This window comes from Hordeum vulgare, chromosome 3H (genome assembly GCF_904849725.1).
Source record: "Hordeum vulgare subsp. vulgare chromosome 3H, MorexV3_pseudomolecules_assembly, whole genome shotgun sequence".
NCBI lineage: Eukaryota > Viridiplantae > Streptophyta > Magnoliopsida > Poales > Poaceae > Hordeum > Hordeum vulgare.
Window position 1 is genome coordinate 338,026,447 of NC_058520.1, and position 72,089 is coordinate 338,098,535.

A 72,089-nucleotide genomic window follows, 5' to 3' on the forward strand; every position below is an offset into this window, starting at 1 on the left:
TCGGAGCACAAGCATTAAGCATAACCTTACCATCTATGACGGTCACGCTAAAGTAAAATTGACAAGTAGATAGTAGTGCTACGCATAGGATGAGCACGTGCATGGTAATGGTAACACTAAGGTGATTACAAAAGTTTTTCAAAAACCCCGTTGGATGCCACTAATGCCCGAGGGTGATGGTGTTAAGTTGGGTGACCACCTGAGAAAGAAGTGGTGTACCGGAAAGGTTTTGTGTGAGTGGTTTCGGAAATGTGATTAGATTTAAGATTTGTCGACCGTCCCAACCTTACATGTGCAACCACGATACCCCTTTATGGGTCGGGGTTGTGTTGATTACTCTGGTCATGCTGGCAAGGAGACCGAATTACTAGTGGTGGGAGTGATATGGTCACTCTCGTGACGGGGTCGTGCCAGGTAGGATGACTATGCCATTTTTACGTGTTCCGAGCGCACCATTGGTCCCTGCATGGATGATACGGTCTAGAGTTGGTGCTCATAAGATGTTCATCATGTGGGCTGGGTACTAATCGAGTGGACTCTTTGTCTAGTGTCGCCAGGGGAAAGGCATTGATCGGGTACTTACCTCGGGTTTGTTATATACCGCGAGTCGTGGATAACACGGAAGTTTCCCGGATCTCATGGGTACAACGTGCAACCTCTACACAGCGTAAAACTATTCGAATAGTTGTGTCCACGGTCAATGATAGTTGGTTGGTGCTTCTTAAATACATCTAGAGTTTTCCCCATAAACCAAGTGTGCGTGTGTATACAGGTGTTACATGAGAAAGTGATTACTTGGTCAATTTTGGTGACTTGACATGGAGGATGAACATGTGGTGTTCAGTCCCCAAATTATTTATGTTGATATCTGTAACCTGTTCTTACGGTTACTATTTACCTAGTGATGCATCACCATCTAAATACTTGATCATGTTTACGCATTAATAAAACCTACTTTCCTTGCATATTTGTGATATATCATGTTTCATTATTGCCTTGTTCCACATCAAAGTACTCATTGGCTTGCCACTGATAATTTCATTGACCACGTAAGAAAGAACAGGAGATGGAGAAGAGCACCTTGGTGACATTCCTGTGAGCTAGGACGCTTCCCAGTCAGAATGCATGTAGGTTAAGGATGATGGAATGCGTTCACGCTTTCGATCAATATTTCCACTATTGGTCAAGTTTGTTGTATTGGCCTCCAAGGCCCTATCCATGTAAGACCTGACCACAAGGTAAGCATTTGTATCATACAGTATGTGGATGTAAGACTCTTGTTATTTAGTTTCTGTGTGTTCAGTGAGCATTGATCTGTGGGATCACTGAGCATGTTCATTAGGTGATCTCGACTCATAAGTCGGGGTCCCCACATCTTGGTTGTACATGAAGTGTTGATTTATTCTTATGTGTACTAACCTATATCACGAGTTCTTTTCAAGTTTTGTGTGGATGAAGTAATTGAGACTTAGGTGAAACTGGGATATGAGAAGATTGAATGAGATACAAAACCTCAAGATTAGGGATGCCCACGGCAGCCCATGTAAATATTACAAGAAGTATCAAGCATCTCAGCTTGGGCATGCTACACACCCCACCTCTCTTTGTCAACAAATATCGATTAGCCTATGTTGAGCCTAATTTTTCATTTGTCCACATGATATGTGCTATTCTGGGAGTGCATTTTTGTTTAGATTCTTGTTTGAATAAAACTCTCAGATATGAACATCTTTATTGAGAGAGAGAGTCCTCACATAGCTACTTGATTGTTTGACTACTCATTGATCTTCACTTACGCCTTTTGATAGCAGTTTGATGTTTACTCGTGTGCTTCACTTATATCCTAAGAGTAAATTGTGAATGAATGAAGTATAATAAATCTGAACTTATCAATGTGCTTTATGCTCAATAGTAGTTTCACATTTGGTCTAGAATATAAAATCTATTGAAGTTTGATAATCACTATATTGGTCATCAAGCAATTCATGAATGATTAGTATAAGAGACAGAACTTTCGTTTACAATATATTATCATGGACACCTTTTATGATTGTGAATACCCATTAATTATTTTCAACCTTGATCAAATAGTTGAAGTTGTAGAAGGAACACAATGTAATGGTTATGTTTGGGTATACTTGCATAGAAGTTATATTGTTATGGATCCTCCAAAATGTGTTGCTTGTTTAGAACCTTTTGCTAGCCAAAACTTTACTAAGTAGAGATACTACTTGTGCATCCCAATCCTTGAGCCAAGTTTCTTCCATGAGAGTCCACCATACCTACCTATATATGGTATTTCACAGCCATTCCAAGTAAATTTGCATGTGTCACCTCTAAAACATTAAAATAAACATCTGTTTTGTGTGCCACTACCGCTCATGGAGCGGTCGGGCCTGTTAGTATTTTCCATCCTATGCGGGCTCTTCTCATGATGAGTGTTTATTCACTTATTGCACAAGAGAGGTAGGTAAAAAGGATGCCCAATCCTGTATAATACAGAAAAATAAATAAACAAGACCCCCCCCCAAAGAAAGTTGATTGTTTGGTGGGTACCCGTGGATACGGCTAGCCGTGGAAATTGTTTGAATGGTTGAGGGGGTAAATTTTCAATTTTATTTGGGAACCACCAATAATGTGATTATCATGAAAGATATTGAAAACCCTTTTTGTAACGTTGACAAGAAAGGCACACCGCCCAAAATATATTCATCTCTGTCTGAGGCACCGACCTCTCGCACCTCTGAAAATCCCTGCTTCCCAATGCAAAGGGTAATCTAATTACTTTTAGGTTATTTACTTTCATGTTTTTTGCTTTTCATGTAGAGTCAACTTCTTATTCCAACCTCATTCTATTAGTTGGCAAGCATCATGTGGTGGGCAAAGATCCAAGCACATATATCAAATCAAATATATTTGAGCATGATTCATTATTGTTGACAACTATGTTCATCATAAGTACATTGGGAGGAGAAACATTAAGCCTCTAGCCTTCTCTATGTTAGATGGATGTTATTTGTTCTAAAAATATTCTTTGAGTATTAACAATCATAGAAGACTATATGATAATTGAGTATGTGGAGCTCTTACTTAGACTTTGCTCAAAATAAGATTCATTGCAGTTGTTTGGTGACTAAGAAGTTGTTATGTTTCAAGAGAATGCATCGTTTTAACCATAACTTGTGAATTGATTGATACTTTATCATGAGAAGTTTTATGAGAAAAGAGTTGTTTTTTATGATTCTAGAAAAGGTGATTGTAATTATCATTGATTAAACTTATATACTATGCTAGCATTCACACTTCATAAATTATTTCCTTTATCATTTTCCTACTCGAGGACGAGTAGGAATTAAACTTGGGGATGGTGATACGTCTCTAATGTATTAATAATTTATGAAGTATTCGTGCCATATTTACCAATGTTTACAATATTCTTATGTGGTTTTTATGCACTTGCTATGATTTAATTAGAACTAACCCAGACTAACGTCGTTTTTAGCAGAATTACCGTGGAATGTTTTTGTGCGGAAAATATAAGTTCTCAAAATCGCCTGAATTTTTTTGATGATTTGTTTGGAACAAATACGAAATACCGAAGCGAAGAACCATCGGAGGGGGCCACCTATTGGTGCCAAGCCAATAGGGTGCCCCCTCCCCCGGTGGGCGTACTCTGATAGCTTTGGAACACCTCGTGGCTCCGGTTGACGTGATTCCAACGCTGAGAAATCCTATATATTTGGAAACACCAATAAGTAAACCTAGAACTTCGGCTCCGCCGCCTCAACTCTATGTGTAGAAGAAATCCTATCCTAAGCCCTTCCTGACACACTGTCGGAGGGGGCAATCATCCCCGAAGGCCATCTTCATTATCCCGACAGTGACCATGATGAGGAGGAAGTAGTTCACCCTCGGGGCTAAGGGTATGTACGAGTAGCTATGTATTTGCACTCTCTCTCCTCGTGTCCTTGAGATGTCATGATCTAGATGTAACATGGGCTTTGTTAATATACTTGGATTTTATGTTGTTTATCCCTTGCTATCTTGATGTGGGGAATTGAATATTTCCCTTCAAGATTCCATTATGTCGGATTCAATATTGGATTTGAGATCACTTGATGTATGTCTTGCCTCGGGATAACTGTGGTGACAATGGGGTGTTCTTTTGATTCACTTAGTATATCTTTTGGTAATCAACTCACGTATTCACGAAGTGACATTGGGGTAATCGATGCATAGGGATTGATACACATTCTTGTCGTACTTTATCCGATAGAAATCTTGGGGTACTCTTTGAAGTTCTTTGTGTTGGATTGAATATGATGAATCTTAAATTGTTTGATGCATGTGGAATAATTAACCCACGGATACTTGAAGTGACATTGGAGTATCTAGGTAACATAAGGGTTGATTGATATGTATCATAGGTGTTATTCTAGTAAAAACACTATGGCTGTTTGTGACACTTATAGGAATACCTCAATGGATTGATCGGAAAGAATAACTTTCAGGTGGTTCGTTGCTTACAGAAATTTCATATTATGTTCTCTGCTACTTATAAACTTTGGAGTGATTCGTTGACGCACGTTGAGGTATGATCATCGGATTCTATTATGTTAGCATTGTTGAGAGATTGCACTAGTGAAAGTATAAACCCTAGGCTTTATTTCCAAGCATTTATACAACATTTTTCTTGATGTTTTCCACTTGCTACCTTGCTATTATTATATCTTCTACATAAATCTATATCCACTATCCATATTGCACTTGTATCACCGTCTCTTCGCTCAACAAATGCACATATACAATTTGCCATTGTATCGGCTGTATTGGGGACACAGGAGATTTCTTGTATTTGATTGCAGGGTTGTTTGAGAGAGACCAAATTCATCCTACACCTACCATAGATTGATAAACCTGTTGGGGAACGTCGCATGGGAAACAAAAAATTTCCTACGCGCACGAAGACCTATCATGGTGATGTCCATCTACGAGAGGGGATGAGTGATCTACGTACCCTTGTAGATCGTACAGCAGAAGCGTTAGTGAACGCGGTTGATGTAGTGGAACGTCCTCACGTCCCTCGATCCGCCCCGCGAACAATCCCACGATCAGTCCCACGATCTAGTACCGAACGGACGGCATCTCCGCGTTCAGCACACGTACAGCTCGACGATGATCTCGGCCTTCTTGATCTAGCAAGAGAGACCGAGAGGTAGAAGAGTTCTCCGGCAGCGTGACGGCGCTCCGGAGGTTGGTGATGACCTTGTCTCAGCAGGGCTCCGCGCGAGCTCCGCAGAAACGCGATCTAGAGGAAAAACCGTGGAGGTATGTGGTCGGGCTGCCGTGGAAAAGTCGTCTCAAATCAGCCCTAAAACCTCTGTATATATAGGTGGGAGGGAGGGAACCTTGCCTTGGGGCTCAAGGAGCCCCAAGGGGGTCATCCGAGTCCAAGGGGGGAGGACTCCCCCCCCAAACCGAGTTGGAGTTGGTTTGGTGGGAGGGAGTCCCCCTTCCTTCCGACCTCCTCCTTTTTTTTATTTCCTCTTGATTTTCTTCTCCTTGGCGCATAGAGCCCTTTTGGGCTGTCCCACCAGCCCACTAAGGGCTGGTGTGCCACCCTCAAGGCCTATGGGCTTCCCCGGGGTGGGTTGCCCCCCCCCCCCCCGGTGAACTCCCGGAACCCATTCGTCATTCCCGGTACATTCCCGGCAACTCCGAAAACCTTCCGGTAATCAAATGAGGTCATCCTATATATCAATCTTCGTTTCCGGACTATTCCGGAAACCCTCGTGACGTCCATGATCTCATCCGGGACTCCGAACAACATTCGGTAACCAACCATATAACTCAAATACGCATAAAACAACGTCGAACCTTAAGTGTGCAGACCCTGCGGGTTCGAGAACTATGTAGACATGACCCGAGAGACTCCTCGGTCAATATCCAATAGCGGGACCTGGATGCCCATATTGGATCCTACATATTCTACGAAGATCTTATCGTTTGAACCTCAGTGTCAAGGATTCATATAATCCCGTATGTCATTCCCTTTGTCCTTCGGTATGTTACTTGCCCGAGATTCGATCGTCGGTATCCGTATACCTATTTCAATCTCGTTTACCGGTAAGTCTATTTACTCGTTCCGTAATACAAGATCCCGCAACTTACACCAAGTTACATTGCTTGCAAGGCTTGTGTGTGATGTTGTATTACCGAGTGGGCCCTGAGATACCTCTCCGTCACACGGAGTGACAAATCCCAGTCTCGATCCATACTAACTCAACTAACACCTTCGGAGATACCTGTAGAGCATCTTTATAGTCACCCAGTTACGTTGCGATGTTTGATACACACAAAGGATTCCTCCGGTGTTAGTGAGTTATATGATCTCATGGTCATAGGAATAAATACTTGACATGCAGAAAATAGTAGCAACAAAATGACATGATCAACATGCTACGTCTATTAGTTTGGGTCTAGTCCATCACGTGATTCTCCTAATGACGTGATCCAGTTATCAAGCAACAACAACTTGTTCATAATCAGAAAACACTGACTATCTTTGATCAACTGGCTAGCCAACTAGAGGCTTGCTAGGGACGGTGTTTTGTCTATGTATCCACACATGTAAATGATTCTTCATTCAATACAATTATAGCATGGATAATAAACGATTATCTTGATACAGGAATTATAATAATAACTATATTTATTATTGCCTCTAGGGCATAATTCCAACAGTCTCCCACTTGCACTAGAGTCAATAATCTAGCCCTCACATCACCATGTGAATTACATTGTAATAAATCTAACACCCATACAGTTCTGGTGTTGATCATGCTTTGGCCGTGGAAGAGGTTTAGTCAGCGGGTCTGCTACATTCAGATCCGTGTGCACTTTGCATATATTCACGTCCTCTCCCTCGACGTAGTCGCGGATGAGGTTGAAGCGTCGTTTGATGTGTCTGGTCTTCTTGTGAAACCGTGGTTCCTTTGCTAAGGCAATGGCACCAGTGTTGTCACAGAACAAGGTTATTGGATTCAGTGCGCTTGGCACCACTCCAAGATCCGTCATGAACTGCTTCATCCAGACACCTTCCTTAGCCGCCTCCGAGGCAGCCATGTACTCCGCTTCACATGTAGAATCTGCTACGACGCTTTGCTTGGAACTGCACCAGCTTACTGCACCCCCATTAAGAATAAATACGTATCCGGTTTGCGACTTAGAGTCGTCCGGATCTGTGTCAAAGCTTGCATCGACGTAACCTTTTACGGCGAGCTCTTCGTCACCTCCATACACGAGAAACATCTCCTTAGTCCTTTTCAGGTACTTCAGGATATTCTTGACCGCTGTCCAGTGATCCACTCCTGGATTACTCTGGAACCTACCTGCCATACTTATGGCCAGGCTAACATCCGGTCTAGTGCACAGCATCGCATACATGATAGAACCTATGGCTGAAGCATAGGGGACGGAGCGCATATGCTCTCTATATTCATCAGTTGCTGGGCACTGAGTCTTACTCAATCTCGTACCTTGTAGAACTGGCAAGAACCCTTTCTTGGACTGTTCCATTTTGAACCTCTTCAAAACTTTATCAAGGTATGTGCTTTGTGAAAGTCCTATCAGGCGTTTTGATCTATCCCTATAGATCTTAATGCCTAGTATGTAAGCAGCTTGTCCTAGGTCCTTCATAGAGAAACTTTTATTCAAGTAACCTTTTATGCTCTCCAAAAACTCTACGTTGTTTCCAATCAGTAATATGTCATCCACATATAATATTAGAAACGCCACAGAGCTCCCACTCACTTTCTTCTAAATACAAGATTCTCCAACCACTTGTATAAACCCAAATGCTTTGATCACCTCATCAAAGCGTTTGTTCCAACTCCGAGATGCTTGCACCAGTCCATAAATGGATCGCTGGAGCTTGCACACCTTGTTAGCATTCTTAGGATCGACAAAACCTTCGGGTTGTATCATATACAACTCTTCCTTAAGGAAACCGTTAAGGAACGCCGTTTTGACATCCATCTGCCAGATTTCATAATCGAAAAATGCAGTTATTGCTAACATGATTCTGACGGACTTAAGCATCGCTACGGGTGAGAAAGTCTCATCATAGTTAACTCCTTGAACTTGTGAAAAACCCTTTGCCACAAGTCGAGCTTTATAAACGGTCACATTACCGTCAGCGTCCGTCTTCCTCTTAAAGATCCATTTGTTCTGAATGGCCTTGCGGCCCTCAGGCAGTACCTCCAAAGTCCATACTTTGTTCTCATACATGGATCCTATCTCGGACTTCATGGCTTCCAGCCATTTTTTGGAATCTGGGCCCACCATTGCTTCTTCATAATTCGCAGGTTCATTGTTGTCTAACAACATGATTGATAAGACGGGATTACCGTACCACTCTGGAGCAGTACGTGGTCTCGTCGACCTGCGTGGTTCGACAGAAACTTGAACTGGAGTTTCATGATCATCATCATTAACTTCCTCCTCAACCGGCGTCGCAATGACAGAGGTTTCCCCTTGCCCTGCGCCACCATCCAGAGGGATGAGAGGTTCGACAACCTCGTCAAGTTATATCTTCCTCCCACTCAATTCTCTCGAGAGAAACTCCTTCTCGAGAAAAGCTCCGTTTTTAGAAACAAACACTTTGCCCTCGGATTTGAGATAGAAGGTGTACCCAACTGTCTCTTTTGGGTAACCTATGAAGACGCACTTTTCCGCTTTGGGTTCCAGCTTTTCAGGCTGAAGCTTTTTGACATAAGCATCACATCCCCAAACCTTAAGAAACGACAACTTTGGCCTTTTGCCATACCATAGTTCGTATGGTGTCGTCTCAACGGATTTTGATGGTGCCCTATTTAAAGTGAATGCAGTTGTTTCTAATGCATAGCCCCAAAATGATAACGGCAAATCAGTAAGAGACATCATAGATCGCACCATCTCCAATAGAGTACGATTACGACGTTCGGACACACCATTATGCTGTGGTGTTCCAGACGATGTTAACTGTGAAACAATTCCACATTGTCTTAAGTGAGCACCAAACTCGAAACTCAGATATTCACCCCCACGATCAGACCGTAGGAACTTGATCTTCTTGTTACGATGATTTTCCACTTCACTCTGAAATTGCTTGAACTTTTCAAATGTTTCAGACTTGTGCTTCATCAAGTAGACATAACCATATCTACTTAAATCGTCAGTGAAGGTGAGAAAATAACGATATCCGCCGCGTGCCTCCACGCTCATCGGACCACACACATCGGTATGTATGATTTCTAACAAGTCACTTGCATGCTCCATTGTTCCTGAGAACGGAGTCTTAGTCATCTTGCCCATGAGGCATGGTTCGCACGTGTCAAGTGAATCAAAGTCAAGTGACTCCAAAGGTCCATCAGCATGGAGTTTCTTCATGCGCTTTACACCAATATGACCTAAGCGGCAGTGCCACAAAAATATGGCGCTATCATTGTTAACTCTAACTCTTTTGGTCTCAATGTTATGTATATGTGTATCGCTATCAAGATTCAATATGAACAATCCTTTCACATTCGGTGCATGACCATAAAAGATGTTACTCATAGAAATAGAACAACCATTATTCTCTGACTTAAAAGAGTAACCGTCTCGCAATAAACAAGATCCAGATATAATGTTCATGCTCAACGCAGGCACTAAATAACAATGATTTAAGTTCATCACTAATCCTGACGGTAACTGAAGTGACACTGTGCCGACGGCGATTGTATCAACCTTGGAACCATTACCTACGCGCATCATCACTTCATCTTTTGCCAGCCTTCGCCTATTCCGCAGTTCCTGTTTCGAGTTGCAAATATGAGCAACAGAACCGGTATCGAATACCCAGGCACTACTACGAGAGCCGGTTAAGTACACATCAATAACATGTATATCAAATATACCTGATTTTTCTTTGCCCGCCTTCTTATCTGCCAGATACTTGGGGCAATTGCGCTTCCAGTGACCCATACCCTTGCAATAGTAACACTCCGTTTCCGGCTTAGGTCCAGCTTTGGGTTTCTTCGTCGGATTGGCAACAGGCTTGCCGCTCTTCTTCGAATTGCCCTTCTTGCCTTTGCAGTTTCTCTTGAAACTAGTGGTCTTATTCACCATCAACACTTGATGCTCTTTACGGAGTTCAGACTCTGCGACTTTCAGCATCGCAAACAACTCGCCGGGAGACTTGTTCATCCCTTGCATGTTGTAGTTCAACACAAAGCCTTTATAGCTTGGCGGCAGTGATTGAAGGATTCTGTCAGTGATAGCTTCTTGCGGGAGTTCAATCCCCAGCTCAGCTAGACGGTTTGAGTACCCAGACATTTTCAGCACATGTTCACTGACAGATGAGTTTTCCTCCATCTTGCAAGCATAGAATTTATCGGAGGTCTCATACCTCTCGATCCGGGCATTCTTCTGAAAGATAAACTCCAACTCCTGGAACATCTCAAATGCTCCATGACGCTCAAAGCGACGTTGAAGTCCCGGTTCTAAGCCATACAAGACTGCACATTGAACTATTGAGTAGTCCTCCTTACGTGCTAACCAAGCGTTCTTAACATCCTGATCAGCCGTAGCGGGTGGTTCATCTCCTAACGCGGCATTAAGGACATAATCCTTCTTCCCAGCTTGTAAGATTAGCTTAAGATTACGAGCCCAGTCTACAAAGTTGCTTCCATCATCTTTCAACTTAGCTTTCTCTAGGAACGTATTAAAATTCAGGATGACTGTCGCGTGAGCCATGATCTACAACACAAATATATTCAAAGTGGACTTAGACTATGTTCAAGATAATTAGAGTTTAACTTAATCAAATTATTCGCTAAACTCCCACTCAAAAAGTACATCTCTCTAGTCATTTGAGTGGTTCATGATCCACTTACACTAGCTCAAGTCCGATCATCACGTGAGTTGAGTATAGTTTCAGTGGTAAGCATCCCTATGCTAATCATATCATCTATATGATTCATGATCGACCTTTCGGTCTCATGTGTTCCGAGGCCATGTATGCACATGCTAGGCTCGTCAAGCTTAACCCGAGTTTTCCGCGTGCGCAACTGTTTTGCACCCGTTGTATGTGAACGTTGAGTCTATCACACCCGATCATCACGTGGTGTCTCGAAACGACGAACTGTAGCAACGGTGCACAGTCGGGGAGAACACAATTTCGTCTTGAAATTTTAGTGAGAGACCACCTCATAATGCTACCGTCGTTCTAAGCAAAATAAGGTGCATAAAACGATTAACATCACATGCAATTCATAAGTGACATGATATGGCCATCATCACGTGCTTCTTGATCTCCATCACCAAAGCACCAGCACGATCTTCTTGTCACCGGCGCCACACCATGATCTCCATCAACGTGTTGCCATCGGGGTTGTCGTGCTACTCATGCTATTACTACTAAAGCTACATCCTAGCAAAATAGTAAACGCATCTGCAAGCACACACGTTAGTATAAAGACAACCCTATGGCTCCTGCCGGTTGCCGTACCATCGACGTGCAAGTCGATATTTCTATTACAACATGATCATATCATACATCCAATATATCACATCACATCATTGGCCATATCAGATCACAAGCATACCCTGCAAAAACAAGTTAGACATCCTCTAATTTTGTTGTTGCATGTTTTACGTGGTGACCAGGGGTATCTAGTAGGATCGCATCTTACTTACGCAAACACCACAACGGAGATATATGAGTTGCTATTTAACCTCATCCAAGGACCTCCTCGGTCAAATCCGATTCAACTAAAGTTGGAGAAACCGACACTTGCCAGTCATCTTTGAGCAACGGAGTTACTCGTAACGATGAAACCAGTCTCTCGTAAGCGTACGAGTAATGTCGGTCCAAGCCGCTTCAATCCAACAATACCGCGGAATCAAGAAAACACTAAGGAGGGCAGCAAAACGCACATCACCACCCACAAAAACTTTTGTGTTCTACTCGAGAAGACATCTACGCATGAACCTAGCTCATGATGCCACTGTTGGGGAACGTCGCATGGGAAACAAAAAATTTCCTACGCGCACGAAGACCTATCATGGTGATGTCCATCTACGAGAGGGGATGAGTGATCTACGTACCCTTGTAGATCGTACAGCAGAAGCGTTAGTGAACGCGGTTGATGTAGTGGAACGTCCTCACGTCCCTCGATCCGCCCCGCGAACAATCCCGCGATCAGTCCCACGATCTAGTACCGAACGGACGGCACCTCCGCGTTCAGCACACGTACAGCTCGACGATGATCTCGGCCTTCTTGATCCAGCAAGAGAGACGGAGAGGTAGAAGAGTTCTCCGACAGCGTGACGGTGCTCCGGAGGTTGGTGATGACCTTGTCTCAGCAGGGCTCCGCCCGAGCTCCGCAGAAAAGCGATCTAGAGGAAAAACCGTGGAGGTATGTGGTCGGGCTGCCGTGGAAAAGTCATCTCAAATCAGCCCTAAAACCTCCATATATATAGGTGGGAGGGAGGGGACCTTGCCTTGGGGCTCAAGGAGCCCCAAGGGGGTCGGCCGAGTCCAAGGGGGGAGGACTCCCCCCCCCAAACCGAGTTGGACTTGGTTTGGTGGGAGGGAGCCCCCCTTCCTTCCCACCTCCTCCTTTTTTTTCTTTCCTCTTGATTTTCTTCTCCTTGGCGCATAGAGCCCATTTGGGCTGTCCCACCAGCCCACTAAGGGCTGGTGTGCCACCCTCAAGGCCTATGGGCTTCCCCGGGGTGGGTTGCCCCCCCCCCCCCGGTGAACTCCCGGAACCCATTCGTCATTCCCGGTACATTCCCGGCAACTCCGAAAACCTTCCGGTAATCAAATGAGGTCATCCTATATATCAATCTTCGTTTCCGGACTATTCCGGAAACCCTCGTGACGTCCGTGATCTCATCCGGGACTCCGAACAACATTCGGTAACCAACCATATAACTCAAATACGCATAAAACAACGTCGAACCTTAAGTGTGCAGACCCTGCGGGTTCGAGAACTATGTAGACATGACCCGAGAGACTCCTCGGTCAATATCCAATAGCGGGACCTGGATACCCATATTGGATCCTACATATTCTACGAAGATCTTATCGTTTGAACCTCAGTGTCAAGGATTCATATAATCCTGTATGTCATTCCCTTTGTCCTTCGGTATGTTACTTGCCCGAGATTCGATCGTCGGTATTCGTATACCTATTTCAATCTCGTTTACCGGTAAGTCTCTTTACTCGTTCCGTAATACAAGATCCCGCAAATTACACTAAGTTACATTGCTTGCAAGGCTTGTGTGTGATGTTGTATTACCGAGTGGGCCCTGAGATACCTCTCCGTCACACGGAGTGACAAATCCCAGTCTCGATCCATACTAACTCAACTAACACCTTCGGAGATGCCTGTAGATCATCTTTATAGTCACCCAGTTATGTTGCGACGTTTGATACACATAAAGCATTCCTCCGGTGTCACTGAGTTATATGATCTCATGGTCATAGGAATAAATACTTGACACGCAGAAAACAGTAGCAACAAAATGACACGATCAACATGCTACGTCTATTAGTTTAGGTCTAGTCCATCACGTGATTCTCCTAATGACGTGATCCAGTTATCAAGCAACAACATCTTGTTCATAATCAGAAGACACTGACTATCTTTGATCAACTGGCTAGCCAACTATAGGCTTGCTAGGGACGGTGTTTTGTCTATGTATCCACACATGTAAATGAGTCTTCATTCAATACAATTATAGCATGGATAATAAACGATTATCTTGATACAGGAATTATAATAATAACTATATTTATTATTGCCTCTAGGGCATAATCCCAACAAAACCTTAGGTCATTCACTTGAGGTAAAATTGCTACTTGCTACTTCTTGAGCTTGCGTTGGTTTTTCCCTTGAAGAGGAAAGGGTGATGCAGCAAAGTAGAGATAAGTATTTCCCTCAGTTTGAGAACCAAGGTATCAATCCAGTAGGAGTATCAAGATGAGGCACCAATGAACCTGCGCAAAGACAAACAAACTTGCACCCAACGCGATAAAGGGGTTGTCAATCCCTTCACGATTACTTGCAAGGTGAGATCTGATAGTGATGAAAGGTAAATAAAAGTAAAAGTGCAGCAAGGTATTTTTGGTATTTTTGTATGTAGATCCGAATATATGATGTGTAAAATAGACCCGGGGGCTATAGTGTTCAGTAGAGGCTTCTCTCATGATAGCAAGTATTATGGTGGGTGAACGAATTACTGTCGAGCAATTGATAGAATCGCGCAAAGTCATGACGATATATAAGGCAATGATCATACACATAGGCATCACGTCCGAGACAATTACACCGATACTTTCTGCATCTACTACTATTACTCCACACATCGACCACTATCCAGCATGCATCTAGTGTATTAAGTTCATAACAAACAGAGTAACGCCTTAAGCAAGATGACATGATGTAGAGGGATAAATTCATGCAATATGATATAAACCCCAACTTTTTACCCTTGATGGCAACAGCACGATGTGTGCCTCGCTACCCCTTCTGTCACTAGGTGAGGACACCACACGGTATGAAGCCAAAACCAAGCACTTCTCCCATTGCAAGAATTATAGATCAAGTTGGCCAAACGAAACCCATAACTCAAAGAGAATTACAAGGATACAAAATCATGCATATAAGAAATCAGAGGAGATTTAAATAATATTCATAGATAATCCGATCATAAATCCACAATTCATCGGATCTCGACAAACACACCGCAAAAAAAGTTACATCGGATAGATCTCCATGAAGATCGTGGAGAACTTTGTATTGAAGATCCAAGAGAGAGAAGAAGCCATCTAGCTACTAGCTATGGACCCGAAGGTCTGTGGTGAACTACTCACGAATCATCGGAGAGACAATGGTGTTGATGAAGAAGCCCTCCGTGTACGAATCCCCCTCCGGCAGGTCACCAGAACGGTCCCCATATGGGATCTCGCGGAGACAGAAGCTTGCGGCGGCGGAAAAGTATCTTCGTGGCTCTCTCTGTTTGTTTCGGGATTTTTGGGAATTTATAGGCGAAAGAGGTAGGGCACAGGAGGCAAGGGGGAACATGAGCCTACTAGGTGCCCCCTAGGGCGCGCCTAGGGGGCTCATGACCTCCCATGAGACCTCCTACCTTGGTTCTCAAGTCTTCTGCGTATCTTCTGTTATGAAAAAATCACCCTGCAGGTTTTATTCCGTTTGGACTCCGTTTAATATTCTTTTGTAGAAAAGGTCAAAAACAGGGAAAAAACAAAAACTGGAACTAGGCACTGAGTTAATAGGTTAGTCCCAAAAATGATATAAAATGGCATAAAAATGCATATAAGACATCCCAAGTTGATAATATAATAGCATGGAATAATCAAAAATTATAGATACGTTGGAGACGTATCAAGCATCCCCAAGCTTAACTCCTGCTCGTCCTCGAGTAGGGAAGTGATAAAGGCCGAATTTTTGATGTGGAATGCTACCTAACATATTCGTTCTTTGTAACTTCTTTATTGTGGCATGAATGTTCAGATCCGTAAGATTCAAAATGATAGTTTAATATTGACATGAAAACAATAATACTTCAAGCATACTAGCAAAGTAATCATGAACTTTTGAAATAACAACGCCAAAGAAAGTTATCCCTACAAAATCATATAGTCTGGCTATGCTCCATCATCCCCACACAACGAATTTAAATCATGCACAACCCCGGTATTGGCCAAGTAATTGTTTTTGCACTCTTACTTTCTCAAACTTTTTCAACTCTCATGCAATACATGAGCGTGAGCCATGGATATAGCACTATAGGTGGAATAGAGTGTGGTCGAGGTTGTGAGGCAAAAAGGAGGAGATGGTCACATTGACTCGGCGTATCAATGGGCTATGGAGATTCCCATCAATAGATATCAATGTGAATGAGTAGGGATTGCCATGCAACGGATGCACTAGATCTATAAGTGTATGAAAGCTCAAAAACAAAACTAGTGGGTGTGCACCCAACTTGCTTGCTCACGAAGACCTAGGGCAATTTTGAGGAAGCCCGTCATTGGAATATACAAGCCAAGTTATATACTGAAAATTCCCACTAGTATATGAAAGTGACAAAACAACACACTCTCTATCATGAAGAACATGGTGCTATTTTGAAGCACGAGTGTGGAAGAAGATAGTAGCATTGTCCCTTCTCTCTTTTTCTCTCATCATTTTTTTGGTTGGGCTCTTTGGCCTCTTTTTTTATGGGCATCTTTGGCCTCTCTTTTTTTATTTCCTCACATGGGACAATGCTCCAATAATGATGATCATCACACTTTTATTTACTTACAACTCAATACTTAGAACAATAATGACTCAATATGAAATGCCTCCGGCAGTGTACCGGGATGTGCAACGATCTAGCTTAGCGTATGACGTTGAAACATCTTGCTAGCTATCTTATGATCATGCAATGGCAAAATGAAAATGACAGCACATGTCATGAGATGGAACGGTGGAAGTTGCATGGCAATATATCTCGGAATGGCTATGAAAATGCCATAATAGGTAGGTATGGTGGGTTTGTGCACCGATGAAAGTTGCGCGACACTAGAGGCTAGCAATGTTGGAAGGTGAGAGTACATCTATACCATGGACTCACATTAGTCATGAAGAACTCATATACTTATTGCGAAAGTTTTATTTATAATCAAAATAAAGTGCTAAACGCATACTCCTAGGGGAAGGGTTGGTAGGTGTTAACCATCGCGCGATCCCGACCGCCACACAAAGGATGACAATCAATAAATCAATTATGCTCCGACTTTCTAACATAGCGGTTCACCATACGTGCATGCTACGGGAATCACTAACCTCAACACAAGTATTTCTAGATTCACAACACCCTACTAACATAACTCTAATATTACCATATCCATATCTCAAAACTAACTATGAGGAATCAAACTTCTCTTACCAATCAATGCACTTGAATTTGAAAGTTTTTATTATATCCTCTTTGGATGCCTATCATATTTAGGACTAATTTCATAACACACGCCAATTACCAAGTTACTTAGAGAGAGCACTCTCAAAATGATATAAGTGAAGATCAAGAGTTTTTATTTCTACAAAATATGACACCGCCGTGCTCTAAAAAGATTGAAGTGAAGCACTAGAGCAAAATTATCTAGATCAAAATATATAAGTGAAGCTCATGGGAGAAAAATTATCTGGCTCAAAAGATATAAGTGAAGCTCATGGGAGCTAAATTGCCTAGCTGAAAAGATATAAGTGAAGCTCATTGAGTATTCTAACAAATTCACGATGAGTGCATGTACCTCTCAAAAAGGTGTGCAGCAAGGATGATTGTGATAAAACAAAAAAGCAAAGACTCCTATAATACACGACGCTCCAAGCAAAAAACATATCATGTGGTAAATAAAAATATAGCTCCAAGTAACGTTACCGATGGATCGAAGACGAAGAGGGGATGCCTTCCCGTGGCATCCCCAAGCTTAGGCTTTTTGGTGTCCTTGAATTTGGCTTGGGTTGACTTGGGCATCCCCAGTCTTAGGCTCTTTCCACTCTTTATTCCATTGTCCATAAGAACATCACCCAAAACTTGAAAACTTCACAACACAAAACTTAAACATAAACTCGTGATATCATTGGCATAAGAAAACAAACCACCAACTTTTTAGGTACTGTAGTAAACTTAATTTCCATTTAGATTGATGTTATATTACTGTATTCTCACTTTTCCATGGCTCGTACCCCCCCCCCATACTAACCATAGTTTCATCAAAATAAGTAATCAACACAACAAAAATAGAATCTGTAAAAAAACAGAATAGTGTGTGGCAATCTGTATATTTCGTATACCTATGCTATCCCAAAAATTCTGAAATATTATGAAAATTATGGAACTTTGCATATCAATCCGCAGCAAAAAGAATCAACTCAAAATATCTTTCTGGATAGGAATTAAAAATAATTTCGTGAGCACAAAGTTTCTGTCTTTTTCAGCATGATTAAATAACTATCACCAAAACTAATCATAAAGGTTCTACTTGGCACAAACAGCAATTAAAACATAAAAAACACAATCATAACAGAATCATGATGGTGTGGACTCAACAAAACCGAAAGTGAAAAGCAAAAATAAATTTATTCATTGGGTTGCCTCCCAACAAGCGCTATCGTTTAACGGCCTTAGCTAGGCCTAACGATTTCAATGATGCTCACATAAAAAGTAGTAGTTGAGATATGCAAAAGAGCATCATGAATGGCAAAAAAACATGTTTAAGTCTAACCCACTTCCTATGCATAGGGATTTTTTGAGCAAACAATTTATGGGAACAAGAATTAACTAGCATAGGAAGGCAAAACAAGCATAACTTCAAAACATTGAACACATAGAGATGAAGCTTGATATTATTGCAATATGTAAAAGCATATGTTCCTCTATCATAGTAATTTCAGTAACATCATGAAGGAATCTTACAATATAACTATTAGAGAAAGCATTCTTTTCATGATCAATTATAGCATAAGGGTCATCACCAAAACTTGGGAAACAAAAAATATCATCTTCATCAAGCATAGCATCTCCAAGCTTGTGGTTTTGCATATCATTAGCATCATAGATATTCAGAGAATTCATACTAACAACATGACGATATAGATCTGAATATATGATGTAGATCTGAATATATGATGTGTAAAATAGACCCGGGGGCCATAGTGTTCACTAGAGGCTTCTCTCATGATAGCAAATATTATGCTGGGTGAACGAATTACTGTCGAGCAATTGGTAGAATCACGCAAAGTCATGACGATATCTAAGGCAAAGATCATACATATAGGCATCACGTCCGAGACAAGTAGACCGATACTTTCTGTATCTACTACTATTACTCCACACATCGACCGCTATCTAGCATGCATCTAGTGTATTAAGTTCATAACAAACAGAGTAACGCCTTAAGCAAGATGACATGATGTAGAGGGATAAATTCATGCAATATGATATAAACCCCATCTTTTTACCCTTGATGGCAACAACATGATGCATGCCTCGCTACCCCCTTTTTTCACTAGGTGAGGACACCGTACGGTATGAACCCAAACCAAGCACTTCTCCCATTGCAAGAATTATAGATCAAGTTGGCCAAATGAAACCCATAACTCGAAGAGAATTACAAGGATACAAAATCATGCATGTAAGAAATCAGAGGAGACTCAAATAATATTCATAGATAATCTGATCATAAATCCATAGTTCATCGGATCTCGACAAACACACCGCAAAAGAAAGTTACATCGGATAGATCTTCATGAAGATCATGGAGAACTTTGTATTGAAGATCCAACAGAGAGAAGAAGCCATCAAGCTAGTAGCTATGGACCCAAAGGTCTGTGGTGAACTAGTCACGCATCATCGGAGAGGCAATGGTGTTGATGAAGAAGCCCTCCGTGTCCGAATCCCCCTCCGGCAGGGCACCAGAACGGTCCCCAGATGGGATCTCGCGGAGACAGAATCTTGCGGCCGCGGAAAAGTATTTTCGTGGCTCTCTTTGTTTGTTTCGGGATTTTTGGCAATTTATAGGCGAAAGAGGTAGGGCAGAGGAGGCAATGGGGGCCCACGAGCTTGCTAGGCGCCCCCCTAGGGCGCGCCTAGGAGGCTCGTGACCTCCCACGAGACCTCCTGCCTTGGTTCTCAAGTCTTCTAGGTATCTTCTGTTATGGAAAAAATCATCCCTAAGGTTTTATTCCGTTTGGACTCCGTTTAATATTCTTTTATGGAGAAGGTCAAAAACACGGAAAAAACAGAAACTGGCACTAGGCACTGAGTTAATAGGTTAGTTCAAAAATGATATAAAATGGCATAAAAATGCATATAAGACATCCCAAGTTGATAATATAATAGCATGGAACAATCAAAAATTATAGATACGTTGGAGACGTATCACTGCTGTCCTACAAAACTCTGCACTTGGAGGCCCAACAGAGTCTACAAGAATAAAGTTGTGTAGTAGACATCAAGGTGGAACACCAAGTGCAAGATGACTACAAGTACTCCAAGTTTTGTTTGAAGACCTACAGCTCAAGTACACAAGCTTCTCCAACTACGACACCTTCAACTACAAGAACTACAACGACCACCAATGACAAGTCAAGTTTCAAGAAAACGATGGCATCATCGAGTCACCCTCCTTCTACATGCAACTAGAAGCCAAGAGCTTAATCCTCTACACCACCAATGGATGCTACCGCTAAATCAAGCTCCATTAAATGCTTCACGTGCCAAGGCCAGGGCCATAAGACTTTCGGCTGCCCAACAAGGCACACAATGATCCTTCGAGACGATCTAACATATGACTCCATGAGTGATGAAGAGATGGAAGCTTTCGAGCACATGGCTATGCACTAACAATCAATGAAGATGAAGATGCACAAATCTATTGTGACAATGATCCGAGCCTCACTCTCGTTGTTTCCAAGGTTTTGACACTTCAACAACAACAAGACGAAGACCAACATTGCCACATCTTCCATACTAAAGCGGGAATCCAAGGAAAATCCATCAAGGTAATTATCAACGCAGGAATTTTCCACAATTTGGCAACTTAAGATCTTTGTTCCAAGCTATAATTGGTCAAGAAGAAGCATCCATGCCCCTACAAGGTCCAATGGCTAAGCGACTCTAGCACTCTCCAAGCCGAACACACCATGCAAGTCTCCTTCAATATTGGTGCATATGAAGGCACTTCAGAGTGTGATCTGGTTCCAATGTCCGTGTGCCATCTCCTTCTTGGAAGACCTTGGAATTCGACCGCGGCATCATCCAAAATGGTAAGACCAATCAATATATCTTCAATATGAAGGGTGAGGAATGCATTCTTAGTACAATATCTCCAAGTGAAGTGACTAATGATAAGCAACCTTCATCCCATCATGGAGCTAAAAGTGAGTGAGCGATCCATCTAAAAGAGAGTGAGCGCCACAAGTCATACTTGAGTGACTCCACGATGAGGGACAAGAAAGATCTAGTTCCATTAGCCATCAAAAGAGACTTAAGGAATGTGAGTGAGATCCCACCAAGCGTGCTTCACTTTGTGCTTGTCTGCAAATATGAAGTCATGAGGAGTAATGCTTCACAACATCTACCTTTATTTTGTCCCGTTTGTTGTAGGAATTTCAAGATAGTTTTCCCGATGAGCTACCTGAGGGACAACAACCTAAATGCGGAATCGGGCATCGCGTCGACCTAATACTCGGTGCACCACTTCTGAAGAAGGCGCCCTACGGCACCAACCCCGACGAAGTTAAGGAGATACAAAGGCAAGTACAAAAACTCCTAGATTATGGGCATGTTCGTGAGAGCTTAAGTCCATGTGCGGTTCTCGTGATACTAGTTCCTAAGAAATATGGTAGTATGCGTATGTGTTTAGATTGTCGTTATATAAATGCTATAACCGTTAGGTATCGCCATCCAATTCCACGCCTTGATGACATGCTTGATGAACTTAGTGGAGCCACTATATTTTCTAAAATTGATCTTCAAAGTGGTTATTATTAAATTCACGTGCAAGAGGGTGATGAGTGGAAAACAGCCTTTAAAACTAAATTTGGTATCTATGAATGGTTGGTTATGCCTATGGGTTTGTCACAAGCACCTAGCACATTTATGCGTGTTATGCATTTCATTTTATGTCATCTCATTGGATGTTGTGTTGTTGTATACTTTGATGATATTCTTGGTTTTAGAAAAACTCTAAAGGAGCATGTTGCACATGTTAGGGAAGTATAACAAGTTCCTAGGAAAGAGCAACTTTATGCAAACATGGAAAAATGCACATTTGGTGTTGTCAAGCTTGTTTTCCTATTATTTGTGGTGTCTTCTAAGGGTGTTAAAGTGGATGAAACAAAAACGGATACCATTAAAACTTGGGCCACACCTACAAATTTGCAAAAAGTGTGTGGTTTCCTTGGACTAACCGGTTTATACCGTTGCTTCATTAAGGACTTTAGAACAATTGCATATCATTTACATGCTTTGGACAAGAAGAATGCACCTTTTGTTTGGGACCGTCGCAAGACACGGCTTTCCATGAACTTCAAAATTAGCTTGCACATGCACCATTGCTCGCATTACCCAATTTTGATTAAACTTTTGTGACACTCGTGATAATGGCATAGGTGGCATGTTGATGCAAGAGAAACACTCCATTGTGTACCTTAGTGAGAAACTTTCCGATGCTAAACTCAATTACCCCATTTATGGTAAATAATTGTATGCTTTGGTGAGAGTCTTACATGTTTGGAGGCATTATCTTCGTCCGCGTGAATTTGTCATTCATACCGATCATGAAAATCTCAAGTATCTTAAGGGTCAAACCAACTTGAATAAGCGTCATGCTAAATGGAGTGAATTCATTGAATATTTTCCCTATGTCATTAAATACATTAATGGTAAAGAGAATGTTGTGGCAGATGCTCTTTCTGCAAATGCATGTTATTTACTCAACCTGAATTGAATGATATTGGCTTTGAGCATATTACAGACTTGTATGAGCATGATGTTAAGTTTGCTAATCATTATGCAAAATTTCGAGCTAAGAATTGTTGGGTGCAATATTACATGAAAGATGGCTATCTTATGCGTGCTAACAAATTTTGTACACCCGAGTCTTCTTTTTGTTTGTTGATTTTGAAAGAGGCTCACGATAGTGGACTTATGGGTCACCTTGGACGCAAAAAGACATATGCCACGCTCTCCAACAAGAATTTTTGGCCCAAGATGTTCCATGATGTTGCATGCTTCACCAACCGATGCTCTACATGTCGCAAAGCTAAGTCAAAAGTTCAATCCCATGGTTTATACATGCCGCTTCCAATACCTTTCCAACCTTGGGAAGATATAAGCATGGACTTTGTGCTTGGTTTCCCAAGAACTAAAAATGGCCATGATTTCGTGTTTGTTGTTGTGTATCATTTTTCCAAAATGGCTCATTTCATTCTATGTCACAAGATCCTTAACATGTTGTAAATCTCTTTTGTAGGGACATCCTGAGACTACATTGAGTCCCCAAGATCATTGTGTCGGACCGCTACGTCGAGTTCCTTACCTACCTTCGGAATACGCTATGTGCCAAGCTTGGAATCAAGCTCTTATTCTCTTAGGCCTACCATCCAAAACTAATGGCCAAACATAGGTCACCTACCAAACGCTATCAACACTTTGCCGCATATTGATCAAGAAGAATCTCAAGTAGTGGTAAGAATGTCTCCCCATCTCCGAGTACGCCTACAATCGCACACATCACTTCACTACCAGCGAATCTCCATTCGAGGTCGTCTACGGCTTCAACCCATTGTCTCCATTGGACATACTCCCTCTACCACTACAAGAGCATGTGGACATGGAAGCAAGCGCAAGGGCAAGCTATATCAAGAATATGCATGAAGATACAAGGTGCAAGATCGAACGTCAAGTGGAATGACTCACAACCAAGTGCAACATCAACAAGCACCCCATGGTGTTCAATACTAGTGAACTTGTGTGGCTACGCCTTCGCAAGGATCGGTTACACTCCAAGTACAAGTCCAAGCTACTCCCTCACGCTGATGGACCTTTCAAGGTGTTGGGGCATTAGAACGACAATGCCTACAAGATCTACATTCCACGTGACAAGTACAATGTGAGTGACTTCTTCAATGTTAAGGACCTATCCCCTTTCCACGGTGATGAGGATCTCGATCCAAGGAAGGATTTTTCCCAGGGCAGAAATGATGCGGAGCATCCCATGGTCATCCCCATGGATCCTTCACCAACACCTCAAGCTCCGAGTGGTCATATGACAAGAGCCCGCACACGTGTCATCGAAACTGAGGTGACATCTCTGTTTAGTGATTCACCATTGGATACCCCCGAGACATGGATCCTACCCCAAGTAGAAACTCTATGCATGCTTAGGTACCATGAACATGACCTCAAAGACACTTGGAATGAAGGCCAAGCGACCACAGAGATGAACAATCGGACAGGCAAAGGCAAGAAGCAAAGGAAGGCACCAAGACTTCCGAACAGCCGTCTAACCGGCCCACAACCCAAAAATGTGGCACCACCAGGCCAGAAGCGAAGGTCGTCCGAAGCTCTAGCAGTCGGACATCCGACCCCTGGCCGGACATCCATCATGAGCCGGGAAATACGACCTCATGCTGGAAATCCATCTCAACCTATCCAGAACCGCGCGGAACCAGCCCCTCCAGCCGTGGACATCCGGCGCCTCCTGAACGTCCGGACATCCAGACCCTCCATGCATCCCTCTCTCTCTCGCGCGCGCGCCCAACTCACCTAAGACTATCAATATACCCCCTCCTCCTCCATCTAGGGTTAGTATATGTTTGGATCTTAGATACTTGAGAATTTCTCCTTCCACTCCCTCCTCACACGGAGATGACCTCCATGTGAGAAGATCGAGTGGATGCCAAGGCCCCTTAATAGGTAAGATCTCTAAAGATTTCAAGGTCCCATCTCTCCGGAGTTGGAAGACCACCTCGTTACTTGTAGCCCGTGTTGAACTCGGTTTGATGTATCCTTCTGTGTTTCTATGGATCTAGCGGATGTGTGATTGGAGATTGTTCTTGAGAGTTCGCTAATTTCTCTTGGTATTCTTCTTTTCCCCCTCCTTGTGTGAAAATATTGACCACCCCGTCTATGGCCCGTATCACATTGTGAGTGTGCCTCCAACATTCATACCATCCCTCAGACTTGCTCCATCGGTTATAAATAGCCACCCACTTCAACCTTAGATGGTTGGTGCTCCAGATGAATTAAGGCAAAGATTGTCTAAGCAACCTTCCTCCTCACACAAATCAGAGAGAAATCATAATCCTAAAGCGCTAAGTGATTCAGAACTACTGCAAAATTTGATCCAAGGTGATCTTAACCTATTACTCTTGTGGGTTGTGCATCCACTAGAATGTTAGGTATCTGTTCTGAGCACCCAAGAATAATTGTGGGTTGTCTTAAGAACAAGTCTATGAAGGTCTTTGGACATGTACCATAATGATCTGCCATGAGTGATTGGGTGCATTGAGAGCTAGATGTAGCTCAAGGAGAATAGGGCAGAGACTTTGTATGTCAAGTTAAATTTCATCCCCTCCAACCAGATGTAGAGTTACGCTAGCAACTTGAACCAGGTCAATAAATCATTGTCTTACCAACCCTTCGGGTTCTATTTCCTCACACTCAATTTACTTATGTACTTTATATTCAAAGAACTTGCTCTCTCTACGTTCTCTAGTGCAAAGAAATTTGATGTATTCCTTTCTATTCCGCTGCATTAGCTATGCCCAGTTTGTCTTCCTCACGTCGTATGCTACCATATCATGCTTTTGTTTTGACATGTTAGCCTACTTTTTTAGTAAGTGCTTTATCGTACATGTAGTTAGTCTTCACTAAAACATTTGTCCCTATTTGTTGTTTCTGTTTTACTTCGGTTAGTTTATTTTATTCGAATCAAGTTTGAAAATCTCGCATTCACCCTTCTTTGGTCGATATTTATGCTCACACATATCTAAACACAAACCAGTAAGGAGGAGAGATTGATAGAACTTACAACCATCAGTGAAGTTGAGTGGAGGCGCATAACTGGTTGAAGATAAGGAGGAAGACAAAATGTTGTCGCCATCTACCATAGGTTGGACAAGACGTGTTGCTCACCTGCCCATCGGTGAAGAATCCATGCGGGGTAGAGAGCTCGAGGGGTGGGCATGATAGCGGGGGTTTCGGAAATAAGCCAAATGGGCTAAATAGGACGATCGATTCAGTCAGAGGTGACCCAATTCCTCCCTCCACTTTTTTGGGGATGACACGAGATCGCGCTAACTTCCTACTCGCATGATTTCGGTGTCACGTTCCTCTCCACTGCACGCAACGATTATGGCTAAGAGGAAATGACTCATTTCATCTTTTCTACCGGGCCTTGTTCGAAGGTATTTTAAACATCATGCAGGTTAATATTTAAATCCAAAGCAGGTTATTAAATAGACTATTTTTACCACCTGGTTCCTTGTGGTAGAGGCGATAAAATGGTTCCAAGGTAATTGGGTGTCACTAATAGGACGCCACCCCCCAAACACACACGCACAGAGAGAGATTGGTCTAAACTCCCAAAAAAAACATTTCACTATCCAACCCTTTTTGCAAACGCCACCATTCGTTGCGTTGCTGGTCTACACAGATACGGGAAACCATCCAGCGTTTACGGTCAGACCATGGCCTAGTCAAGTATCTATGTGGCAGCACACAAGTGCCAAGGCCTTTGGCGTTTCTGTCCCAAATTGTTTTAAAGATCCAGCAAACCGGTGGCATTTCATTAATTAGCAGGAAGCAATGGGAAATACAGAAGGTGGGGTGTAGGTCCTAGGACCAGTTTACAAATGCAACTTCGAGGCACGGCCTTTGTCGGCCTCGACCCCGGATTGACTTGGACCCCTCACGACGGATTCGAGAATGGGCTCTCTAGACATGTTCCACCCTCCTCGTGCCATAGCTCAATGGAGTTCTTGATGGCTTTCATGATATCCGCAGCAGAAAGCATTTTCCCCTTGAAAATGCAGATTTTTCTCTCCTTCCAGATCTCCCAACATGTGAGGAGAGCGGTGGCCTTGTTTTCTTACCTTTGCGAAGGTTGGGACTCATTCACCATCTTCTTCATGATCTCTATGGTAGTCCCTTCTGTTGCATGGTTGATCGGTAAGAGTTGTTGGCAGCCGCCTCTTGTGCTCACCCTCATCCATATTTCTGTATATAAAGGGCATTCCAAGAGTAGGTGATGCACCATCTCCAGATTGCGGATGCAAAGAGGGCAGAAGTAGTTGTTTGGCCATCCGCGCCTTTGTAACAGGTCGTTTGTCCATAAACGATTCTATGCTAGAAGCCAAGCGAAGATCTTGATGTTCCCTGGAACCTTGGACTTCCACATAATTTCCTCCCACTCTGTATTCTTGTTACCTTGAAATTGCGCATTGTATGCGTAGCTAGCCGTGTACTTCCCTCTTTCCTCGAGGTTCCAAACGATTTGGTCCCTTGCTCCATCCGTAAACACCGTACCCATGGCCGAAATCCAAAGGTGGAGGCGGATGAAGTCCATAAGAAGAGGCAGCATGTCACCATGTCTTAGGCGTTTTATCCACTTTTCTTCACGTAGTGCGTCTTGCACCGACCTATTTTTACGCTCTGAGTGTTTGTATAGGAGTGGAAAGGCGGTCGCCAACATGGGATACCGACACCATGAGAAGTTCCAAAACTGGGTGGAGGCACCGTCACCGATTATGACCGATGTTGCGGAAGCGAAGGGTGACATGTCTACGCTGCTGCATGGTGGAGGTGTGCCAACCCAGGGGCGACCCGGGTCTGACAAGGCAATCCAAAGCCTGCAAAGTCTAAGGGCGCGGCTGGAATGTTCGAGGTCTAAGATTCCAAGCCCTCATTTTGATGTTGGTGAGCATATTGTCGGCTAGTTCACTTTGCAGCTACCTCCGGTGATCTCCTCCTCGTGTTTCCAGAGAATCTGTGTCTACTTTTGTCAATTTCATTGAGGAGCTTGTTTGGCACTTGGAGCACAAACAGTGCAAAGGTAGGCATGGTGCTAAGGGTGCATTTAACTAGTATTATCCTGTTGGAAATATGCCCTAGAGGCAATAATAAATTAGTTATTATTATATTTCTTTGTTCATGATAATCGTTTATTATCCATGCTATAATTGTATTGATTGGAAACACAATACTTGTGTGGATACATAGACAAAACACTGTCCCTAGTAAGCCTCTAGTTGACTAGCTCGTTGATCAAAGATGGCCAAGGTTTCCTGGCCATAGGCAAGTGTTGTTACTTGATAACGGGATCACATCATTAGGAGAATCATGTGATGGACTAGACCCAAACTAATAGACGTAGCATGTTCATCGTGTCATTTTGTTGCTACTGTTTTCTGCGTGTCAAGTATTTGTTCCTATGACCATGAGATCATATAACTCACTGACACCGGAGGAATGCTTTGTGTGTATCAAACGTCGCAACGTAACTGGGTGACTATAAAGATGCTCTACAGGTATCTCCGAAGGTGTTAGTTGAGTTAGTATGGATCGAGACTGGGATTTGTCACTCCGTGTGACGGGTATCTCGGAGCCCACTCGGTAATACAACATCACACACAAGCCTTGCAAGCAATGTGACTTAGTGTAAGTTGCGGGATATTGTATTACGGAACGAGTAAAGAGACTTGCCGGTAAACGAGATTGAAATAGGTATGCGGATAGTGACGATCGAATCTCGGGCAAGTAACATACCGAAGGACAAAGGGAATGACATATGGGATTATATGAATCCTTGGCACTGAGGTTCAAACGATAAGATCTTCGTAGAATATGTAGGATCCAATATGGGCATCCAGGTCCCGCTATTGGATATTGACCGAGGAGTCTCTCGGGTCATGTCTACATAGTTCTCGAACCCGCACGGTCTGCACACTTAAGGTTCGACGTTGTTTTATGTGTATTTGAGTTATATGGTTGGTTACCGAATGTTGTTCGGAGTCCCGGATGAGATCACGGACATCACGAGGGTTTCCGGAATGGTCCAGAAACGAAGATTGATATATAGGATGACCTCATTTGATTACCTGAAGGTTTTCGGAGTTACCGGGAATGACGAATGGGTTCCGGGTGTTCACCGGGGGGGCAACCTACCCCAGGGAAGCCCATAGGCCTTGGGGGTGGCGCACCAGCCCTTAGTGGGCTGGTGGGACAGACCAAGAATGTCCTATGCGCCATAGGAAGAAAATCAAAGAGAAAAGAAAAAAAAAGAGGAGGGAGGAAAAAGGGGAAGGACTCCTCCTTCCAAACCTAGTTGGATTCGGTTTGGAAGGGGAGGACTCCTCCCCTTGGCTCGGCCGACCCCCTTGGGGCCTCTTGAGCCCCAAGGCAAGGCTCCCCCTCTTCCCCCTATATATATGGAGGTTTTAGGGCTGATTTGAGACAACTTTGCCACGGCAGCCCGGCCACATATCTCCACGGTTTTACCTCTAGATCGCGTTTCTGCGGAGCTCGGGCGGAGCCCTGCTGAGACGAGATCATCACCAACCTCCGGAGAGACGTCACGCTGCCGGAGAACTCATCTACCTCTCCGTCTCTCTTGCTGGATAAAGAAGGCCGAGACCATCATCGAGTTGTACGTGTGCTGAACGCGGAGGTGCCGTCCGTTCGGCACTAGATCGTGAGACGGATCGTGGGATGGTTCGTGGGACGGTTCGCGGGGCGGATCGAGGGACGTGAGGACGTTCCACTACATCAACCGCGTTCACTAACGCTTCTGCTGTGCGATCTACAAGGGTACGTAGATCAGAAATCCCCTCTCGTAGATGGACATCACCATGATAGGTCTTCGTGCGCGTAGGAAAATTTTTGTTTCTCATGCGACATTCCCCAACAGTGGCATCATGAGCTAGGTTCATGCGTAGATGTCTTCTCGAGTAGAACACAAAAGTTTTTGTGGGCGGTGATGTGCGTTTTGTTGCCCCCCTTAGTCTTTTCTTGATTCCGCGGTATTGTTGGATTGAAGCGGCTTGGACCGACATTACTCGTACGCTTACGAGAGACTGGTTTCATCGCTAGGAGTAACCCCGTTGCTCAAAGATGAGTGGCAAGTGTCAGTTTCTCCAACTTTAGTTGAATCGGATTTGACCGAGGAGGTCCTTGTATAAGGTTAAATAGCAATTCATATATCTCCGTTGTGGTGTTTGCGTAAGTAAGATGCGATCCTACTAGATACCCATGGTCACCACGTAAAACATGCAACAACAAAATTAGAGGACATCTAACTTGTTTTTGCAGGGTATGCTTGTGATGTGATATGGTCAACGATGTGATGTGATATATTGGATGTATGAGATGATCATATTGTAATAGTTAATATCGACTTGCACGTCGATGGTACGGCAACCGGCAGGAGCCATAGGGTTGTCTTTAAACTAACGTTTGTGCTTGCAGATGCGTTTACTATTTTGCTAGGATGTAGCTTTAGTCGTAATAGCATGAGTAGCACGACAACCCCGATGGCGACACGCTGATGGAGATCATGGTGTGGCGCCGTGACAAGAAGATCGTGCCGGTGCTTTGGTGATGGAGATCAAGAAGCACGTGATGATGGTCATATCATGTCACTTATGAATTGCATGTGATGTTAATCCTTTTTGCACCTTATCTTGCTTAGAACGACGGTAGCATTATGAGGTGATCTCTCACTAAAATTTCAAGACGAAATTGTGTTCTCCCCGACTATGCACCGTTGCGACAGTTCTTCGTTTCGAGACACCACGTGATGATCGGGTGTGATAGACTCAACGTTCACATACAACGGGTGCAAAACAGTTGCACACGCGGAACACTCGGGTTAAGCTTGACGAGCCTAGCATGTGCAGACATGGCCTCGGAACACATGATACCTAAAGGTCGAGCATGAATCGTATAGTTGATATGATTAGCATAGAGATGCTTACCACTGAAACTATTCTCGACTCACGTGATGATCGGACTTGAGATAGTGGATTTGGATCATGTACCACTCAAATGACTAGAGATATGTACTTTTTGAGTGGGAGTTCTTAAGTAATATGATTAATTGAACTAATTGTCATGAACATAGTCTAATGGTCTTTGCGAATTACGATGTAGCTTGCGCTATAGCTCTACTGTTTTTATATGTTCCTAGAGAAAATTTAGTTGAAAGTTGATAGTAGCAAACTTTGAAGAGGATTGTCCTCGTTGCTGCGCAGAAGGCTTATGTCCTTAATGCACCACTCGGTGTGCTGCACCTCGAGCGTCGTCTGTGGATGTTGTGAACATCCGACATACACGTTTCTGATGACTACATGATAGTTCAGTGCAAAATACGTAATGGCTTAGAAGCAAGGCACCGAAGACGTTTTGAAACATCGTGGAACATAAGTGATGTTCTAAAGAGATGAAATTGTGACTTCATGCTTGTGCCCTTGTTAAGAGGTACGAGACCTCTGACAAGATTCTTTGTCCACAAAGTAAAGGAGAAAAGCTCAATCGTTGAGCGTGTGCTCAGATTGTGTGAGTACGACAATCTCTTGAATCAAGTGGGAGTTAATCTTCCAGATGAGATAGTGATGGTTCTCCAAAGTCACTGCCACGAAGCTGTGAGAGCTTCGTGATGAACTATAACATATCAAGGATAGATACAATGATCCTTGAGCGATTCGCGATGTTTGACACTGCGAAAGTAGAAATCAAGAAGGAGCATCAATAGTTGATGGTTTGTAAAACCACTAAGTTTCATGAAAGGCAAGGGCTAGAAGGGATACTTCGTGAAACGGCAAAACAGTTGCTGCACTAATGAAGAGACCCAAGATTAAACCCAAACCCGAGACTAAGTGCTTCTGTAATGAGGGGAACAGTCACTGAGGCGGAACAACTCTAGATACTTGGTAGATAAGAAGGCTGGCAAAAGTCGAAAGAAGTATATTTGATATACATGATGTTGATGTGTACTTTACTAGTACTCCTAGTAGCATGAGGGTATTGGATACCGGTTCGGTTGCTAAGTGGTTAGTAACACGAAATGAAAGCTACGGCATAAACGGAGACTAGCTAAAGGCGAGGTGACGATATGTGTTGGATGTGTTTCCAAGGTTGATATGATCAAACGTCGCACGCTCCCTCTACCATCGGGATTGGTGTTAAACCTAAATAATTGTTATTTGGTGCTTGCGTTAAGCATGAACATGATTGGATCGTGTATATTGCAATACGATTATTCATTTAAAGAGAATAATGGTTACTCTATTTTCTTGAATAGTCCCCTACAATGGTTTATTGAATCTCGATCGTAGTGTTACACATGTTCATGATATTGGTGCCAAAAGATACGAGGTAATGATGATAGTACCACTTACTTGTGGCACTGCCGCTTGAGTCATGTTGGTATAAATTGCATGAAGAGGCTCCATGCTGATGGATCTTTATACTCACTTGATTTTGAATCACTAGTGACATGCAAATCATACCACATGAGCAAGGCCTTGTTTTCATTGAGATGAAATAAGATAGTAACTTGTTGGAAGTGATACATTTTGATGGATGCAGTCCAATGGGTGCTGAGGCACGCAGTGGATATCATTATGTTCTTACTTCAATGACGATTTGAGTAGATACTAGAGTATTTGCTTAATGAATCACAAGTCTGAAATATTGAAAAGTTCAATTCTGTTTCGGACTGAAGTTCGTCGTAACAAGAGGATAAACTGTCTACGATATGATCATAGAAATGAATATCTGAGTTACGAGTTTTGGTACGCAGTTAAGACAATGTGGAAATTGTTTCGCGGTTCATGCCACCTAGAACATCATAGTGTGATGATGTGTCTGAACGTCATAGTCACACACTATTTGGTATGGTGCATGATATGATGTCTCTTATCGAATTACCACTATCGTTTATGGGTTAAGCATTAGAGACAACCGCATTCACTTTAAATAGGGCACCACGTATTTCCGTTGAGATGACACAGTACAGACTGAGGTTTAGAGAAATCTAAACTGTCGTTTCTTGAAAGTTTGGGGTTTCGACACTTATGTGAAAAAGTTTCAGTCTGATAAGCTCGAACCCAAAGCGGATAAATGCATCTTCATAGGATATCCAAAATAGTTGGGTACATCTCCTATCTCAGATCCGAAAGCAAAGTGTTTGTTTCTAGAAACGGATCCTTTCTCGAGGAAAGGTTTCTCTCGAAAGAATTGAGTAGGAGGGTGGTAGAACTTGATGAGGTTATTGAACCATCACTTCGACCAGTGTGTAGCAGGGCGCAGGAAGTTGTTCCTGTGGCGCCTACACCAATTGAAGTGAAAGCTGATGATGGTGATCATCGAGCATCGGATCAAGTTACTACAAGCCTCGTAGGTTGACAAGGTCGCGTACTACTACAGAGTGGTACGGTAACCCTGTCTTGGAGGTCATGTTGAGCAACAGTGAACCTACGAGTTATGAAGAAAGCAATGGTGGGCCCGGATTCCGACAAATGGCTCGAGGCCATGAAATCCGAGAGATGATCCATGTATGAAAACAAAGTGTAGACTTTGGAAGAACTACTTGATGGTCATAGGACTATTGAGTAAAGATGGATCTTTAAAAGGAAGACAGACGATGATAGTGATAAGTCACTATTAAGAAAAGCTCGACTTGTCGCAAAGATGTTTCCGACAAGATCAAACAGTTGACTATGATGAGACTTTCTCACTCGTAGCGATGCTAAAAGTCTGCTAGAATTATGTTAGTAATTGCTGCATTATTTATGAAATATTGCATGTAGGATGTCAAAACATTGTTTCCTCGACGGTTTCCTTGAGCAAACATTGTATGAGATACAACCATGAGGTTTTGTCGATCCTAAAGATACTAGCAAGTATGCAAGCTCCAGCGATCCTTAAATGGACTGGTGCAAGCATCTCGGAGTTGGAATATACACTTTGATGAGATGATCAAGGATTTTGGGTTTGTACAAGGTTTATGAGAAACTTGTATTTCCAAAGAAGTGAGTGGGAGCACTATAGAATTTCTGATAAGTATATGTGGTTGACATATTGTGGATCAGAAGTAATGTAGAATTTCTGTAAAGCATACAAGGTTGTTTGAAAGGAGTTTTCAAAAGAATACCTGGATTGAGCTACTTGAACGTTGAGCATCAAAGATCTATGGAGATAGATCGAAAGCGCTTAATGGAAGTTTCAACAAGATGCATGCCTTGACAAGTTTTGAAGGAGTTCAAAATAGATCAGCAAAGAAGGAGTTCTTGGTTGCGTTGTAAGGTGTGAGTTTGAGTAAGACTCAAAACCCGACCACGGCAGAATAAAGAGAATAGACGAAGGTCGTCTTCTATGCCTTAGCCGTAGACTCTAAAGTATGCCATGCTGAGTACCGCACCTGATGTGTGCCTTGCAGCAAGTCTATTAAGAGGTACACACAGTGATCCAGGATTGAACCACTGATCAGCGGTCAAAGTTATCCTTAGTAACTAAATAGACTCAGGAATTTTTCTCGATTATGGAGGTGGTTAAAGAGTTCGTCGTAAAGGGTTACGTCGATGCAAGCTTTGACACTAATCCGAATAACTATGAGTAGTGAAACGGATTTGTATAGTAGAGTAGATATTTGGAGTATTTCCGAATAGCACATAGTAGTAGCATCTATAAGACGACATAAAGATTTGTAAAGAACACATGGATCTGAAAATTTCAGAACCGTTGACTAAAACCTCTCTCATGAGCAAGACGTGATCAGACCCCATAACTATATGGGTGTTGGATTCGTTGGAATCACATGGTGATGTGAACTAGATTATTGACTCTAGTGCAAGTGGGAGACTGTTGGAAATATGCCCTAGAGGCAATAATAAATTAGTTATTATTATATTTCTTTGTTCATGATAATCGTTTATTATCCATGCTATAATTGTATTGATTGGAAACACAATACTTGTGTGGATACATAGACAAAACACTGTCCCTAGTAAGCCTCTGGTTGACTAGCTCGTTGATCAAAGATGGCCAAGGTTTCCTGGCCATAGGCAAGTGTTGTTACTTGATAACTGGATCACATCATTAGGAGAATCATGTGATGGACTAGACCCAAACTAATAGACGTAGCATGTTGATCGTGTCATTTTGTTGCTACTATTTTCTGCGTGTCAAGTATTTGTTCCTATGACCATGAGATCATATAACTCACTGACACCGGAGGAATGCTTTGTGTGTATCAAACGTCGCAACGTAACTGGGTGACTATAAAGATGCTCTACAGGTATCTCCGAAGGTGTTAGTTGAGTTAGTATGGATCGAGACTGGGATTTGTCACTCCGTGTGACGGAGAGGTATCTCGGGGCCCACTCGGTAATACAACATCACACACAGGCCTTGCAAGCAATGTGACTTAGTGTAAGTTGCGGAATCTTGTATTACAGAACGAGTAAAGAGACTTGCCGGTAAATGATATTGAAATAGGTATGCGGATACTCACGATCGAATCTCGGGCAAGTAACATACCGAAGGACAAAGGGAATGACATACGGGATTATATGAATCCTTGGCACTGAGGTTCAAACGATAAGATCTTCGTAGAATATGTAGGATCCAATATGGGCATCCAGGTCCCGCTATTGGATATTGACCGAGGAGTCTCTCGGGTCATGTCTACATAGTTCTCGAACCCGCAGGGTCTGCACACTTAAGGTTCGACGTTGTTTTATGTGTATTTGAGTTATATGGTTGGTTACCGAATGTTGTTCGGAGTCCCGGATGAGATCACGGACGTCACGAGGGTTTCCGGAATGGTCCGGAAACGAAGATTGATATATAGGATGACCTCATTTGATTACCGGAAGGTTTTCGGAGTTACCGGGAATGTACCGGGAATGACGAATGGGTTCCGGATGTTCACCCGGGGGGGCAACCCACCCCGGGGAAGCCCATAGGCCTTGGGGGTGGCGCACCAGCCCTTGGTGGGTTGGTGGGACAGCCCAAGAAGGTCCTATGCGCCATAGGAAGAAAATCAAAGAGAAAAGAAAAAAAAAGAGGAGGTGGGAAAAAGGGGAAGGACTCCTCCTTCCAAACCTAGTTGGATTCGGTTTGGAAGGGGAGGACTCCTCCCCTTGGCTCGGCCGACCCCCTTGGGGCCTCTTGAGCCCCAAGGCAAGGCTCCCCCTCTTCCCCCTATATATACGGAGGTTTTAGGGCTGATTTGAGACAACTTTGCCACGGCAGCCTGACCACATATCTCCACGGTTTTACCTCTAGATCGCGTTTCTGCGGAGCTCGGGCGGAGACCTGCTGAGACGAGATCATCACCAACCTTCGGAGCGCCATCACGCTGCCGGAGAACTCATCTACCTCTCCGTCTCTCTTGCTGGATCAAGAAGGCCGAGATCATCGTCGAGCTGTACGTGTGCTGAACGCGGAGGTGCCGTCCGTTCGGCACTAGATCGTGAGACGGATCGCGGGATGGTTCGTGGGACGGTTCGCGGGGCGGATCGAGGGACATGAGGACGTTCCACTACATCAACCGTGTTCACTAACGCTTCTGCTGTGCGATCTACAAGGGTACGTAGATCGGAAATCCCCTCTCGTAGATGGACATCACCATGATAGGTCTTCGTGCGCGTAGGAAATTTTTTGTTTCCCATGCGACGTTCCCCAACATATCCTGCTAGCAGTGGGCAATAGCTTCCCTTTCCAGCCAGCAAGCCTAGCCTTGATCATATCGTTGATGAATTGTAGATTAGCTAATCTTATCCTAGCAAGCGTGAGAGGCAGCCCCAAGTAAGACATTGGAAAGTGGCCGAGACTGCCTCCAAAGCTTTCTAACACTCCCCCGAGGTTCAGGTTGTCGCATCTAATGGGAAGCGTCGTGGATTTTGACGGGTTAATGTGCAGGCCTGTAGATGCACCCAAGTCATCGAGAATGTGCATTAAAGCATCAATTTCATGCTTGAAGGGGTTAGCGAAGATTACAACATCGTCGGCGTATAGGCTAATGCAAATCTTCATCTCCCTTCCTGGAAGTGGAGCTATGATGTTCAGCCTGGCTGCACCGTCTAGCAGGTGGTGAAGCTGGTCGATCGCCAAGATGTAAAGGAAAGGCGACAGGGGGTCACCCTGTCGTAGGCCGCGTCGGTGACGCACCCTTTGTCCATGGACACGGTTGAGTAGGAAGGACGATGATGATGTGGACAGAAGAAGTGTTATCCAGTCTCGCCAGCGTGCACTAAAACCTAATTAATGCAATAGCTCTAGGATATACTCCCAGGACACGTTGTCAAAAGCCTTGGCGACGCCTGGCTTAAGCAACACGGTAGGTGTTTTCTGACTATGGAGGGCCTTCACTGTATTTTGGATGTACATGAAGCTATCATGAATACACTTTGTCCGCAGGAATGCCGATTGTGCCGGAGAGATCACTCTGTGTGTGACATCTACTAGTCTCATGGAGAGAACTTTGGATATCGGTTTGGCTATTGAGTAGATGCGGCTGATCGACCTGTAGTCGCTAATTGATGTCACCCCATCTTTCTTGGGCAGCAAGGCTATGGTGGCGGAGTATAGGACCCCAAAATTCCTACCGGCTAAGTTGTAGAACTGCTCGAACACGTCCATGACGTCGTTCTTGATGATTGGCCAACACGCTCGGAAGAAGGAGCTGGGATAACCATCCGGTCCTGGAGAGCGTTCCACCGGGTAGGCCTTTATCGCACGCCAAATTTCCTCCTCGGTGAAAGGGTTATCTAGCCCACCACCATGAAGGCGAGGTAAATCTAATGCGCTCCAATGGAAGTGGCGCTTCGGCTCATAGAAGTGCCAGCAGAGAGGAGAAATGTTTATGGATCACCTTCTCCTTGTCTTCCTGTGATGAAACTATGCCCTTTGTCCCATGCAAACTGTGAATGAAGGCCTTGTGTCATCTAGAGTTTTTTTTTGGCTTGAAAGAAGGTGGTTGGCGCGTCCCCCGCCCGCAGCCAGGTGATCCTAGAGGCATGTCGCTTCCGGGCGCGATTGACAGCCGCGAGGCCTAGGATACGTAGGTTCAACAATTTTCGAAGATGGAATTCTACATCGGAGAGGGCTCGACTTTCATGGGCGATGTCTAAGCGTAGAACTACTTCAATGGCCAAGTGGAGTTGAAGTTTTGCACCACCGAATAGAGAGTTGCTCCAAATCCTAAGGTCTCTAGCGACCCGACCCATCTTGGTGTTTAGCCTTGCAAAAGCGCACCTGGTAGGCGTTGCCAACAGTTTTCTGGAAGTGCGGATAACGGGCCGAGAACGCTTCGAATTTAAATATCGTCGGACGCTATGGTGCAGCCGCCGCGGCGAGAAAGAGGGGGGAGTGGTTCGAGCAAGAGGTTGAGGCAGCGTGGAGAAGGTATGTTGGGAACAAATCCTTCCATGCGATGATGCAGAAGAACTTGTCAATACTTACTAGTGTCGGAATTCGTTGCTCGTTACTCCGGATGAAACGGCGGTTTTGCACTTTATTTCTCAAAGCCCCCTGCATCTAAAGTCGCTCTAAATTTACCTATGATTTTGCGATTTATGTTGCAGCTCCTCTTCTCTCTCACCGTGTAGGCGTTATTGGATGTGGCACTTGTAATAATCTGTGACCATTTGCCACTTATCTATTAAGGAAAAAAAACATTGTATGATATGGCGTTTCTATGTCCGTGACCCCTTTATTAAAAAGGATCAGGTTGTGAAATAAAATCTAGCAGACTTGTGTCCAATTCACCCCGCACGATCATCTGGAAGCTCTCACCGGATGGGAAATACTCGGCGAGATCGGCATATAATTTGCTTTTCTCGGCGCAGGTGGACACGCCATATGTTGATCTTATCTGGCGAGTACGCGCACCTCGCAAGTGTAAATTTTTCGTCTGAACGGCAATGCTCAACAGAGTGCTTACTGCGGATGTGCTAATGCTGAGAGGGTGGGAGAACGACTATTTTTACCCCTTGTGCAGAAGGAACATGGAGACCATCAGTCATTTGTTCAGGGAATGTCCGTGGTCAAGAAATCTTTGGGAGCTAGTGTCATCCTGGACGACCTTTCTCCCTTTTCGGCCAGAGGTCTGGAAGGACAATGCATCGTTGTTGGTCTGGTTCGAGGAACTGTCCGGTAGGACGCTGAAGCGTGAAAGGAAATTCATGAAGTCAGCGGCAATGCTCACTTGTTGGACTATATGGAGAGAACGGAACGGGAGGATTTTCGAGAAGAAGGATAGGTCGGTGGCGACCGTGATGGCGATGCTCAGAGATGACGCATCCATTTGGAAGTTAGTAGGGTGCCCAATCACCTTTGATCCTGGCTGAGTAATGGTTGTAGTGGTTCACTGGTGGAGCAAAGCTCCATCTGGTTAGCTGTTTGATCACACCCCACGTCTTGCCGTTTTGAGAGCGGAGTTTCGGGGTGATCGTTGTCTCTCTTTTCTCTTTTTTTTTCCTTCTCTTCTCTATCTTCACCTATCCCTGTACTCTCATTGTTGCCCATGGCATCCCTACTGCAATAGAATCTTAGCAGCTCTCCTGCTAACTTTTAGAAAGAAAAAAAAACAGTGAAAATGAGACCCCCACAGCTTGCTGACATCAGGTGAACAGTGAACCTCCCCTTCTCTCTCCACGTCATGGCGCGCGACATGCCCTCGGGTGCAGCGTGTTGACGGAACACAACGTTCCCTGTAGAGGATAGCCAGGGCAGCAGTTACGTAGGTACGTGCAGATTCCTGACGACTTGTGCACATCACTGTCGCCGGAGATTGTACTGTGCCGACGCGATCTACGTGTGGCTTACTATAAATTTCTTTCTTTCTTTCTGCGGCGTTGTGTCCGGCGATAAAGTAGCGTGCTCTCCCTGAAATTTCCAACCTCACTTGTTTCTTTCTTCCCAATATATACACGGCGAAGACACGGTCGTACGAATGCGAGAGATTCTTCCTCAGTTTGCACCACCGCCCAGTTGTTCTCTTGAAAGAAAAACAGGAGCAAATATAGCTGGTTCGTTTCGGGCATGGGTGACGACCCCGACCAAACGCCGCTAGGGGCGGGGAGCGGAGGACGCCGCGAGTTCGTCCCATTCACACACACAAACGTCGTGGTGGGGGAGGCCTGTGAACGTCAACCCTCAGTACACGTGTCGCGTCTGGACAAGTCGTGCAAGTTCTTCACCATGTGTTCTCTTGAATTTCCTACCGTGACGACCAACGACCGTGCACAGGTGACGTGGAGGTGCCGGATGTGTCCACCAGAGGCGAGCCGCACGAATCTGGAGGACCAACGAGGCACGAATCTGGTTTCAGTTAATTGAGCACTAGAGCATCTATAACCGACCTCTTATGTCCGGTCAGCCTGTACTGGATTATTAAAAAGTGATCCCCACGAACGTCCTAAACGGATCTTAAATGTTAGGGCTGACCGACACCTCTTATATCCAGTCTAAATATGAAGCGGATATGAAGAAATTCAGACACACCTGCGTGACACGCTCGGTCCACCCACTACCCCACGGTTGTCCGATAAAAATCACATCCGGCTCATCGCTCCGAAAAACCCTAGCTCACTCACTCTCCTCTATCGCTCTGTCCTCTCCTCTGCCCACACCAAATCCAATGGGCAGTGCTGTGCGCCAGCGCGTTCGACCGGCCGCGCGTGGGCCGTACGATCCATCAACCCCCGCGCGTCCGCACCGTTGGATCTTCATGCAACATTTTTTCCCGATACAGCAAAAATTCGACGCGATGCAGCAATTTTTTCCACAGATGCAACAAAAAACAAAATTTGTAGCAAAAAAATATCTACGTGATCGTAGCAAAAAAAGAAGTTGATGATGCGTGCTAGCAAAAGTCAAACGCCGGTTGTAACAAATATCTACGTGAACGTGTATGCAACTTTTTTAGTGAACGGTTGTAGCAAAAATTAACACGGTTGTAGCAAAAGTAAAAAACATCGATTTTAACGAAAAATCCGACGAACTGGAGTTGCAACCAAACGTATATGGAGCTTTTTTACTAGACAAGTGTAGCAAATAAAAACGCTTGTAGCAAATATGACGTTGGTTGCAACATTTTAGACGGAAAAATTATGCATGCCGAGTCAGCGCTCAGCGCGCGGGTCGCGTGCGGCCGGTCGAACGGTTCGGCCGGCGCACCGGCCAGAAACGTTTCCCAAATCCAATTGAATCCGACGAAATGTCGAGCTCCGACAATCGCTTTGACGACGACCTATGTTCGGAGCATGAGCTTGCCCTCCGCATCGCCTTGGAGCAGTCCAAGGTAGAGAGCGGGAACAGCTCTGGATCGACAACCTTGTCGCTTCCCCTCCAGCGCAGCTCGGACGCTAGCATTGGCCCCTCCTGGTCCGTGCATAGCTCCGGTAGACGGCCTGCGCAATCCGCGCCTCCCTGTGTCGTCCCGTGGCACCACCAGTTGTTGCTCAACCACGTGGTTAGCGGTGAGTGCTTATGCCCGCCGCACCGGCCCGGACACGCATACCGGAATCAGAGGCGCGCGTCGCCCGTCGCGAGCGGCAACAGTAAAGGAAAAGGTCGGAGGCGGAGCAATCCGTGCGCCACCGCCTTAGGATGGAGGCGGAGCACGACGAGGACGTGCGGCTCCTTGAATGGGTCTACCGTTGGTCGCTTACGACCGCGAAGACGGACGCGCGGCGGCTCCGGCGGAAGAACGCAAAGGCGCTGCGGATTGCCATTGAGTAGTCCGAGCGCGAGGTGGTGGAGGCAGCTCGGCTCGCCAAGCTCAAGCGGGAGTAGGACAGGGAGCTCCGGCGGCTGAAAGGGCTCGTCATCCTCTCCGACGACAGCAATCATGACCACGGCTCCTCGTTCGACGACTCGGTCGATTGCCCACCAGCCGCCGACTCCTACAACCGCGTCGGTGACCGGAAGAGGCAGAAGGTCGGCGAGGAAGTGGTGACCGTCCCCGTCTCCGTTTATATTTTACTTATGTTTAGCTAGTTCATAGTTAGGATTTGTCGATGAACTCCGATAAACTATGCTCCTTTTGTTCGGCCAATTCGATAAACAACATGTTGATCTACTTTTACCTAGTATTGCATAGGTTGAATGATTTTGAGGGTCCGGATACGAAGGACACGGGTATGAAGGACAAGGATATGGAAGGCAACAAATGAGGCACGTCCGGTCAGTGTGCGTAGACACGCCCGGACACATCCGCGAGCGTTTGAGGCGTTGGATTTGAAAGGTGCAGTTCTAGATGCTCTGAGAGCAACTCCTACCGGCCGACCCAAACGAACGGCGATTTTGTTCGCTTTTTGTCTATTTGGGTCGTCCTCCCGCTGTGTGTCCGCCCGCTTTAGGATTTTGGTCGACAGTGCGCCCCATCCGCCGACCCATATTTGTGGGTGTGACCAGCTAGCCGCCGGTTTTTAACAAATACAAACATTTTGTATATGTTTCAAAAGCAAATGAAATAGCATAGTTCCACAATCGAAATAAAATATAGTAAAGTTTTACAATCCCGATAAAAATAATTTGTCTTAAAAATATACATCTATTAGTTGCCAACATGATCTCACATATGCTCAAACAAATCATCTAGCAACTGAATATGAGTTTTTCAATCACGCATTTCATGATGAAATTGGATGAACTGTGCAAACGGTGCCGCTCCTCCGCCATGCTGAGGCACCAGTTGTCACCCTGAAATTCAAACCCTTGATCGTGGAGACGTTCCGAGCGCTCATCCTCTACGATCATATTGTGCATGATCACACAAACAGTCATCACTTCCCACAACTTCTTAATGCTCCAAGTTCTAGCAGGATACCGAACTATGCCCCATCGAGATTGCAGAACACCAAAGGCACGCTCGATATCGTTCCTAGCAATCTCTTGCTCTTGGGAAAACCTTTTCCTCTTCTCTTCGACAGGGTTGGAGATTATTTTCACAATAGTGGTCCAGTGTGGATAGATTTCATCAGCTAGGTAATATCATTTGTTGTAGTTGTGATCGTTGATGTTAACATTGACCGGCAGGCTGTCGCCTTTGGCAAGCCTTGCAAACACCGACGAACGTTGAATCACATTGATATCATTATGTGATCTGGCCATGACAAAGAAAGAATGTCAGATCCAGAGATCTTGAGAGGCCACAGCCGCAAGTATGACACTGCAAGCCTTGACATGGCCCTTGTACTCGCCTTGCCAAGCCAAATGATAGTTTTCCACTCCCATTGCATGCAGTCTGTGCTGCCAAGCATCCTTCGGGTTAGCATTGATCACCAACAAGCGGGCTGTGTGTGCAACAGTCGACCCTCTCAATACTTAGGGCCGAACACTGCAACCACAACCTTGCGAAATCTGTACAATAACTCTAGGCATGTAGACACACTCGTACGGACGTACTCATCGATAAGATCACCGGGTACTCCGTAAGAAGCATCCGGATAGATGTAGTGCATTTCCGTTAAGATGAGAAGCCAATCTTTTTAATGACATCCTCTTTGCACTCGAAGCAGTCATCGTATCCGACCACCCCCTCTGGAATCTGGTTGAAAACATGCCTAGCCATATGAAAACGCCGTCGGAATTTCTGATGTTTGAACATCGGATTGGTTGTGTCAAAGTAGTCCTTCCATAGAAGGAAATCACCGTTCTTTCGGTTGCGATTCAACGTAGGAACATGTCCCGGAATCGAGCCCCAGTACAACGGCGGTTGCCTATTAAGGTGGTCATGGACCAACACGGCAAGTAGCATCTCCTCATCATCGGATGAGGAATCATCGGAGTCGCACAGAACATTATGAAAAAAGAACTCGTTGGCGCGGTCCATTTGTACCTTGAGGCAAACTGTTGAACAACTTGCGGGCGTAGACGACGAAGCTGACCGACGACGTCGGATTGGGGTCGGGGAAGCTGCGGTGGCCCGGCGGCAATGCGGCCGGCGGCTGGGTAGATGTAGACGTTTGGGGAGGTACGGGAGCACGCGCTGGTGGCCAGGCACCGAAACTGGGTGACGACGACGACGACGGGGTGAGGGCGAGGCGAGGGCTAGCTGTCGATAGGGGTGAAGCAGACCAATGTGCCAACGGCTAGCTGGTGAGGTGAAGGAGTACGCGCCCATCGTCCACGTCTGTTTTGTGTCAGCGCCGACCCAAATCAGGCTTAAAATTGGGCTGAAAATGGATCCGTACACGGACGAAAAGCGGAAGCGTCCGTTTAAATCGACGCGTTGGACAGACTTTTCTGTTCATACGGACCCAAACAAAACGACGATGAACAAAATGGATAGTGTCACGTCGCCTTCACCTTTCGTCAATAGTCCAGGCGTCCTGGTATGATCTGTCGCACGATCAGATCAAACTGAAGGGAGGATCAAACGCAAACATCTGCGCGCTTGACCAAAAAGTAGAGTATTATTGAACAGGTCGACGGTAGAACGGCAAAATAACAACCACATTGCGCATGGTCGCTCACACGCAATTAAGTTTCAAAACGACCGCGGTTACTCTGACCTTTGCTTGAAGTATTTGCGTCAGAGGCCGAAATTCGCAGTAGCACTTCACTGCGTTGGATTGGATTGGAAGGACTCTTTTGATCTTTCCTGCACCAAAGAAGATTTGATCTTCTCTGCATTGAATCCGGCACGCTGCAGTGCAGTGCAGCTCGGGGTGTGCGTAGTTCCAAGAAGGTGGGGGCCATCCGGCCACAAGCACAGTATGTAATCATGAGATTTGCTTTGGGAACTGCCGAGAGATGTTACTCCGCTTCAACACTCTTAGGAAGCAAATCATCTCCGCTCCTGCGATCCTGTCTTGTTGGAGTAAATATACAGAGTAAATTAAAGGGCCATGCTCTGTCCGGCGCGTGGGCCGAAAGATTCGGCCCGGCCGTCCGATCTCCCGGTTGTAGTCAGGCCCGCGTCGTTAGATCTTCATGTAATATCTTTTTTTTGATACAACAAATTTTGACGCTATGCAGCAATTTTCATCAACAGTTGTAATAAAAAATAATTACAGCAAAAAAATATCTACGTAATCGTAGCAAAAAAAGAAGAAGATGATGCATGGTAGCAAAAATCAAACGTCGGTTATACCAAATATCTACGTGACATGTATGTAACTTTTTTAGTGAACGGTTGCAGTAAAAAATGATGCCGGTTGTAGCAAAAAATAACACGGTTGTAGCAAAAGTTAAAACGCCGGTTGTAACAAAAAATCAACAAACACGAGTTGCAACCAAACGTATATGCAGTTTTTTTACTGAACAAATGTAATAAATAAAAAACGCATGTAGCAAATATGAACGCTGGTTGCAACAAATTTAAACGAAAAAAGCTGCATTAAAAACGTTTGTATCAAAATAACACGTGATTGCAACAAATTTAACGAAAAAATGTTGCATGCACCTGCGAGCGAGGCGGCCCACCGAACGATTCAGCCCGCGCCGGGTGCAAGGGTTTACCTAATTTAAACATCCAACAGTAACCTACTCCTCTCAGGCCTTGTACAATGGTGGGTGCTTACCCACATATGCTTGAGAAAAAAAGTGCACCGTTGCACGTCGTCTTGCAACGCAGAGGTGCTATGCACAGCAGCACAGGTGCTTCGATTACTCAGATGTAAAGCACTGGCTGGCACAGGAAGCAAACATTTGTTTCTGCCTCCAGTTCTAAGCACCGGTGCACTCCAATATGAATAAAAAAATCAGGTTTATTTCTATGGCACCTGGGTAAGCACCCGGCGTTGTACAGGGCCTTATGTTGACGTCCCGTTCCGTACGAACGCAATGTTTGTTTCTGCCTCCAGTTCTAAGCACCGGTGCACTCCAATATGAATAAAAAACCAGGTTTATTTCTATGGCACCTGGGTAAGCACCCGGCGTTGTACACGGCCTTATGTTGACGTCCCGTTCCGTACGAACGCAACGTAGAGCATCGTTAGAGCATCTCTAGTGAATCCTCTATATGGACATGTATTGTAAATATATAAGATTTGAGTCGTTTTTTACAGTCCAAAGAGTCCCAGCGACTCGTGTAAACGGGCGTGGAAATATGCACGACGAAGCCACGACGGTACGAGGCGTCCAAACATCCACGACCAACCCACGCTCGTGCGCTCGGCTGCTTCGTCCCGCGGCGCTACCTCGCCCAGATCGCCGTCGTCGCGTTCTTCTCCGGCCGGCAAGGTAATTTCTTCTCCTGGCGAGCGCACGAGCGTGAGGGCGGGGACGAGGGGCCGAGCTCGGGAGGAGCGGCCGGCGGCGGGCGGGATGGGGGCCGCGGCCGGCGGCGGGCGGGATGGGGGCCGCGGCCGGCGGCGGGCGGGATGGGGGCGGCGGCCGGCGCCGCCGGGATGGGGGCAGGGGCGGAGGCGGGCTGGGGGCGGCGGTGGAGGCGGGCTGGCATGGGGGCGGCGGCCGGGATGGGGGCGGCGGTGGAGGCGGGCTGGCATGGGGGCGGGGGTGGAGGCGGGCTGGCATGGGGGCGGCGGTGGAGGCGGGCTGGCATGGGGGCGGGGGTGGAGGCGGGCTGGATGGGGCGCTGCGGCTGCTGCTGCTGCTGAAGTGCTGAACCTGCTGCTGAACTTGCTAACTTGCTGCTGCTGCTGCTGAACTTGCTGCTGCTGCTGCTTCAATTTGATTCAACCAAAGAATGCAGATATTTGTTAGTTATTGTTAGTTAAATTCAGCGCGATTCTTTTTGGACTAAAATATTTGTTAGTTATTGTTAATTAAATTTGATTCAGATCATGGTCTAAATTTGCTTGTAGATGGATGATGACGAAGCCTTCTTAGACATCATTGATTTTGGTTGCACACAAACGCAACCAAAGAGTCCAATTGGAGAGCAGCCAACTCCATCAACTCAGCATCGTTCTGCAATAACAGAGAAAGGAAAATCCCACAAAGGAAAAAATTGGTCTAGTGATGAGGACAAGGTTCTCATAGCAGCATGGGCAAATACAAGTTTAGATATTGTTGGGACAGATCAAAACCGAGATACTTATTGGGCTAGAATTTCAGAGTACTACAATAGACAGAAGGAATCATCATGGCCGGAACGAAATGATAATGCAATCAATTGCCGTTACACTTTCATTAACAGAGAGACCTCTAAATTTTGTGGTTGCCTTCAGCAGATTTTAAATAGGCAAGAAAGTGGAAGGACTATAGAAGAAAAGGTATGCAATATTCTATATGTGTTGTGCTATATTTTATATGTGTTGTGCATATTTTAACCATATATTTATATGTGCAGACAAACGATGCACACATTTTGTTCAAGGAAATGGATCCTAAAAAAAAGAAGCCTTTCACATTGATGCATTGCTACATAGAGTTTTCGAAGTATCCAAAGTGACAGACAAGAGAACTTGAAACTTCTGTGAAGAAACAAAAGAAGACCATTGATGCAAGTCCGGGCACAGCTACCAATGATCCGGCTGATGCATCCTCGGTACGTACTGATGCTACCTCGATACGCACTGATGCTCTTGAACATGAGACTAGACCTGATGGTGTGAAGAAGGACAAGAGAGGTAAGGCTGATGACATTGCTTGCAAGTTTTCATTAGAAACTGTGTGGGCAGCAAAACAAGAGAAGGATGAGATCAAAGAGGCGGCAAGAAATGCTCGCTACGCGCAGCAACTTGAATTGCGAAAAGAGGAGATTGCACTAAAAAAGAAGGAGGATGCACGAAACGAGAGGGAGGATGCACGAAGACAGTTTGAATTAGATGAGAGGGTCATGCTCATGGACACTAGTGGTATGACTGATGCGCAAAAGCAGTTCTACCAAGCTAAGCAGAAGGAGATCCTTGCTCGCGGCCTAGAGTAATTTACTGCTTTCTACTAGTTGTTGTAAGAACAATTTACTGCTTTCTACTAGTTGTTGTAAGAACAATTTACTGCTTTCTGCTAGTTGAAGACATGGATTACATCACTCAACTTTATTGATAGCTGTATTACAAAGACATGGATTACAAACTTATAACTAGGACATCACTCGTTTCCAAACTTTTGCCACACATGGTCAATTAGATCAAGTTTAAGCTGATCATGTTCATTGAAATTTCTAATCCGTTGAGTCATCTGAATAAACGAGCTCAGTTCTTCTGCATGAGTACGAGAGACTGTGACTCTTTCTCCCATTGCGTCAAAAGTGCATCTTTGTCGACCAGTTTGTCGCTCCTCTTCTACTATCATATTGTGCATTATGACACAAGCTTTCATTACATCACTGATTTCTTTACGTTTCCATCCTTTAGCAGGTCCACGAACAATGGCAAAACGGGATTGCAGAACTCCAAAGGCTCGTTCCACATCTTTCCTAGCCCCCTCTTGCTTCTTGGCAAAAGTTTTATGCTTTCTGCTAGTTGGAGATGGTATGCTCTTCACAAATGTTGCCCACCGTGGATAGATACCATCTGCAAGATAATACCCCATTGTGTACTGACGGCCATTGATGCTATAATTCACTGGAGGAGTGTGGCCTTCGGCTAGCTTTGTAAAAACAGGAGAACGTTGAAGAACATTTATATCATTCAGAGACCCTGGTAAACCAAAATAAGCATGCCAAATCCAAAGATCTTGTGAAGCAACTGCTTCCAAGATCATAGTGGGCTCGTTCACATGGCCTCTAAACATGCCATGCCATTTTTTGGGGCAATTTTTCCACCCCCAGTGCATGCAATCTATGCTCCCTAACATACCGGGAAATCCTCTTTCCTCCCCTATTGCAAGTAACCTAGCGATGTCTTCTTCATTTGGAGATCTCAGGTACTCTTCCCCAAAAACTTCACAAACTTTGATTACAAATTTCTTGCAAGACTCTAAATTAGTAGCCTCAGCGGACCGAATGTACTCATCAACACCATCAGCTGCTATTCCATATGTGAGGATCCGCATTGCCGCGGTCATCTTTTGTAGAGGATGTAACCCAAGAGCTCCAGAAGCACTTCTTTTTTGCGTAAAATAACCATCATAGTCATGCTCAAGTATACCATCAGCTATGCGGTTGAACAAAGTACGCGACATCCTAAATCTATGCATAAAAAGTCAATCAGACAGGGAAATGAAAAAAGAACCAAAGCAGAGAAGTGTACTAATTACGAACCTTCGTCGAAACAAATGTTCGGGAAAGCGAGGAACTTCTTTGAAGTAGTCGTTCCAGAGAAGAAGAAATCCGGCATCTCTTCCTCGATCGATTGATTGACGTCCATGCTTGGAACCGCCATGGCGTCGAGCGTTCTTCCTCTCTTCCTCCTCGCGCTCGGCGAATGCTGCAAGTATGAGTTCATCGTCGTCAGATGAAGATGACGAAGAACTCATGTCCCAAGTGGATGTGTTCATTGTGTTGCGTGAGAGACGATAGAGAAATCTAGGTGAGAAGAGAAGTCACAGGTAGAAGTGTGCTGGAAGAAAGGTGATAGGGGTGGTTTATATAGATCAGAAATATGGCCGTTGGAAATATAGCCGTTTGAAAATATAGCCGTTGGAAATATAGCCGTTTGAAAATATAGCCGTTCAAATATACACGTCCTGATTTCCACGTCCTGTATACACGTTCCACTGAAAATCTGGGACGTGTAAAATTTACCAAGGTGTATATGGACGTGTATATGAAGATATACACGTCCAAATTTACACGTTCCATTAGAGATGCTCTTATAAGGCCGGGTAAAGCAGCCGGGCATAAGAAGTTGCCACTTTAATTATAGTTTTTCTTTTCTCGATGCAAAATATATATATATATAGTTTTTTTTCGAGAGTACATCAAAGACGTACCATATTTTTATAGAAGGCATAAAGTTTAATTACAAAAAGCTAGCGTAGAATGCGAACATTCAAGCCAGCCGACTCCAACCGATCAGAACTGAGACTACTCTCTCACAAATCGTTGTAGACCTCCTACTCCTATCCCTGCAATCCTAAGATCCTGCACCTCCTTCACGATTTGGCACAACAATTGCGTAGGGTTCTTGAATTGCAACGGCATGTTAAACATTCGGACGTTTCTCTGCTTCCACAAGGCTCATGCTGTGATAATTACCACAGTATCAAAACCACGCCGCTCGGCACGCCTGAACTGGCTCCTTGCCCGAAGCCACCAATCCATAAATGTGTCGTGAGGCTCCGGCGTCTTGATCTGAATGTTGAGCTTTTGGAACCCCAAGTACCAAACCTCTCTTGCATATACGCATTGAATCAGAATGTGCTCGACGTTATCCTGGTCATGTAGGCATATGAAGCAAGGCGATGGGTGTTCTTGCAATCCATGTCTGGTGTTCTTGCAATCCATGTCTGGCGCGGCGGTTCGAGGTCCATACCCGTAGTTGCACGGCCAACCAAGCACAGATTTTGCACGTGAGGGGTGCCCAACTCCTTCATACGCACTTCGCAAAGGGGACCCTCTCTAACCCAGCGGACAACCTTTGATAGGTAGATCTCGCCGTGTAAACTCCTGAGTTGTCACAAGGCCACGAGAAAATGTCCGACATCTGCGCATCCCTCTGCACAGATCCAATCGTGTGCCCAAGATGCATAAGTTGGAGTTGAGCCGTGAAGGAAATGTTGCCGTGGATGTCCTGGAGCCATCTGTTATTATCCAGCGCCTCGTGAACCGTCCTCCGATTGCGCGTACGAGTATCCACGCCGCTATAAATCAGCGGTGCGATGTCAAAGATCGATAAACCATAAATCCATCTATCCCTCCAGAACAGTACACAACTCCCTTCGCCCACCTTGATCATCACTAGGCTGTCGAACACCTGCCTCGCCAACTGGTCATCATACATGGGAATGCCTTGCCACGGTCTGCCTGGGTCAGTTCTACGGAGCCATTACCAACAGACTCGCAGCGCCAAAGCTTCTAGCTGCAGATGCTTCATGCCCAGGCCACCGAACTCCGTCGGCCGACTGATGGAGTTCCATACGACTTGACAGTGCCCTCCACTAACCTTTTCTTTTTAATTTCTAGAAGAATGGTCTCATCCAACTATTAATCCCTTCTAAGACCCAAATAGGCGCTTCGAGAACAATTAAGTGGTGTACGGGCCTCGTGCCGCAACAGACTTCACTAACACTAGCCTGACGACCCGCTGGATTAGCCCTCTCTGCCACGCAGGCACGAAGCATTTGGCTTGGTCCAGAAGGGGTTGCCATTGCGCCCTGGTGAGTTGCTGGATCGCCAGCTGTAGGCCAAGATACTTGCATGGGAACTCACCCGCCTGACATTGTAGCACGTCCGCCACCCTCTGCTGATCCTGTTCGTCCCCTTTGATGAGAATGGCAGAAGATTTGGTGTAATTGACCTTGAGGCCGGACGCCTCGCCGAAGATGTGGAGGGCATTCCGAACGAAACTCATGTCCTCCGCCGAAGGTCTGATGAACAAGGATACGTCGTCGACATAAATTGACACGCGCTGCAAAGCCGTAACTCCAGTGCACACATTGATAATGCCATCCAATTCAGCTTTTTTGATGATGCTAGTTAGCACGTCCATCGCGATCACGAATAGCAGGGGCGAGATGGGATCACCCTGCCTTAAACCCTTGACATGCGCAAAACTCCTCCCCGGGACTCCATTGACAATGACCTTGGTGCTCGCCGAGTTAAGTAGCGCAGCCACCCAACCAACCCACTTGCTACCGAATCCTTTTGCGCGAAGAACGTCGAAGAGGAACGGCCACGCCAGGGAATCAAAGACGCGCGAAATATCCAATTTGAGGAACACTCCTGGATCACGACGGGCATGGATTTTCCTTGCTACTTGGCGCACGAGCAAGAAGTTATCGTGCAAACTCCTGCCAAGGATGAAGGCAGACTGGTTGGCCGCTAGAATATCCTTCATCCTCCTCCCGGCTCTGATCGCAAGCATTTTGGCGAACAATTTGGCCACGCTATGGGGCAGACTGATTGGACGGAAGTCTCCAACCTCTTGAGCATCCGGTTTCTTCGGGATGAGGACGATGTGGGCGCGATTGAGCTTGCTAAATCCTCTGCTATCCCCAACGAACAGCTTGAGCAACACGGCCATGATATCCTGCTTGATGATTGGCCAAGCACAGTGGTAGAAGGCCCCAATAAATACGTTCGGTCCCGGCGCGCGATCCGCGGGCAACTCTTTAATGGTGTTCCAAACTTCTTCCTCTGTGAACATCTGCTCGAGCTCTTGAAGATCAGCAACTTGAATCCCAATAAACTCAAGGTTCAGACCGGCCTCCCTCGCTTGGGCATGCCCCAGCAGCCCTTCATAAGCTTCGGAAAAGATCTCCTCCTTCCGATCCTGGTAATTGCAAATAACACCATTGTGCCTAATATGAGCGATGAAATTCTTCGATCTCCGTCCGTTTGCCACAGCTTGGAACGCATCCCCCTCCTTGATCCATCAGATCCTCGATCTCTGTCTTTCGATAGCACGCTCCAGCGACGCAGGCCCTAGCAGCGCATGTTTGAGGGTGCGTCTGAGCCATAGCTCACCTGGGGAGAGCACCTAGCTTCCTGAACTCTATCCAGCCTAGCGATCACCCAATTGGCTACCGCCATCTGAATTTTTATGTTCCCTGTCTTGCGCTGGCCCCAGGCCTGGAGGGCCATAGCAGTGTTCTATGGGAACCCCGACTTACGAGTCGAGATCGCCGAATGAACGTGCTTAGTGATCCCAGAGATCAATGCTCACCGAACACACAGAAACTGAATAATAAGAGTCTTACATCCATACATACCGTTTGATACAATAAATGACCATTGCGGTCGAGTCTTACATATATAGGGCCTTGAAGGCCAACACACCAAACTGGACCAATAGCGGAATTATTGGTTGAAAGCGTGAACCCATACCATCAGCCTTAACCTACAGGCATTCTGACTGGGAAGCGTCCTAGCTCACAAGAACGTCACCGAGTTACTCTTCACCATATCCTGTTCTTTCATACCTGGTCAATGAAATAACCAGTGGCAAGCCAATGAGTACTTTTGATTGTACTCGCAAACACCCCATGATATGAACAATGCAAGTGAAGGATAACAATAACATGCTTCTTTGGTCGATACCTCTTGCTGGTAAATAAACATGATCACCGGTATGCATCATAAGTTAAGAACTACTTTTGAAGAACAGGTTACAGATATCAATATATCTGTCGAGGGCTGAAACATTCGGGTTCACCCTATATGCCAAGTCACCGAACTTGGTCATATCATTACTTCCATAATAACTCCTTTTTATCACCACTCACACACACTTGGTTTATGCGGAAACGACTGGACGTAGTTTAAGCAGGATTACCCAACTGTCCTTGACCGTGGACACGGCTATTCGAATAGTTTTACAATCTGCAGAGGTAGTACGCTGGACCCACGAGATCTGGGAAACTTCCATGTCATCCACGACTCACGGTATATATAATACACCCGAGGTAAGTACCCGATCAATGCCTTTCCCCTGACGATACTAGACAAAGAGGTCCACTCGATTGGTACCCAGCCTACATGTTGTACGTCTTACGAGCACCGACTCTGGACAATATCAATCATGCAGGGACCAACGATGTGCCTGGAACAAATAAAAATGGCATAGTCGCCCTACCTGGCACGACCCCATCACGAGAGTGACCACACATCACTCCCACCACTAGTAATGTGGCTCTTTGCCAGCACCGACCAGAGTAATCAACATAGCCCCATCCCATAAGGGGTAACGTGGTCGTACATGTAAGGTTGGGACGGTCGACACATCATAAATCTAATTCCATTTCCGAAACCAAACTCACTCAAAATACCTCGTGCACCACTTCACCAAAAGTGGCCACCTAACTCATCATCATCCTCGGGCATTAGTTGCACCCGATGGGGTTTTCATAAATCTTTGATTTATACCAACAACATGCTCATGCTATTTACTCTAGCATTACTTTTCAAAATGATACTAGCAAGACCCTTATAGGTGGTAGGATCATGCTCTATGCATGTGCTCCGGAGGAGCCATCGGTAATATCACATCAATGATTTACCGGCACTTATGATCATATGCAACGGAAATACTTGCTATCTTATCATGTAATATAACATATGCTCAGTCATGGTCAAAGGGCTGCTTGCCTTTGCTCACATAAGCCCTCGGGGTCTTCGAGGTCTTCCGCTCCAACTCCGGGTACTCCGTCTACCCGTCAACTATCGTCGGAAACAACCACGGTAAGCAAGACAACAGGCAGAAATAAAAGGGCTACATAAATAGAAGTTATATTTTCCTTGGACCTCTCTGGTCATAAGAAAAAATCCTGAAGCTTGCCATAGGAGGTTGGATCATCAGGGATTTCTGAATGGAGGAAAGGAGGAGTAGGGAATTCTTTATGAAGCCCAAAGAAAATATTATGATAAAAATGAGTGGAGGCACTCATTTAACAGAGAGCAATTTTAGAAATATTTAGGAAGTTGTTTCAGTGGATTTGGAGTTGAAATGAATATTCTAGGAATTTTCTAATATGGAATAAATAGCAATATGAAGCTATTTATTTAATACAACAGAGTAAAGCCTAATAAAAATGTTGACCAAGCCTTCAAAAATACGACATGGTATTTTGAGACTCTTGAATTTGGAATCACTCCATTTGGAGTTGATTTGAACCCTATAGGATTTTCACAAAGTGAGGCTGAATATATCCACATTGTATTTTAATAAATACACCACAGAAAGTTGCTCTCGAAAAATGTGCAAAGCACATATTTGGATAGCCCTAAATTGTAGGAATTTGCAGGAGTTTGAATCAAACAATTTGGAGTTAGAATGATTTTTGAATGGATTTTAGAAGTTAATCAAAATAGGAAAATGAGAAAAAGGAGCTCAGCCTCGGGGTTATATTGCGCCCAGGGCGTTAGATAGGCCTTCGGGCTGGACCAGCAGCTCGGGCCGCCAGCGAAGGGACACGCCAAAGGCGCCCATCCAAAAATATGCTTATGAAAGGGGGAGGCGCAACGCGTCGAACGCGCCTCCACTTATCCTGGCTGATGGGCCCGACCGACGCCAAAGAGGCTGACCAGTGGGGTCGCAGGTCCCACTAGCAGGCAGGCGCTTCTTCCTCCTCACGCGCTCCCGCATGCCCCGACAGAGGAGGGAAGGCCGACGCGCCGGCGGTGCTTCCCGGAGGCTCTGACCAGCCCTGGCAGCTCCCCGGCAGCCGGTGCGCGCGGGTGGACTTCCCGCGTCCAACTAGGGGTCAGCCCCCCCTCGCGCAGAGGATCGCCCGGGAGAGGAGCTTCTGGCGACGACGGTGGCCGGTGATGGCGAACGTGGGCAGGCCGCGAGGGGAGGGGAGAGAGGGAGCTAGGATGAGGGGGAGCTTCGGGGAAACGAGGGGAACGCCACAGGGTTGCTGAACAGCAGGAAAGGGCTCAGGAGAGCTGGAATTTTGGTGAGGCCGAGGCGGCATTCAACAGCCATTGAAATGAAAGAGAGCTCGAGAAGGGGATTGGGGAGGTCCAGGAGATTCCTAGCGAGAGAGGGGAGTGGATCCGAGGCTCTGGGTGCTCGGGGAGGCCATATGGAGAGGGGGAAGAGAAGAGAGAGCTCGGGAGCTCTTGGAGCTTCCTGGTGCATGGATGCCATGCGTGCCCGCGGAAGCTTGGAAGCTTGCTGATGACGGGGAGCGGTTTGAACGGTCAAAAGAAAGCTCTGAGACCTACTGAGACATCTTGGACCAGCTAGAAATGGACTGGAGGAAGGAGACAAAGTGCAGAGCACCATTTCTGCACTCCAGGGTGATGGTCACCACCCCATTTGGTGTCCTGGGCCACCTTTGGCTAGGCCAAGGTGTCAAACATGCAATGCATGCAGGCCACAAGGCACTGGTGAAGTTTGGCCCCCAAGTGGAGCTGGTTTGAATAGGTTTTGACTGGTGTTAAGTTTGCAGCAGCAAACTTAGGGCTACTAATGAGGGCACTAACACGAGAGATAATGGGGGAAAAGCATGTTTAGTAGTCTTATGCATGGAAGGACTACATTTCTACAAAGATTCAGCTCAAGCAAAGAAGGGTAGCTAGTACTTGTTGTACAAAGCTACATTTCAGCCACAATTCAACTTGAGGATGTGCTCCTCACTTTCTCCACATGGTCATGCCATCTCTTGGCTTGAAACAAGGCTTTGGGTTGCTAGGAACCCACTAGCAAGAGGTGGGGGCTTTGGCTTAAACAGAAGTGGGGCAAGAGGGGTAAAAATGGTGATTGCAAGGGTAAAATGAGGAATAGTTACATGGAGCCTCTCTCCAATAATTGACCAGTGGCCATGGAAATGTTACTGGAGGTAGAATGTAACTATACGAAGTTGTGGTAGAAAGTTGATCTTAAGGGTTAAAGTGGAAAGGGCCAAAGTAGCCAATAAATTGAATGCATACAAGGTGTTTGATGAGTGGCAGAACAACCAGATGGACTTCAATGGATATGAAACTTAACATGATCAAATGATAGATAAAAATAAGCTTGGACACCAAAATTGAGATTTGGTGGAGAACGTTTCCAATGTAGACTTGGAAAACCCATGAAATGGGCAGAAATGGCTTTCTGCTTACAAAGCTATTCAAATCAATTCCCACAAATCCAATATTTGGTGTGGGGGCATTATTTGAGCATTAAGGCATGCCCAAAAAGTTTGGAGGCAATTGGATAAACTTTATAATGTAAAGTTTCCAAAAGTCAGAAATCAATAGAGAGGGTTTTGAGGGGCTTGGGACAAGTTCCTCTATTCTCCTTGATGCACCACTTGGTGTGGATGCATTATTGGAGTATAGAACATGTCCACCAAATTTGAGCACAATTGGAGACACTTGCCAATGTAGAGTTGCTCAAATTTGGATCTGGACAGATAGGATTTTAGAATAATTAGGGGAGTCAAATCAACTTGGATTGAGATGAAACTTGGCAAGATCATCAAGCATATCATAGGTGACATGCTGCAATTTTACTGAAATTTATTGAGAATATTTCTTATAGAAATATTCCAAAATCTTGAAATAGGCAGGAAAGGTTTTGAAGGGGTTTGCCCAATATTTTGAACATGACCATGTGTTGAAACTCATATATATGGAATATATATGCTCACTGTGTTTCCCTAAACTTTCTCAATTATTTTGAAAGCAATAAAAATATCTTTCCTTCATAAGAGACTATTTCTGGCCTCACAGAAAGGCATTTAAATAAAGTAATAAAATAACTTTTAAAATAATAATATTGTGGTTTTTGGAAGACATTTTGATAATAGGTTTTAAATAAAATAATTGGTGCAAAAAAATCCCAAATTTGAGGACTTGTAGTACAAATCTCATCTCACGGGTTTGAAAGTTTAATTCAAAGAAATGCTTTTTGGTGAAAATAATATTTGGTAAAAATAGATACTGGTCCTAAACACATGGCATGATCATTAGGCAGGAGAACATGGGCTAAGGAGGTGAGTTGGAGAATAGCAAGAATTATTGGGAAGCAACCACATGCATACAAGCAAGCATGCAAACAATAGTCACTTCAAGCATCACAAGCATTCACAAAAAAAATTAATTGGTCCTAATTTTTGAAATAAGTTAATTAGTTAGGAAAGCTAAACACAAGCTGTTACAGACCTTACCCCCTTAAGAAAATCTCGTTCCCGAGATTTCTAGGCTAGGGGTTGGAGAGATACAAAATCTTGAGTAGGAGGTAGTCTTCATGTCCCCATGTTGCTATTGTGGGTCTTGAGCTGCTTGATGATAGAACTTCGAATGCGTCGCACGTCCTTGCGTGACTGAGCGGTTTCTGGTAATAATTTAGGCTTGACCGAGGGTCAGGGCTTGGTGAACTAAGTCCATGCAAGGTTTTGGCTTGCAAGTGTATTCCAAGGTCGGAATACGTGGCAAGATAGTGCGTCCGGGTTCTGGTCCCGGGGCTTTGCATGCCGGTTAGTGACATCTAGATGTCTCGTGTTAGAACATAAGGGTCAAGGCCTTCGCGTGGCTCTCTGCTGTTGGGGAAGTCCTTGACTCCCTTAAGGCAGACAAGCTATGGTCGTAGGTGATCTTCTTCCTTGAGGGTGTTGCAGTGGTCTTCGAAGGCTTCTCGTGAAAGGGTCCTGGTTGGGTCTCACCCATGAGTCTAAGCTTGGAGACTCAGAGTCCAGAACAGGTCCTGCCATCTCGGAGGGTTTGCGAGGGGTTCTAGATGAGCTGGCTACCCAAGAGTATAGACTAGTCGTCCACTCCCAAGGTCTGCGGTTCGGCAAGCCCGTGAATCACGTTTGGCAGGCTTCCATCATAATCCAGTTGAGAATCTCATCCTTGATTTGGACGGAGAAGAAGCCATCTGATTCTCTCGCTTGTCCAAAGGCTTCATTGTCTTGATTCGTCGAGGCTTCTTCACATTGTTGATATAGTCGGTTGACGTCTTCTAATTCTTCTTCATTGTCGTGGTTTCCCAACCATGGCGGTTCTTCGTCTTGTCTTGGGTAGGATAGACTTTTTCCATCTTGAGGTTGCTTCGAGTAGCCCACCTTCTCGAGATAACACTGTACCCTCGAGAGGCATAGCGATCAGTGTTTCCTGGGGCTCGTCCAAACAGGGCTAAGGTGTTCTCCCTCTTATTGGGTGAAGAAGCATGTCATCCGTGAAGGTGAAAAACTATTTCCCCAAGCATGACATAAGCACAGTGCTTATGAGACAGGTGAGGAGAATGGGGACTTGCTATGGGTGGTGCTGGCCGAGGGGTTTGTGGTCCAACACAACCTAGTTCTTCATGCCCATATTCGTCATAGACACGATGGGTGAAGCTTTAGGGTCTCAAGGAACTTAGGATGTGGGCGAAGAGTTATCATCTTATCTCTAAGCACATTCCTTAGATGCCAATAATGTGACCTATTGCTCTGGATGGAATCACTCTATTTATCAAAGATAGCATCTCACATAAGTCAACTCCATACTACTCATGCTAGTCAACCCCGGTTGGAGGGAAGAGCTATCCCCAAACACTACAAGTATGGTGTAGCTACGATGCACATGCATTCCTATGCAAGAACCTCAGGGAAGCATACAAGCTGCTAAGCTTGGACTAGAATGCTACAAATCCAAATGTCCACCTAGATCATTCTATGGATAGGGTACTACACGTCTATATTAAGGGAACACATATTATACCAATCCAATATCTTGTTTCCTTTCTACAAATCTGATCAAGTGATCCATCAATCCGATCAATCATTATTGGACCTATCACTCCTACAAATCCAATATTGATGGGGTTTTACAGGATCACTTAGAGTCCTCATAACTCACATATTACTGCAAGGATTACGTCATAGTATATCCACCAACTTCAATAATCATGGCCATCTAATCTCCAAGGCCAATCCACATAGGTTCGTAAATCAATTTGACAACTCCAAGTATACGCACTCACTATCCACCGAGAAACATGGTATCACGATCGACATTATCAGGCTAAATCCAATTTACTCCGAACCATGTGGTCTCTGTCATCATCGATACTTTATTAAGATTACCTATTTAAATCCAAGACTCAAGTCCAATAAGAACTCTTACTCGATACTTTAAGTCATTATGGTAAAATCATCAAATTACGCCAATTACTTGCTAAAGTCATTTATACCACCAAGAATTATTTCCCGCGATCATATTCGTCCTACTAAATCCAATCTTACTCCAGGAATATGTAGGTTATGCTACTATATCAACTTGTTCCACCAAGTTCACCTACCTATAAGGGTATTGCGGTACACCAAGATAGTCTGGCCATATCCTCAAGAAACATCTCATCATCACAACAATCTTTAGCCTAATACTCTTATATCAGAGAACGGTCCTCTTATGGCATCAGGGTTATGGTGCTAGCTTAAGATTGAAGGATACTTGTTCACTGTGATCACTTGTTCCATCAAGAACTCGGTGCTAAGCGGGGTTCATCGAGGATCTACGGGTGTTCTGGCAAATCCGTGTATTAGACACTTGACCAGAAAATTTGAGCTGGAAAGGCCTGCGGAGGTTAGTCTCGTCTAGAATGGTTTTCCGATCTAGAGGGAAGAGCACAACTCCTACGAGCTGCATCTGGTTAAGCATAGTACAGTCAGTGTCTTCAGTGCGAGTCGTCCCTCGAAGTGGATCCTTGGTGCATCTTGCTTGCCGTCTTCAGTTGTCGAGAGGGGTGAAGGAGAGAGAGCACCATAGAGGGGAGTGTCTAAGGGTTTTACTGCAATCAAACAAGCATTTGGAAAGTCAACTCAAACAAGTGCCAAAATCATTGCGAATATCATGATAAGACAAGGGATATAACCGCATGCTTGTTTCTTAAGCGAAAGTGCGACTTATATCAAAGCACAAATAACAAAAACAAACAACACACAACATGGACCATCCGAACCATTTCACAGACTTGACTTCGCGTATGGGATTTACGACTCATCCTAACCTAGGGTTCCTGGACTCGACAGTCGTGCTTGCTTCGTGCTTCGGGGAGGAGTCTGCTAAGTCTTCTGGACCTTCTCATGGCATTGTCACGCCTCTTGTTGTTTCTCGCCGAAGCAACTCGGTTGAGTTGTAAAGAGCTCTTGATGTCTTCTTGTCTTGGGAGTTGCTGACGAAGGTGGTTCTTCATGGCTGTCATTGACAGGGTCTTCCTTGTCCTGATAATCTTGTCATTGTCTTCTTGTCTTCCGAGGCTTCGAGAGTCTCAAGTAGACGACCTTTATGCAATGATGTCAGCAAGGCATGATAGAGTTTCGACCTGTCAGTCATACTGATCGCGATATCGACACCTAGAGCGGGGATGAAGAGAACCGTTTTCCTGCTCACTAAGGTGAGGTGGACCAAATGGCGAGGTTCTCATCCACCGGTAGTGGTCGACACAACCTTAACATTGACAGGGTCGATCTTTTAGCAATGCAGATCATGGCTTGCATATATTACGTCCAGATTATCATAGGTGTAGGTGGCATCACTCCGAAACAGTGTCGAGGGTGTCGCCATCTTCTTAAGCCTCGATGTCTCTGTTCCTCTTGGGGGTACTTCGGTTCGTGTCGTCTGGTCATAGAGTTGTCATCTTTTTTCCTTCAGCACACGGGTGGTTGCTTGGAATGATTGCCTCCTTCCAAGTTGCTCAAGAGGATTTTAAGTAATCCCATGGTCAAGAATAAGGGTGCTAGCGGCTATTTGCAAGTTTGAAGATGCACACGAGGGATGTCAAGAAAATAAGAGTGGGAGTGCTAAGGCAAAACCTTGCTGCCTTTGAAAATTTTAGGAGAGGTGAGAAAGATACAGGTTTGTAAATAATTCTGAAAAGTCTAGAAAGCAGTTTTATCCTAATTAATGTCCGTGCTAACTAAGGGCTTCCTACAGTAAGGATGGCTCTGATACGAGCTCTGTGGGGATCCCGACTTACGAGTCGAGATCGCCGAATGAACGTGCTCAGTGATCCCAGAGATCAATGCTCACCGAACACACAGAAACTAAATAATAAGAGTCTTACATCCATACATACCGTTTGATACAATAAATGACCATTGCGGTCGAGTCTTACATATATAGGGCCTTGAAGGACAACACACCAAACTGGACCAATAGCGGAATTATTGGTTGAAAGCGTGATCCCATGCCATCAACCTTAACCTACATGCATTCTGACTGGGAAGCGTCCTAGCTTGCAAGAACGTCACCGAGTTACTCTTCACCATATCATGTTCTTTCATAACTGGCCAATGAAATAACTATGCAAGCCAATGAGTACTTTGGTTGTACTCGCAAACAGCCCATGATATAAACAATGCAAGTGAAGGATAACAATAACGTGCTTCTTTGGTGGATACCTCTTGGTGGTAAATAAACATGATCACCGGTATGCATCATATGTTAAGAACTACTTTTGAAGAAAAGGTTACATATATCAATATATCTGTCGAGGGCTGAACCATTCGGGTTCACCCTATATGCCAAGTCACCGAACTTGGTCATATCATTACTTCCATAATAACTCCTTTTTATCACCACTCACACACACTTGGTTTATGCGGAAACGTCTAGACGTAGTTTAAGCAGGATTACCCAACTGTCCTTGACCGTGGACACGGCTATTCGAATAGTTTTACACTCTGCAGAGGTAGTACGTTGGACCCACGAGATCTGGGAAACTTCCGTGACATCCACGACTCGCGATATATATATTATACCCGAGGTAAGTACTCGATCAATGCCTTTCCCCTGACGATACTAGACAAAGAGGTCCACTCGATTGGTACCCAGCCCACATGTTGTACGTCTTACGAGCATCGACTCTGGACGGTATCAACCATGCGGAGACCAACGATGTGCCCGGAACACATAAAATGGCATAGTCGCCCTACCTAGCACGATCCCATCACGAAAGTGACCACACATCACTCCCGCCACTAGTAATGTGGCTCTTTGCTAGCACCCACCAGAGTAATCAACATAGCCCCGTCCCATAAGGGGTAACGTGGTCGTACATGTAAGGTTGGGACGGTCGACACATCATAAATCTAATCCCATTTTCGAAACCATACTCACTCAAAATACCTGGTGCACCACTTCACCAAAAGTGGCCACCTAACTCATCATCAGCCTCGGGCATTAGTGGCACCCGACGGGGTTTTCATAAATCTTTGATTTATACCAACAACATGCTCATGCTATTTACTCTAGCATTACTTGTCAACATGATATTAGCATGAACCTTATAGGTGGTAGGATCAAGCTCTATGCATGTGCTTCGGAGGATCCATCGGTAATATCACATCAATGATTTACCGGCACATATGATCATATGCAACGGAAATACTTGCTATCTTATCATGTAATATAACATATGCTCAGTCATGGTCAAAGGGCTGCTTGCCTTTGCTCGCATAAGCCCTCGGGGTCTTCGAGGTCTTCCGCTCCAACTCCGGGTACTCCATCTATGAGTCAACTATCGTCGGAAATAACCACGGTAAGCCACACAGTAGGCAGAAATAAAAGTGCTACATAAGTAGAAGTTATATTTTTGTTGGGCCTCTCTAGTGATAAGAAAAATACTTGAAGCTTTCCATAAGAGGTTGGATCATCAGGGATTTCTGAATGGAGGAAAGGAGGAGTAGGGAATTCTTTATGAAGCCTACATGAAATATTATGATAAAAATGAGTGGAGGCACTCATTTAACAAAGAGCAATTTTAGAAATACTTAGGAAGTTGTTTCACTGGAATTGGAGTTGAAATGAATATTCTAGGAATTTTCTAATATGGAATAAATAGCAATAGGAAGATATTTATTTAATACAACAGAATAAAGCCTCATAAAAATGTTGACCAAGGCTTCAAAAATAGGGCATGATATTTTAAGACTCTGGAATTTAGAATCACTCCATTTGGAGTTGATTTGAATCCTATAGGATTTTCACAAAGTGAGGCTGAATATATCCAGATTGTATTTTAATAAATACACCACGGAATGTGCAAATCACATATTTGGATAGCCCTGAAATTTAGGAATCTACAGGAGTTTGAATCAAACAAGTTGGAGTGAGAATGATTTTTGAATGGATTTTTGAAGTTAATCAAAATAGGAAAATGAGAAAAGGAGCTCAGCCTCGGGGTTCTATTGCGCCCAGGGCATTAGATAGGCCTTCGGGCCGCTAGCGAAGCGACACACCGAAGGCGCCCAACCGAAATACGCTTACGAAAGGGGGAGGCGCAACGCGCCGAACGCGCCTCCACTTATCCCGGCTGATGGGCCCGGCCGACGCCCAAGAGGCTGACCAGTGGGGTCGCCGGTCCCACTGGCAGGCGCTTCTTCCTGCTCGCGCGCTCCCGTGTGCCCCGACAGAGGAGGGAAGGCCGACGCACCGACGGTGCTTCTCGGAGGCTCTGACCAGCCCTGGCGATGCCCTGGCCGTCGGTGCGCACGGGTGGACTTCCCGCGTCCGACCAGGGGTCAGCCCCCCCCCCCCCCCCCCCCCGCAGAGGAGCGCCAGGGAGAGGAGCTTCTTCCCGCGACGGTGGCCGGCGATTTCGAGCGTGGGCAGGCCGCGAGGGGAGGGGAGAGAGGGATCTAGGATGAGGGGGAGCTTCGGGGAAACGAGGGGAACGCAACAGGGTTGTCGAACAAAGGGAAAGGGCTCAGGAGAGCTGGAATTTTGGTGAGGCCGAGGCGGCATTCAACGGCCGTTAAAATGAAAGAGAGTTTTCGAGAGGGGGATTGGGGAGGTCCAGGAGATTCCTAGTGAGAGAGGGTTGTGGATCCGAGGCTCTCGGTGCTCGGGGAGGCCATATGGAGAGGGGGAAGAGAAGAGAGAGCTCGGGAGCTCTTGGATCTTCCTGGTGCATGGATGCCATGCGTGCCCGCGGAAGCTTGGAAGCTTGCTGATGACGGGGAGCGGTTTGAACGGTCAAAAGAAAGCTCTGAGACCTACTAAGACATCTTGGACCAGCTAGAAATGGACTGGAGGAAGGAGAGAAAGTGCAGAGCACCATTTCTGCACTCCAAGGTGGTGGTCACCACCCCACTTGGTGTTCTGGGCCACCCTTTGGCCAGGCCAAGGTGTCAAACATGCAATGCATGCAGGCCACAAGGCACTGGTGAAGTTTGGCCCCAAGCGGAGCTGGTTTGAATAGGTTTTGACTGGTGTTAAGTTTGCAGCAGCAAACTTAGGGCTACTAATGAGGGCACTAACAGGAGAGATAATGGGGAAAAAGCATGTCTACCAGTCTTAGGCATGGAAGGACTACATTTCTACAAAGTTTTAGGTCAAGCAAAGAAGGGTAGCTATTACTTGCTGTACAAAGCTACATTTCAGCCACAATTCAACTTGAGGATGTGCTGCTCACTTTCTCCACATGAGCATGCCATCTCTTGTCTTGAAATAAGGCTTTGGGTTGCTAGGAACCCTCTCGCAAGAGGTGGGGGCTTTGGCTTAAATAGAAGTGGGGCAAGAGGGGTAAAAATGGTGATTCCAAGGGTAAAATGAGGGATAGTTACATGGAGCCTCTCTCCAATAATTGACTAGTGGCCATGGAAATGTTACTGGAGGTAGAATGTAACTATATGAAGTTGTGCTAGAAAGTTGAGCTCAAGGGTTAAAGTGGAAAGGGCCAAAGTAGCCAATAAACTGAATGCACACAAGGTGTTTGATGAGTGGTAGAGCAACCAGATGGAATTCAATGGATATGAAACTTAACAGGATCAAATGATAGATAAAAATAAGCTTGGACACCAAATTTGGGATTTGGTGGAGAAGGTTTCCAATGTAGACTTTGAAAACCCATGAAATGGGCAGAAATGGCTTTCTGCTTACAAAGCTATTCAAATCAATTCCCACAAATCCAATATTTGGTGTGGGGGCATTATTTGAGCATTAAGGCATGCCCAAAAAGTTTGGGGGCAATTGGATAAACTTTATAATGTAAAGTTTCCCAAAGTCAGAAATCAGCACAGAGGGTTTTGAGGGGCTTGGGACAAGTTCCTCTATTCTCCTTGATGCACCACTTGGTGTGGATGCATTATTGGAGTATCGGAACATGTCCACCAAATCTGAGCACAATTGGAGACACTTGTCAATGTAGAGTCGCTCAAATTTGGATCTGGACAGATAGGGTTTTAGAATAATTAGGGGAGTCAAATCAACTTGGATTGAGATGAAACTTGGCAAGATCATCAAGCATATCATAGGTGACATGCTGGAATTTTACTCGAATTTATTGAGAATATTTCTTATAGAAATATTCCAAAAGCTTGAATAGGCAGGAAAGGTTTTGAAGGGGTTTGCCCAATATTTTGAACATGACCATGTGTTGAAACTCATATATATGGAATATATATGCTCACTGAGTTTCCCTAAAGTTTCTCAATTATTTTGAAAGCAATAAAAATAACTTTCCTTCATAAGAGACCATTTCTAGCCTCACACAAAGGCTTTTAAATAAAATAATAAAATAACTTTTAAAATAATAATATTGTGGTTTTTGGAAGACATTTTGATAATAGGTTTTAAATAAAATAATTGGTGCAAAATAAATTCCCAAGTTTGAGGACTTGTAGTACAAATCTCATCTCAAGGGTTTGCAAGTTTAATTCGAAGAAATGCTTTTTGGTGAAAATAATATTTGGTAAAAATAGATACTCGTCCTAAACACATGGCATGATCATTAGGTAGGAGAACATGGGCTAAGGAGGTGAGCTGGAGAATAGCAAGAAATATTGGGAATTAACCACATGCATACAAGCAAGCACGCAAACAATAGTCACTTCAAGCATCACAAGCATTCACAATTTTTGAAATAAGTTAATTAGTTAGGAAAGCTAAACACAGGGTGTTACATGTCCCTGAGGAGAGCATCTAAAAGCTTAAATGGGTCCACAATCCCCTCGTCACAAGTCCAGTCCTCCCTGACGACCTCCTCAAATCCTTCCAACTTAGTCCAATAAAGCTCAAGTCAGAAACGCTTCTTGGAGCAGAAAGGCGCACTCATGGAAAGGTGTAGAGGCGCATGATCTGAGATGTTGGTCTCTAAGTTCCCAATCGATAGAAACTAGTACCCTGTCGATCTTCGTCATGGTCGGCGAGTCCCGCTAATTAGACCAGGTAAAATTCCTTCCGTGCATGTATAGCTCTATGAGCTCGTGCGAATCTACAAAACCTCTGAACCGCTGCATCATTCTCCTATTAAGATTGACATTGTTTTTCTCGGAAGCACGGAGGATCATGTTAAAGTCGCCAAGGACCATCCATGGCCCGTGACAGACTAGCCTCCTGGCTCGGAGTTCCTCAAGAAACGCGGTTTTAAGCTCATCTCCTTGCGGCCCATATACCGTAGTAATCCACCAGTTAGTGCCATCCTTATTATGGACCAGGCCACTAAGGGAGTTGGTGTCGTGCACTAGGGCATCTACATCCATCACCGATCTATCCCACGCAAGCATAATCCCGCCACGAGTCTCGCACGTCAGTAAGTAATCGAAGCCGTCAAAGGACGGACCTAAACATTGAAGAACCACAAATTGATCCAGTACATCAAGTTTTGTTTCCTGTAGGCACACCAGGTTGACCTTAGCTGCGTGCACAAACTACCTAACCGCCGCCCTCTTCGCAGGACAGTTCAGCCCGCGCACATTCCAACATAGGATTTGCGGATTTATATCCATAAAGAAAGAAGCAAAAGACTCCATAACCCTCCAAGAGCTCAATGGGCGCGCACCGCCGAGGCCGAGCCCTTCTCCAAAACACCCATGGGCGGCACCTCTTTCCCAAAGAGTGCCGCAATGACCCGAACATGTTGATCCCGTAGAGGCGAGTCGAATATGTTCTGCGACTCGATAACAATCGTGTCATCCACGTCCAAGTCATCCGGTACGAGCCCCAACGCTCTCATGAGAACATTCTCTGCCTGGCTGGCCCTGCTGCTCTTATGCTCCGAAAGCTTCTTGCTGCTGTGGGTGCAGCGGCGTGGGGTGAAAGGCTCTGCCTCCGCTCGAAGGTTGGAAGCTTGGACTTCCTTGAGAAGGGGTGGGGCCAACTTCTTCATAAGGCTGGAGCAGAACCATTTGAGCTTAGTGTAGGCAACAGATTCCTGGGCGGACATGCCATCGATCCCAGGAAAGTGGGCGATCCGCATGTCCGAGACCTCTCCAAGGGGCTGCCTAGGTGGTAGCATGTCGTCGTTCATGGCCTCGAAAGGAGCAGCCTCAATGATTGGGCCATGCAGCGCCGGGATTGACACGTCTCCATCGTATCTACTTTTCCAAACTCTTTTGCCCTTGTTTTGGACTCTAATTTGCATGATTTGAATGGAACTAACCTGGACTGACACTGTTTTCAGCAGAATTGCCTTGGTGTTATTTTTGTGCAGAAATCAAAGTTCTCCAAACGTCCTGAAAATTTACGGGGAGAATTTTTGGAAAATATGAAAAATATCTGCGCCAAGTTCCACCTGAGGGGGTGGGCCGGTGGGCCACAAGCCCTGGCTCCGCCACCACCCCCCTAGTAGCGGTGGGCAGGCTTGTGGGGCCCACACAGCTCTGCCGCCCCCAACCTCAGGTCTATAAGTTCACTTTTGTCATAGAAAAAATAAAAAAGAGAAGTTTTCGTCGCGTTTACGATACGGAGGCGCCGCCACCACCTGTTCTTCATCTGGAGGGCAGATCTGGAGTCCGTCTTGGGCTCCGGAGAGGGGAAATCGTCGCACATGTCATCATCAACCTTCTTCCCTCTCCAATTCCATGAAGCTCTTCGTCGTTCGTGAGTAATCTATTCGTAGGCTCGCTGGGCGGTGATGAGTAGGATGAGATCTATCATGTAATCGAGTTAGTTTTGATGAGGATTGATCCCTAGTATCCACTATGTTCTGAGATTGATGTTGCTACTACTTTGCCATGCTTAATGCTTGTCACTAGGGCCCGAGTGCCATGATTTCAGATCTGAAATTATTATGTTGTCACCAATATATGTGTGTTTTAGATCCGATCTTGCAAGTTGTAGTTACCTACTATGTGTTATGATCCGGCAACCCCGGAGTGACAATAACCGGAACCACTCCCGGTGATGACCATAGTTTGAGGAGTTCATGTGTTCACCAAGTGCTAATGCGTTGGTCCGGTTCTTTATTAAAAGGAGAACCTTAATATCCCGTAGTTTCCTTTTGGACCCCGCTGCCACGGGAGGGATGGACAGTAGATGTCATGCAAGTTCTTTTCCCGAAGCACGTATGACGACACACAGAATGCATGCCTACATCACATTGACAAACGGGAGCTAGCCACATATCTCTCCGTGTTATAACTGTTGCATGATGAATATCATCCAAACAAATCACCGACCCATTGCCTACGAGTTTGTCCTACTACTGTTGTTACTTGTCTTGCTCTGCTGCTGTTACTTGTCTTGCTCTACTCCTGCTGTTGCTACTACTGTTACTTGTCTTGCTCTGCTGCTACTACTGCTGCTACTGTCGCTTGCTACTGTTGCTACTTGCTACTGCTGTCACTACTGCTATTCCTTGCCACTGTCATTACTCGCTACTTTGCTGTTACTAATCTTTCAGGTGTGGTTGAATCTGAAAAATTCAGCTGCTAATACTCGAGAGTATTCTCTCACCTCCTGTTTTGGCGATCAACAAATTTGGGTCGAATACTCTACCCTCGAAAACTGCTACGATCCCACGCGCTGGTGGGCCGTCAACAACATTCTTCTAGTTTCGATTGCCGGAGAGTGCTAGCAGCATTCTTCTGGTGCCATTGCAAAGGGGACGAACACTTGACATCAAGCATTTTTCTGGCACCGTTGCCGGGGAGGTATTGCTATATTCTCTGAGTCACTTGGGATTTATATCTGCTGATCACTATGAAGAATCTCAAGGATCCGAAGACCAAAGTCTTGCCCTCAACTACGAGGGGAGGTAAGGAATTGCCATCTAGCTCTGCACTTGATTTACCTTCAGTTATGAGTAAGTTTGCGACATCACCTCCTGCTAGAAATCTTGATACTATGGGTGATACTGCTAGAGATGCTATGCTTGATACTGCTAGAGATGTTATGCTTGATACTGCTAGAGATGCTATTTTGCCTGATGATGCTATGCTTGATACTGCTAGAGATACTACTTTGCCTGATGTTCCACTAGGGGTGTTCCTTGATGCTCATATTGCTAGAGTTACTGCCAATGCTCGTGATGCTTCTGATACTGCCGATACTATTGAGATAGAACCTGCTTTTGCTCCTGCTAGATCTAGCTCTCGTAGATATGAATTGCATGATATACCTGAGGGTTACGTTATGGAGGGAGAGATAGATGAGGATTTTCTTGCTTGTAAGGATGCCTATGATGCTGAGAAATTACTTCTCAAGTGGAAGGGAAAATCTCTGAAAGATAGGATGAAATACGACCCGAAGTTTGCCACTTCACCTATCTTTATCACCGATAAGGAGTATGAATTCTCTGTCGATCCTGAGATAATATCTCTAGTCGAATCTGATCCTTTTCACGGTTATGAGTCTGAGACGGTCATAGCCCATCTTGCCAAACTACACGATATAGCCACCCTTTTTACTAATGAGGAGAAGATCCGCCACTACTATATCCTTAAGCTGTTTCCTTTCTCTCTAAAGGATGATGCTAAAGCCTAGTTCACCTCTCTTGCTCCTGGATGTGTGAGTAGTCCCCATGAGATGGTCTATTACTTCTGTGAGAAATATTTCCCTGCCCATAAGAACCAAGCTACCTTGCAGGAAATATACAACTTTGCTCAACTCCAAGAAGAGAGTCTTTCACAAGCTTGGGGGAGGCTCATCCAGCTACATAATGCTCTGCCTGATCACCCTCTTAAGAAGAACGAGATACTTGATATCCTCTATAACGGACTTACCGATGCCTCTAGAGACCACCTAGATAGTTGTGCCGATTGTGTTTTTAGGGAACGAACTGTAGGACAAGCTGAGACCCTACTGAATAGCATCTTGATCAACAATAATGCTTGGACTATTCCCGAACCACCTCCTAAGACAACTCCGAAGAAAAGAGGTATTCTATTCCTTAGTCCCGAAGATATGCAAGAAGCCAAGAAATCTATGCAAGAGAAAGGCATTAGATCTGAAGATGTCAAAAATCTACCACCTATCAAAGAGATCCATGGTCTCGATAACCCGATACAGGTAGTAGAAATGAATTCTCTGCGTAGGTTTGATGAGAGTGATATTCCTTTTGACAAACCTGCTAGCCTATGCTTTGATGAATTTGACAACTTTGTTGCCAAACAACAGAGTTTCAATGATTATGTTAGCACACATTTGGAACAAAGTACTCGTATGCTTAGCAATTTAAGTGCTTGTGTAGAGAGAAATGTCAATGATCTGAAGCTTCTGTGTAAACATGCCTCTATGATTACTACTCAGGTAGAACAAGTACTTAAAGCTCAGAATGACTTGCTCAATGAATTAAATGACAACTCTGTCAGAGTCATTACTAGAGGAGGCAAAATGACTCAGGAACCTTTGTATCCTGAAGGCCACCCTAAGAGAATTGATCAAGATTCTCAAGGAATCAATGCTGATACACCCAGTCATCCTAAGGAGAAGAAGAAGGATGATAGAAGCCTGCATGCCGGTTCACCAAATACTATCACACCTGAAGAATCTAATGATATTTCTGCGTCTGATGCAGAAACACAATCTGGTGATGAACATGAACCTGGTGACAATATGGACAATGATGTTCATAATAATGCTCAACCTAGCAATGATGAGGATGTGGAGATTGAACCTACGGTTAATCCTGATAACCCACAACCTAAGAAATATGATAAGAATGACTTCACTGCTAGGAAGCATGGTGAAGAAAGGGAGCCATGGGTTCAGAGACCTATGCCCTTCCCTCCTAAGCCATCCAAGAAAAAGGATGATGAGGATTTTGAGCGTTTCGTTGAGATGATAAGACCCATCTTTCTGCAGATGCGGTTAACTGATATGCTCAAGATGTCTCTGTATGCCAAGTACATGAAAGATATCGTGACTAATAAACGGAAGATACCAGATCTTGAGATCTCCACCATGTTTGCCAATTACACTTTTAAAGGTTGAACTCCTAAGAAACTTGGTGATCCCACAGTGCCCACTATACCTTGCTCCATTAAAGGAAACTACGTAAGAACTGCCTTATGTGACCTTGGAGCCGGTGTTAGTTTTATGCCGCTTTCTCTTTATCGTAGACTTGAATTCGATAAGTTGACACCCACTGAAATTTCTCTACAAATGGCCGACAAATCAACTGCTTTCCCTATCGACATTTGCGAGGATGTGCCTGTTGTGGTTGCTAACACCACTATCTTAACAGACTTTGTTATCTTGGATATTCCCGAGGACGATGCCATGGCTATAATCCTCGGAAGACCCTTTTTAAACACTGCAGGGGCTGTTATAGATTGCAACAAAGGCAATGTCACTTTCCATGTCAATGGTAATGAGCACGCAGTGCACTTTCCGAAGAAACGATATCAAGTACATTGCATCAATGCTATCGAAAAGACTTCATCGATTCTCATTGGGAGCTTTGAATGCCCTATTCCTCGTGTCAAGATGAAGTATGATTTGCTTGTTGGGGAGATACATATCCCCATTGAGGTGACTTAGTGGCTATCAGAAAATTCCCCGTTCTCTCTTGAGATTCGAGAAGGTTTTGTCATGAGGACTTGATCAACCCCATTGACGGATTTCTTTCGATGACCATGAAACGGATGAATCAAAGAGTCACATACCTCTGTTTTGAGCTTTCACTTTCTGTTGCTTAGAAGAAAAATAATATAATTAGTTTAGTTTTTCCTGTTTTTTGTTTTTGCGTCCCGGAGAAAAATACCTCGAAAATAAAAGTTCTCCGGTGGTCCTGAAAATTTAGTATGACTTTTTCTGGAATTTTTGAAAATTACTGGGCCTGAGAGCTGGCCTGGGGGCCATACCAGTGGGCCACAAG

The 72,089-nt window shown here is 44.9% G+C and overlaps 1 protein-coding gene and 1 pseudogene across 1 annotated transcript; one reads left to right on the forward strand and one right to left on the reverse strand.

Annotated features, from left to right (window-relative positions):
* Positions 1 to 46,096: 46,096 nt before the first annotated feature.
* On the forward strand, positions 46,097 to 47,990 carry LOC123441745 (annotated as a pseudogene).
* On the reverse strand, positions 47,536 to 49,286 carry LOC123441746. The gene is made up of 3 exons (XM_045118006.1): positions 48,734 to 49,286; positions 47,854 to 48,661; positions 47,536 to 47,577 (listed from the first exon to the last, which is right to left on the reverse strand). The coding sequence occupies exons 1-3, from the start codon at positions 48,967 to 48,969 to the stop codon at positions 47,536 to 47,538; spliced, it is 1,086 nt and encodes a 361-aa protein (XP_044973941.1). The 5' UTR covers positions 48,970 to 49,286.
* Between the last annotated feature and the right edge of the window lie 22,803 nt (positions 49,287 to 72,089).

Bases quoted from the DNA above. Each gene is read 5' to 3' on its own strand.
- LOC123441746 (XM_045118006.1), bottom strand. From the start codon at position 48,969: ATGAACACATCCACTTGGGACATGAGTTCTTCGTCATCTTCATCTGAC. The intron at 48,662-48,733 runs GTTCGTAATTAG...TTTTATGCATAG, and splicing joins GAACATTTGTTTCGACGAAG to ATTTAGGATGTCGCGTACTT. The intron at 47,578-47,853 runs GTAATGAAAGCT...TTTGTAATACAG, and splicing joins AACGTAAAGAAATCAGTGAT to CTATCAATAAAGTTGAGTGA.